This window comes from Salmo trutta, chromosome 36, assembly GCF_901001165.1.
Source record: "Salmo trutta chromosome 36, fSalTru1.1, whole genome shotgun sequence".
Taxonomy (NCBI): Eukaryota; Metazoa; Chordata; class Actinopteri; order Salmoniformes; family Salmonidae; genus Salmo; species Salmo trutta.
The window spans coordinates 40,399,551-40,471,209 of NC_042992.1; the positions used below are offsets into that span (position 1 = coordinate 40,399,551).

Genomic DNA, 71,659 nt, shown 5'->3' on the forward strand with positions numbered 1-71,659 from the left:
ATACAGTGTAAAACCTGCCAACTGTATGTTGTTCATGTCGTCGTTCAGCCACGACTTGTTGAAACATAAGATGTTACAGTTTTGAATGTCCCGTTGGTAGGTTATTCTTGCTCGTAGGCCATCGATTTTATTTTCCAAAGATTGCACGTTGGCCAATAGAACGGATGGCAGTGGGGGTTTACTCCCTCGCCTATGAATTCTCAGAAGGCAGCCTGACCTCCGCCCCTCTTTTCTCCGTTTTCTCTTCACGCAAGTGAGGGGGATTTGGGCCTGTTCCCGAGAAAGCAGTATATTCTTCATGTTGGACTCGTTAAAGGAAAAAGAGTAATCGCTGTTCTGATGTCCAGAAGTTATTTTCGGTCATAAGAGACGATAGCATCAACATTATGTACAAAATAAGTAAAAAAATAAGTTGCAAACAACGCAAGAAAACTAACAAAATAACACAGTTGGTTAGGAGCACGTAAAACTTTAACCATCCTCTTGGCCACTTTTAAAACTGTAACTTAAAGCGGGTACAACCTGTTGCACTGAATTTTTACAATGTTCAAGTTTGCGCTCTGCAGACCTGAAATTTGCTCAGTGATGACATTTTTTTGAGGGAACATTGGTCATGACCCCCATATGTTTTACCTGAGACTTTCAAGATTTCTGCCCAGCTGCTGAATGCATACATGACAATAAAAGTCCTTTCAGAGACAGAACTTTTATAGTCATCTTGTGTTGCAAATCAATAAAAACAGAACACTTGGATGGGTTGCTATAAACATGTTTCATTTCAATAAAGTAACATAAAATGTGATTAAATTGGTTGTTCCAATTATTTTACTGGTAATGGGAACTGTAATATTCGCTGTCACTTAATTATGTATATCAACAACGTACATGATATACATTATGCATATATTTTACTGACGGGGACCTATGTACGTACTTGTTGTGCAATAACTGAATAGTTATACAGTCAGTTAAAAAATGATTGGCACCCTTGATAAAGATGAGCAAAAAAGACTGTATATAAATAATACTGTCACGGTTGTCGTAGGGTAAAGACTAAGACGCAGCGGGAAAATATATACTCATATTCTTTTTATTTGGTGAAGAAGGAAAACACAATAAACGTAAGGAAAACACAAACGAACTGGACAGTCTTGTCAGGCACACAGCTAAACCAGCACAATCTCCGACAAACTAACAGGTGAAAACAGGTGACCTAAGTATGACTCTCAATCAGCAACAACGATTTACATCTGTTCCTGATTGAGAGCCACACCAGGCCAACACAGAAATACAACACTAGACCAGCCCCCTAGAAATACAATACAAGAACATACCCAACAATCCGGAACACCTAAATCAAACACCCCATCTTACATAGATACATATCTAATAAACCCCGAACCACTTAAATCAAATACCCTTTCTACATAGATACACCACTAAACCCAGAAACACTCTACACAAAATAACCCTCTATATAAACACATAACCAAAAACATGCACAACAAATACCCTCTGCCACGTCCTGACCAAACTACAATAACAAATAGGCCCTTTACTGGTCAGGACGTGACAAATACAAATACTGAGCTATATGGTGAAATATGATGGTGGATCTTTGATGTTATGGGGTTATTTTGCTTCCACACGTCCTGGGGCCCTTGTTAAGATCAACGGCATCATGAACTTTACCCAGTACCAGGACATTTTAGCAAAAAACCTGGTTGCCTCTGCGAGGAGGCTCAAACTGGGCCGCAAGTAGATCTTCCAGCAAGACAATAACTCCAAGCACACATCATTATCCACAAATAAATTGTTAATTGTCCACAAAATCTATATTTTGAAATGGCCATCTCAGTCTCCGGACTGAACCCCATTGAAAACATGTAGTTTGAATTAAAGAGGGCAGTCCATAAGAGCAGACAAAGGATATCAAGAATATGGAAAGATTCTGTATGGAGGAATGGTCTAAGATCCCTCCCAATGTGTTCTCCAATCTCATAAAACACTTTAGAAAAAGGCTCGGTGCTGTTATCCTTGCAAGGTGAGGTATTGAAAACAGGGGTGCCAATCATTTGGATAAACAACGTCTTTCTCTGAGCAATAAAATAAAATAATTTCCCCTTTTCTTTGAACATACAATATAGCTCAGGATTTGTATTATATCTTTTATACAGTCTTTTTTGCTCATCTCTATCAAGGGTGCCAATAATTTTAGACCTGACTGTAGGTATCAAAATAATTTACTGAAAACAAAAATATGTGACATGAAAAGGAAGCTCTTGTACAATAAATTGTACTAATATATTGTATAAAAATAAATGAAAATTACTCTTATTTTCACTAACCCATAAACAAATGAATTCTAGAAGCAAGCTTTTGAAAACAGCTTTTGACATTTTCAATCACCTTACATTCAATCACCTTACATTATCCAACCCTGGCTGGCAGCTTGGTTGTTTCCCTGGCCCTCTGGTAGTGGTTGTGTATCCTGGGACAGTTGATATTGATTGTGCCATTTGCTGGGGACACAGACCGAGACACATTAGCACCCAGCTCGCCCCTGCTGCTGAAAAACTTTATTAACTGCCTACACCGGCAGATCTGTCTCGTAACCATGGCAAAGAATGCAGGGAGGTGGTGGGGGTATTAGTGGGAAGCGGGTTCAACATACAGTCTCTCTGGGGTTGTCTCTTATCAAATCAAAATCAAATCAAGCTTTAATTGTCACATGCGCCAAATACAACCTTACAGTAAAATGCTTACTTATAAGCCCTTAACCAACAATGCAGTTCAAGAAAGAGTTAAGAAAATATTTAGCAAATAAATTAAGTAAAAAAAAAAAAAAAGTAACACAATAAAATAACAATAACGAGGCTATATACAGGGGGTACTGGTTGGTATTGGGTTAATGTGCAGGGGTACAGGTTATTCGAGGTCATTTGTACATGTAGGTAAAGCATAGATAACAAACAGTGAGTAGCAGCAGTGTCAATGTAAATAGTCCGGGTGGCCCCAGTGATGTACTGGGCCGTACGCACTACCCTCTGTAGTGCCTTACGGTCAGATGCCAAGCAATTGCCATACCAGGCGGTGATGCAACCGGTCAGGATGCTCTCGATGGTGCAGCTGTAGAACTTTTTAAGGAGCTGGGTACCCTCTCCTGAGGGGGAAAAGGTGTTGTAGTGCCCTCTTGGACCATGATAGTCTGTTGGTGATGTGGACACCAAGGAACTTGAAACTATCGACCTGCTCCACTACAGCCCCGTCAATGTTAATGGGGGCCTGTTCGGCCCTCCTTTTCCTGTAGTCCACGATCAGCTCCATTGTCTTGCTCACATGGAGGGAGAGGTTGTTGTCCTGGCACCACACTAAACAGCCAGTCCTGCTTCTCTCCCTACCCCACACAGAGGCACGTACAGGGTTACACGCATGTACACACACACACACACACACACACACACACACACACACACACACACAATTTGCCTATCTTTTTCTTATTCAGGCTGCTTCCATCACTCACCCATTACCTAATATCTCTTCTTTCCCTTAATCTCATTCCCTCCTCATACGCCCTCTTTCTCCCTCCATCTATCAGTCTTTTTCCTGTCTTTCTATTCCGGCCAAAGAAAGGTGTAGGGTATCAAGTCGTGCAAAAATCAAGCCTTCTAAAAAGTTTAACAATAGCAGTGTCTGGTATACTGTATATTTTAATTGTTTCTAAAGTTATAGACCTGTGCCATTACTTTATCCAGTTGCTCTAAAAGTTCTCAACCATACTGTAGGTCCCTAATGAGCCACCTGCAATTCCCAACAAGTGGGCTAATCCTATTGGTGTGAGCCGTAGGGTGTTTGCTGTTCGCGGCCCAGTCCCTCCGTTCGCTACTTTGGTGTCAGAAGTGGTATGGTGGACATGAGCATGAGGCTTCCCATTCCGAGGGGGCAGTGTAGCAATCCTCGCTACAATTCCCAAGTGGGTTACCCTATTGGTGCAATGTTTACCTTTCACACCAGCGATATATATATATATATATCTAAAAGTTTGGAATTTCAAGATAAGTCTCAAGAAAAAAGGTAAATCTAGCAATGAATAACAAGTTAATTGATGAGCTATTCATTTTCATTATCCAAATATGAGTAGATCTGTTGGCTGCTGTTGGCACTGTACAAAACATTCACTCGCCATGATGGACAGATCATCTCTTCTCCAGAGTAGCCACAAGGGGACACTACAACTGTATGCATTTTCCTCAGCTTTCAATTGGCTTTTTTAAAATGGTTTTTATTGTAATTTAGCAGCAATTTACAGTAGTGCGTGTATACATTTTCATACCAGTCCCCTGTGGGAACTCAATTTGAGGTCATGATGCTATTATGAACATAAAAAACAAAACTAAATAGAAGTAGTAACCACAAGTTATTTTTTATATATTATTTTAGATATTAAATATATATACTGCTCAAAAAAATAAAGGGAACACTTAAACAACACATCCTAGATCGGAATGAAAGAAATAATCTTATTAAATACTTTTTTCTTTACATAGTTGAATGTGCTGACAACAAAATCACACAAAAATAATCAATAGAAATCCAATTTATCAACCCATGGAGGTCTGTATTTGGAGTCACACTCAAAATTAAAGTGGAAAACCACACTACAGGCTGATCCAACTTTGATGTAATGTCCTTAAAACAAGTCAAAATGAGGCTCAGTAGTGTGTGTGGCCTCCACGTGCCTGTATGACCTCCCTACAAAGCCTGGGCATGCTCCTGATGAGGTGGCGGATGGTCTCCTGAGGGATCTCCTCCCAGACCTGGACTAAAGCATCCGCCAACTCCTGGACAGTCTGTTGTGCAACGTGGCGATGGTGGATGGAGCGAGACAGATGTCCCAGATGTGCTCAATTGGATTCAGGTCTGGGGAACGGGCGGGCCAGTCCATAGCATCAATGCCTTCCTCTTGCAGGAACTGCTGACACACTCCAGCCACATGAGGTCTAGCATTGTCTTGCATTAGGAGGAACCCAGGGCCAACCGCACCAGCATATGGTCTCACAAGGGGTCTGAGGATCTCATCTCGGTACCTAATGGCAGTCAGGCTACCTCTGGCGAGCACATGGAGGGCTGTGCGGCCCCCCAAAGAAATGCCACCCCACACCATGACTGACCCACCGCCAAACCGGTCATGCTGGAGGATGTTGCAGGCAGCAGAACGTTCTCCACGGCGTCTCCAGACTCTGTCACGTCTGTCACATGCTCAGTGTGAACCTGCTTTCATCTGTGAAGAGCACAGGGCGCCAGTGGCGAATTTGCCAATCTTGGTGTTCTCTGGCAAATGCCAAACGTCCTGCACGGTGTTGGGCTGTAAGCACAACCCCCACCTGTGGATGTCGGGCCCTCATACCACCCTCATGGAGTCTGTTTCCGACCGTTTGAGCAGACACATGCACATTTGTGGCCTGCTGGAGGTCATTTTGCAGGGCTCTGGCAGTGCTTCTCCTGCTCCTCCTTGCACAAAGGCGGAGGTAGCGGTCCTGTTGCTGGGTTGTTGCCCTCCTACGGCCTCCTCCACGTCTCCTGATGTACTGGCCTGTCTCCTGGTAGCGCTCCCATGCTCTGGACACTACGCTGACAGACACAGCAAACCTTCTTGCCACAGCTCGCATTGATGTGCCATCCTGGATGAGCTGCACTACCTGAGCCACTTGTGTGGGTTGTAGACTCCGTCTCATGCTACCACTAGAGTGAAAGCACCGCCAGCATTCAAAAGTGACCAAAACATCAGCCAGGAAGCATAGGAGCTGAGAAGTGGTCTGTGGTCCCCACCTGCAGAACCACTCCTTTATTGGGGGTGTCTTGCTAATTGCCTATAATTTCCACCTGTTGTCTATTCCATTTGCACAACAGCATGTGAAATTTATTGTCAATCAGTGTTGCTTCCTAAGTGGACAGTTTGATTTCACAGAAGTGTGATTGACTTGGAGTTACATTGTGTTGTTTAAGTGTTCCCTTTATTTTTTTGAGCAGTGTATATATATATATTCTTTTTTTATTGCAGAAATACCAGTACACATACAAGAAGTGTACAAACAGACATATGCTATGGGGTACAACAAATTACAGATTATACAAAGACCTTAAAAGATGCACACATATTGATTGTTTTAACTTCTCCAGGATTGGTGAGTCCCCTGTGGGATGGTTGAGCTAACGTTGGCTAATGCAATTAGCATGAGGTTGTAAGTAACAAGAAAATTTCCCAAGCATATCTGACAAATTCTTGTTACTCTAACTGCACTGTCCAATTTACAGTAGCTATTCCAGTGAAAAAATACCATGCTAGAGTGCACAGTTTTGAACATGAAAAGTTCTGAATAAACAAATTAGGCACATTTGGGCAGTCTTGATACAAAAGTTTTAACAGAAATGCAATGGTTCATTGGATTAGTCTGAAACTTTGCACATACTTGCGGCCAAAATCTAAATTGCACCTGGGCTGCAATAATATAGTCGTGGCCAAACGTTTTGAGAATGACACAAATATACATTTTCACAAAGTCTGCTGCCTCATTTCGTATGATGGCAATTTGCATATACTCCAGAATGTTATGAAGAGTGATCAGATGAATTGCAATTAATTTCAAAGTCCCTCTTTGCCATGCAAATGAACTGAATCCCAACAAAAACATTTCCACTGCATTTCAGCCCTGCCACAAAAGGACCAGCTGACATCACGCCAGTGATTCTCTCATTAACACAGTGGTGAGTGTTGACGAGGACAAGGCTGGAGATCACTCTGTCATGCTGATTGAGTTTGAATAAGAGACTGGAAGCTTCAAAAGGAGGGTGGTGCTTGGAATCATTGTTCTTCCTCTGTCAACCATGGTTACCTGCAAGGAAACATGTGCCGTCATCATTGCTTTGCACAAAAAGGGTTTCACAGGCAAGGATATTGCTGCCAGTAAGATTGCACCTAAATCAACCATTTATCGGATCATCAAGAACTTCAAGGAGAGCGGATCAATTGTTGTGAAGAAGGCTTCAGGGCGCCCAAGAAAGTCCAGCAAGCGCCAGGACCGTCTCCTAAAGTTGATTCAGCTGCGGGATCGGGGCACCACCAGTACAGAGCTTGCTCAGGAATGGCAGCAGGCAGGTGTGAGTGCATCTGCACGCACAGTGAGACAAAGACTTTTGGAGGATGGCCGGGTGTCAAGAAGGGCAGCAAAGAAGCCACTTATCTCCAGGAAAAACATCAGGGATATACTGATATTCTGCAAAAGGTACAGGGATTGGACTGCTGAGGACTGGGGTAAAGTCATTTTCTCTGATGAATCCCCTTTCCGATTGTTTGGGGCATCGGGAAAAAAGCCAAGGTGAGCGCTACCATCAGTCCTGTGTCATGCCAATGTAACAGTGTAAGTTCCGTCCCACTCTTCGCCCCAACCTGGGCTCGAACCAGGGACCCTTGCACACATCAACAACTAACACCCACGAAGCATCGTTACCCATCGCGCCACAAAAGCCGCGGCCCTTGCAACGCAAGGGGAAACCCTACTTCAAGTCTCAGAGCGAGTGACGTCACTGATTGAAACGCTATTAGTGCGCACCACCGCTAACTACTAGCCATTTCACATCGGTTACAGTCACCCCCCTTTTGACCTCCTCCTTTTCCGCAGCAACCAATGATCCGGGTCAACAGCATCAATGTAACAGTCTATGTTCCGTCCCTCTCTTCGCCCCAACCCGGGCTCGAACCAGGGACCCTTGCACACATCAACAACTGACACCCACGAAGCATCGTTACCCATCGCGCCACAAAAGCCACGGCCCTTGCAACGCATGGGGAAACCCTACTTCAAGTCTCAGAGCGAGTGACGTCACTGATTGAAACGCTATTAGTGCGCACCACCGCTAACTACTAGCCATTTCACATCGGTTACAGTCACCCCCCTTTTGACCTCCTCCTTTTCCGCAGCAACCAATGATCCGGGTCAACAGCATCAATGTAACAGTCTATGTTCCGTCCCTCTCTTCGCCCCAACCCGGGCTCGAACCAGGGACCCTTGCACACATCAACAACTGACACCCACGAAGCATCGTTACCCATCGCGCCACAAAAGCCACGGCCCTTGCAACGCATGGGGAAACCCTACTTCAAGTCTCAGAGCGAGGGACGTCACTGATTGAAATGCTATTAGCGCGCACCACCGCTAACTAACTAGCCATTTCACATCGGTTACACTCACCCCCCCTTAGCGACACAATCAACTCCGACATGCCCCTAGCTGATGTTTATTCTACGTTGCCAATGGAAGGGGAGACTCCATTTGATTACTGGATCAGACTGAACAGGGCCATAGAGGTGGCAGAGGATTGTTTGAAGTGGCAGAACAAGGAGCTAGACAATCCATCACGTGTTCTGACTGTCATGTTCATCAAGCACTGTCCGAACCCAGAGCTGTCATTGATATTCATGTGCAAACCATTGCATGAGTGGACGGTTGCGGAGGTCCATGGTAGGCTGGAGGAGTACCAGAGGAAGTGCAAGGCTCCACGTCCCTTGCGGCTGGCCCCACTGGTCACCACACTGACGCAGGAAGTAAGTAGGCCAGTGTTGGCTGTTGCAAACTGTTCGGACCCCTTGCAGCAGCCCACAACTGGCTCATCCGAGGCATTGGATCGGGTGATTGGCATGCTTGAACGGGTCTTGGAGCAGTGGCCACAGCAACCTGTATTCGGCTATGATAACCGTTTCCAGGGGAGGCCCAGGAGAAGGGAGAACCCGTCTTTGCAATGCAAAGTGTGTGGTGATGCAAATCACAGCACAATGGATCATTGTTATTCAAACCACCTATGCTTCCTCTGTTATGCAGCTGGGCACACATGTCAAGAATGCCCTCGCACTTCATCGGTAACTCCCGTCGCTCCATGAAACAGCAACACGACACAGCGGCAGGAAAACTAGCTGGCCCGCACGGGATGGGGGGAAGTGCTGGGCCTTGTGAGGTGCACCAATCAGTTAGTGGTGTAGATTTAGAGTCAGTATATTCAAGTGTTTGTGATGAAGTCAAGTCGAACGAAAAAGTAATTATGCAAAATACACAGAGAGTGCTCCACAACGATGAACTCTTCTATACTAGTGTGTTACTGGAATGTTATAGAGGTGAGCGCTATGATTGACAGCGGTTCTATGGCAACGTGATGAGCTTATCCTAGGCAGCAACGTGATTAAACACCTCATCAGGGAGCTGAAGACGACTGGTGACTTCTGGGAGAAGATGTCATCATCTGAACACAATGGAGATGACAAACTGTTCCGTCTGCTGGCTAATGTAGAGAGATGGAAAGGGTCCGAAGTGCCAGAAAGAGTGGGCACAGTAAGGCTGAAGCGGGCGGTCACATTGGAGCCTATGCAGGAACATTTAGTCTTGGGCCGGCTGTGTACGCCTCAAAATGTATCCGCGGGCAGTGCTGTCGTTATTGAGCCTATGAGGGCACGCTCAAGACCAAAAAACATTCTAGTGGGGAGAACAGTAGCGACATTGTGGAGCGATGGCTGGGTCCCTGTCAAAGTTATCAATCCCTCACCAAAGCCAGTAACAGTGAGACGGAATGCCAAGATAGCGGACGTTTTTCCTTGCATGGCATTAGAGGACTTTGACACTGACTATATGGATGGGCCCACTGTCAAACCGCCCCCCCTGGTGCAGCAGGTACACAAAATGGATGACAATCCAGACTTTGACAATGGTAGTAGAGATAGCTTGACCGTTGACAGTACCGTCAAACCGCACAGAGTGACAAGTGAGGTTTTGCACGAGTTAGGGCTAGGTGACATTGACATTGAGTCCACTCAGTTGTCGCAACAGTGTAAGGCCAGGCTAGTTCAGCTTATAGCCCGCTATGAGTCTATCTTCTCCCGGCACAAACTAGATTGCGGGAAGGCTACGGGATATGTCCATCGCATCAATGTAACAGTGTGGGTTCCGTCCCGCTCTTCGCCCCAACCTGGGCTCGAACCAGGGACCCTTGCACACATTAACAACTGACACCCCACGAAGCATCGTTACCCATCGCGCCACAAAAGCCTTGCAACGCAAGGGGAAACCCTACTTCAAGTCTCAGAGCGAGTGACGTCACTGATTGAAACGCTATTAGCGCGCACCACCGCTAACTACTAGCCATTTCACATCGGTTACACCAACAGTAAAGCATCCTGAGACAATTCATGTGGGGGGTTGCTTCTCAACCAAGGGAGTGGGCTCACTCACAATTTTGCCTAAGAACACTGCCATGAATAAAGAATGGTACCAACACATCCTCTGAGAGCAACTTCTCCCAACCATCCAGGAACAGTTTGGTGACAAACAATGCCTTTTCCAGCATGATGGAGCACCTTGCCATAAGGCAAAAGTGATAGCTAAGTGGCTCGGGGAACGAAACATCGATATTTGGGTCCATGGCCAGGAAACTCCCCAGACCTTAATCCCATTGAGAACTTGTGGTCAATCCTCAAGAAGCGGGTGGACAAACAAAACCCCACATATTCTGACATACTCCAAGCATTGATTATGCAAGAATGGGCTGCCATCAGTCAGGATGTGGCCCAGAAGTTAATTGATAGCATGCCAGGGCGGATTGCAGAGGTCTTGAAAAAGAAGGGTCAACACTGCAAATTTTGACTCTTTGCATCAACTTTATGTAATTGTCAATAAAAGCCTTTGACACTTATTGAAATGCTTGTAATTATACTTCAGTATTCCATAGTAACATCTGACAAAAATATATAGAGACACTGAAGCAGCAAACTTCGTGGAAATTAATATTTATGTCATTCTCCAAACTTTTGGCCAAGACTGTACATTATGGCATTTCAAAGATGATGGTACAAAAACAGTTAGATTTTTCCTTTGTATTATCTTTTACCAGATCTAATGTGTTATATTCTCCTACATTCCTTTCTCATTTCCACAAACTTCAAAGTGTTTCCTTTCAAATGGTACCAAGAATATGCATATCCTTGCTTCAGGGCCTGAGCTACAGGTAGTAAGATTTGGGTATGTCATTTTAGGCGAAAATTGAAAAAAAGGGTCCGATCCAACAGCTTTCTTATTAGAATAATGTAGAATGGTCTTAATGTACTGCTCGAATTCCTTATAGAAAACACAGAGTGTTTTTTCACCAGTGAATTTACATGAATGAATATTACATTTTGCCATTAGCACAATTAGATTTGAGGTAAAATCATTTTTCTGTATCCTTTTTATAGTTAAGGAAACCGAGCAGCACATTCTCCCCTAAAAAAACAGAAGTCATCAAGAATATGAACAATTATAAAACTATGAATATTTTTCCATAATTTCTTTACATTGTTAGGGTTGAACTGGCTATTTGTTTGCATAACCTATAAAATATACCGGGGAAGCTATGCTACAATATTAAGTATATAAACTACGGATAAGACAACTGCTGAAGACAAGAACTACATCCGGCGACAGCAAGTGCGTCACGAGGCTGGGACCAGCCTGCACACCGACGTTAGGATGAGCAAGTTTAAACCACGCTCATCCTCGCCCTGACAGGCCAGCATTGAGCGGGAACTATCTCTGTCAGAGTATATAAGAGAGAACAAAAGGATGTGTCACTCTCTTCTCTGCCCTGCGTGGTGTCACAGCGAGACCGTATATATACGAACAACATATTTACCATTCAAGTGTTTGCAATAATTAAAGAACAAAGAAAACTTGAGTTACTCTTTGCCAAATAATTTGTTCTAATACCACATTCGAATTGACGTGACTCGACAACATGTAGACAATGCCAAAATAAATGCAAAACTGTTTCTGGATGCTCAACACAAAAAGTACAGTTAATGTCTTTTTGAGTATCTTCAGGTAGTGATTTGCAGGGTAATACTTATGGACCATTCTGAAAGAGACCTCTTTGACCTTGTTAACAAGCAGGCATTTGTGTGATAATAACCAGACTTTTTCCCAACAGATATCCTGTTGGGGGTAGGGGGCAGTATTTGCACGGCCGGATAAAAAACGTACCCGATTTAATCTGGTTATTACTACTGCCCAGAAACTAGAATATGCATATAATTATTGGCTTTGGATAGAAAACACCCTAAAGTTTCTAAAACTGTTTGAATGGTGTCTGTGAGTATAACAGAACTCATTTGGCAGGCAAAAACCTGAGAAGATTCCTTACAGAAAGTGGCCTGTCGGACAATTTCTTGGGCTTCTTGACTCTCTTTATTGAAAACTTAGGATCTCTGCTGTAACGTGACACTTCCTACGGCTCCCATAGGCTCTCAGAACCCGGGAAAAAGCTGAATGATGTCTTTGCAGCCCCTGGCTGAAAAACATTAGTGCCTTTGGTAAGTGGTCTATCAGAGGACAATGAGACTGAGGCACGTGCACGAGGCGACCCCATGTTTTTATTTTATATCTCTTTGAACGTAAACACGGTTTCCCGGTCGGAATATTATCGCTTTTGTATGAGAAAAATGGCATACAAATTGATTTTAAACAGTGGTTGACATGCTTCGAAGTACAATAATGGAATATTTTGAATTTTTTTGTCACGAAACGCGTCGGGCGCGTCACCCTTCTCTACCCTTTGGATAGTGTCTTGAACTCACGAACAAAACAGAGGATATTTGAACATAACTATGGATTATTTTGAACCAAACCAACATTTGTTATTGAAGTAGAAGTCCTGGGAGTGCATTCTGACGAAGAACAGCAAAGGTAATCACATTTTTCTTATAGTAAATCTGACTTTGGTGAGGGCTAAACTTGGTGGGTGTCTGAATAGCTAGCCCTGTGATGCCGGGCTATCTACTCAGAATATTACAAAATGTGCTTTCACCGAAAAGCTATTTTAAAATCGGACATAGCGAGTGCATAAAGGACTTCTGTATCTATAATTCTTAAAATAATTGTTATGTTTTTTGTGAACGTTTATCGTGAGTAATTTAGTAAATTCACCGGAAGTTTGCGGTGGGTATGCTAGTTCTGAACGTCACATGCTAATGTAAAAAGCTGGCTTTTGATATAAATATGAACTTGATTGAACAAAACATGCATGTATTGTATAACATAATGTCCTAGGATTGTCATCTGATGAAGATCATCAAAGGTTAGTGCTGCATTTAGCTGTGGTTTGGGTTTATGTGACATTATATGCTAGCTTGAAAAATGGGTGTCTGATTATTTCTGGCTGGGTACTCTGCTGACATAATCTAATGTTTTGCTTTCGTTGTAAAGCCTTTTTGAAATCGGACAGTGTGGTTAGATTAGTCTTGTCTTTAAAATGGTGTAAAATAGTCATATGTTTGAGAAATTGAAGTAATAGCATTTCTAAGGTATTTGAATATCGCGCCACGGGTTACACTGGCTGTTGCGTAGGGGACGATTTCGTCCCACCTACCCTAGAGAGGATATTATTGACAAATGTATTTCAGTAAATTGTGACATAAGGAATGGATACAATATCCCTTTTAAATAAAGCACATATAGATCTGTTGTTCTAAGGGAGCAAGGAGAAACACAATTTTCCTATTGGAGAGTCAACTGGTAGGTCAAGAAAATGAGGTTACAACTCTAAACGACATGAGAGTTCCAGATGGAATAGCATCAAAGACTATGGCGAACTCTCTAGGTGTAGCACTAACCACAAGTGTCATCAGTGTCCTGTGAAGGAAGAGGACAACAGATTTTTGATTTCAAGGAACGGAACAAAAAAAAGTGGTCTTAGTAGTAGGGGTTTACAAATCAGCCCCCACAACTTCCGTTTGAAATTTACATCGCTAGCTAGCAACAAGGAACAACAAGGAACTTTCATGAGATTAAACGATATCTAACCAAGGATTTTATCAAGGTGAGGCGTATGCTGCGCAGTGTGGTATTTTCATTAAACTAGCTTCGCTAGCAAGCTAACGGCGTTAGCTAGCTAGCTTGCTATCCATGGCTGTCGCAAGCGTTCGTGCTACTGCTTGCTAGCTTTTATTTTATTTAACCTTTATTTAACTAGCTAGCTAGTTAGGTGGCTTTGTCACGATAACTAGCTAGGTAGCTACCTAGCGAAATAGCTGGCGATGCTACGCAGTTAGCAAAATAGCTAGTTTATTTTCAAGTCCATTTAGTTAACTAGTTACTTGTCGAACAGGTTTTCCCAAACTCGGACCTGGGCCCTCCCTCCCCCTGTGTGCACGTTTTTGCGCAAGCACTACCCATTTGATTCATATATCCAATTCATCATCAAACTTTGATTATTTCAATCAGCTATGTAGTGCTTAGGAAAAAAACAAAACGTGTACCCAGGGGTGGGTATGACCGAGTGTGGGAAACCCTGTCCTAAAAGATTAATATTATGTTTCTTCGAACAGCTGGTAAAGTTAGCTAACTACTACTAACCAAAACAATCACTGATTCAGGATACTAGCTAGCTAGATTTCAGAATCGCTTCAATGCAGCAACCTGAATTAGGGATGTCATGGAGACGTTCATATCAGATTTTGTTAGTATTGTGCACCTTACCAAATACATAAATGAAAAATCAGTAAACATAAAATCTGTGTTTAGGCTGTGCATGTTGCAATAAATGTTAGCATACACTTTCTCGCGCCCATGTAGGTCAGTTTTATGAAGCAATGAAGGGGTGCACAAAGAACATTTTGTTTGTTTTGTAACTTTCTCGAGATGTGTGTTTTACAGTGGGAAGCCCTAAGTAGTTCACTAGTCCTCCAAGAAAGTGAGCTGGAAGGAAAGAACGAAGGAGCCAGGTTGCAAGAAAACAGATGAAAGAAGGGGCAACAATGTCTGAAGAAGGGGCAACAATGTCGGAAGAAGGGGCAGCAATGTCGGAAGAAGGGGCAGCAATGTCGGAAGAAGGGGCAACAATGTCGGAAGAAGGGGCAACAGTGTCGGAAAAAGGACAGATAATTGCCTCTGATACTGGTAGTGATGAGGAGTTAGGTGAAGCCTTGTCTAATGGCAACCCCATACCACCTAAGAGGGGAAAGGGAAGGCCCAAAGGATCAGGCTCTAAGACACCCAAGATACTGAGGGTACTAGACAAGCAGCCACGGGGCAGGCCACGTAAAGTGGTTGACCCTAATGCTGTTTCAGCAGAGCCAACTGCACCTCTGAAGCATGGCCGGCCCCAAAATATTAAACCCCCCAAAAAAATGGGTAGGCCGAGGAAGAACCCGCTATCAACCGAGGAGGAAGAAGAGAGAAAGAAACCGAAAAGCCAACCTAAGGGATCAAGAGTATGCAAGCCTCTCGGAACTGCACCTCTGAAGCATGGCCGGCCCCAAAATGTTAAACAAAAAAAAAAAATGGGTAGGCCGAGGAAGAACCCGCTATCAACCGAGGAGGAAGAAGAGAGAAAGAAACTGAAAAGCCAACCTAAGGGATCAAGAGTGTGGAAGCCTCTCGGAAGGCCGCGCATCCACCCCTACATGGATCCCCCAGCCACCTCTGCTGAGCCACGGGCAAGAGGCCGTCCACGCAAGGCAACAATGGGTAGAGGTGCCCACTTACGGAAGAACCCACCTCCAACCTCTAAAGTTTCCAAGCCACCCGTTATAGATGGTTCCCCGCAAAAGAGGGGCCGCCCCTTAGGCTCCGTACAAGCAAACAAAGCCAAGAGAGCAGCAGAGAAGGATAGGTCCAATAGTGCACCCCCAGCCAAACAGGGGTGCACTGTTTCTCCAATAGTAAAGCTTTACCGCTGCACCAATGGTAAAGCAAATGTGTTAGATGAAGCTGCCTTCCAAGCCCAGAGGCGAAGAGGCAGGAGATCATCTGTGAAAGTTGATTATACAACTTGTGATTCAGAGAAGGAGGAAAATGAAGATGCAGAGAGAAATGAGGACGAAGACTTGTCTCCAGTTGAAGAGGAAATAAAACCACGCAGTAGTCGTCACAAGGCTAGCAAACCTGGTAAAGGTTTCTAAAGTAAAAGGAACCTAGGTGGAGCAGACTGAACAAGACAACATACCTTGTTGCCGGGAAACACAAAATATCAGTAGCATCTTGTAGGATGAATGGACATGTTTTTAACATTTTATTAATGGGATAGCTCTTACCCAACTCTTTAGTTTTCTCAATTAACCTACGTGTCTATTTGCTCTTGCTTTTATTTTTGATGCTTTGTGGAAACCATGTATTTTTTTTTCTCTTCCTCTTCATAGCTTGAATGATGTGAAGACAATTTCATTGACAGCTGTTAATATATTGGTCTGTGCAGACTTATCCCATTTGGATACTGTTTCTAATTCCATGCTCATACTTTTGGTCATGATATTCTCATTGAGCTTTTACCGAGATGTTTCTTCATCTCCATCCAAAATGTTACAATGTGGGAAAGATCAGGAATGTATGAATCAATTGTCTATTTACTCATATAGGTAAATAAGAAGCTAAAATGGGTTAAATCAGTATTTTGTTTCTTGTAATAAATAAATAACATACTTTTAATTGTTGTCTTATCTCTACTGAGGGTCTGCAATTTTCAAAATGCTAATGTCTTGTAATTTTATTTCCCTTAATTGCCAAAGCTTTGAATGTAACAACTTCTTCCCAGCCATCTTTGTTTCGATACAGATTTTGTTAGTGTCACTGTCATGGCACCCTCTTCCCTATAAAGTGCACTACTTTGACCAGAGCCTACGGACCCTGGTCAAAAGTAGAGCACTATTACATTTTAGTCATTTAGCAGACGCTCTTATCCAGAACGACTTACAGTAGTGAATGCATACATTTCATACATTTTTCTTTTCGTACTGGTCCCCCGTGGGAATCGAACCCACAACCCTGGCATTGCAAACACCATGCTCTACCAACTGACCCACACAGGACCACTATAAAGGGAATAAGGTGCCAGAGAAAAGTTATTTTTTAATACTCTGACAGAGATAGTTCCCGCTCAGAGCGGGCCTGTCAGAGTATTAAAAAATAACTTTGTGTGTGAACAGTTCTCTGTTTGCCCTGCGAGGTGTTACAGTGAACCCGTATATACGAAGATTGCATTTACCATTTATTCACTTGACTAATTCAATTGAATAAAAAAAGCTGAGAATATATTCAGTGACTTAGTGTTAAATTCTGTTCTGATACCAGATTTGATTGACGCAACCTAACAATTGTTGACCCCGACGTGATCTGGTAGAAGGACTTCGCTGGAACTTGTCCGGCCGATTGGCCATTGCTGTCGTCGCACGGTGTGCCTCACAAATCCTGACCGGTCAACTAAAAAGGTAAGCTGACACCTATTGTGAATAACTACATTTCTGCACATTGGCGTTATCCAAATTTATTTGTGAGACACCTGTTTGATGTAAGTTACCAAATTATATAATTGATAAAGTTTGAAATAATTAACAATAATAGTAAGATAACAAGAAGTGTGAATTGTGGTGAATGCAATTTTGAAACCGATCGATCGTTGATGATATAACAAGTGAATGTAATGTACTAGGTACAGAGTACCAAGTGTGTGTGTGTTTGGTTAGTCGGCGTACATAACCGGTATGAGTGTGAGTGGATGTAGGTGTAACAGCGATTGAAATGTACTAGGTATTCAATACCAAGTTTGAGTGTGGTTACCAAGTCTGGGACTGGTAACAAGACTGAATGAAGATTGGGAGGTCAACCCAATCATATGAATGAAGTACATTAGATGTTAAGTTGGCGTACTAGTATCAAGTGTGAATGATCTACGGATAAAGGTACAGGTCCGGTAAGGCTGTGTTACACTGAGGAAACCACTGAATGACTGAAGTACATTGGGTATTAAGTCGGCGTACTAATACCAAGTTTGAGTGACCTGCGGGTAAATAAGAGGTCGGGGACGGTCGACCTGAGTTATATCATTTAGCGCTGGGGAAATAAAGAACGTTAGAAACGTCCGGTAGGGACGCAAATTAACATTGATAGATAGGTTGTTATGAACGTAAATTAAATATGACCAACCAGGAGACCGAGAGGGTGCTGAAAGCATTGAAGTCAGCACTAGAAACTAATGGGGGTAAAGACGGGAAGGAGTGGAAGAGAAGGGGGGGAAATTATATAAGGGATGGATAAAAGAAGGTAGTATTAATGCACCCAACGGACTCCCAGTCGACGGGGAGCCCGGTAAAATATTGGAAACGCTAAAACGAAAAACAGACAAAACCTGTTCAGAGTGGAAGCAGGAGGGGGAACCGCGTAAAGGCAAATTTAAAGAAGCGATGGAGAAGGCTAAATTAAAAGAGCGCATAGGGTTGGCTATGCTGGAGAAACTAAAGAAGATATGTGGTGAAAAGCGCCCCGCCCCGGAGATCAACACAGTCCCTCAACCGATAGGTATCACAGGAAGCTAAATTGGAGAGCTAATAGTGTTCCTTCTGTACACCTAGGAGCCATGATATCTTTTAAAGGGGCTGGCACACGTGGAATTTTAAAAGTTTTATTTTCTGAGTTTTAATTAAGTTCTGGGAACCTGGGATTTAACATGTGGATAATGTTTGCCGGTTTTCCTTTCATTTGTTTGAGGGTTTTCCTTTAATTTGTCTAATAAAGTAAGAAACACATTTTTGAAAGGGTGGTATGACTTTTGACCTCTATCAGGGCTCCCCCTTGTGGTCTGATCAGCCTCATGGGAGGGCCATTTGGATAGTGAATTTAAGGTAATTTGTAATACTAATTTTAAGGGAATCTGAATTACTGATAATTATGATGGAGTTAAAGTTCTTAGACACAATTGATAATTTGAACCAATGAGAAGACTAAAAGGGCAAAGCCTTAGACTAAGGGTAGGCTTCCTTAAGTCTATTTTCCTAGAACAAGAAGGGTACAATAATTTTCCTTTGTGGAGTAGTTCAGATTAGTCATTTTGATCTGATAATGTTATTTGAATATCTTTTGACCAGTAGTAGTATTTTTATACATTATCTAGATAAGTATTTTCCCTTAGGTAGTCAGCTGTGGTTGTATTCAGTGGAAGAGATTTAACACAACAAGGCTGTGGAATTGATATAATAGTATTATTATATTTTGTTGTTGAATAAGTTTAATAATGGTAGACTTATGTCAAGTATTAGGATATATTCTAAACCAACGGGACAGGAATATATGACATCTGTAGGTGATCCAGGATCATTGAGGGTATCGAGATAAATTTAAGTAGCTGTGGAATAATCTTGATATTAAGACATGTTGATTTTTATAAAATCCAGAAGTGCAACCAGGGAGACCGTGAGACATTTCGTGAATATTTGGAAACAACCCATTATTGATACATGGCCTGAGCCATGTATTAATAAAGGGGGAAGGATGGTAGAGCAGTTAGGAAAGAGTGGTGGCCTAGAGGATATTTACTTAAAAAATTTTGTAGGATATCCAGTCCAACATTTGGAAATGGACCTTATTGAACTACTCCGAAGAGAGGGGAAGAAGGGTTGTTTAACAATAATAGATAAGTATAGCAAATGGGTAGAAGCGTTCCCAACTTACTTGGTGGACATGATTATGGTAGCTAGAATATTAGGTCAAGATATTATCCCTAGAGTTGGTTTACTAGGATCTATCTCTTTAAATGATGGATGACATTTTAGCTAATCAGGTTGAACAAATAGAATGCCAGAGTTAGAGATACCAGAACAGGTAGACATAGAAGTTGAAAAAATACTAGCAGAACACATGAGAAGACTGTTTGTTAACCAAACCCGTATGTCCAAGATTTTGTGTCCAACAGGTGAATTACAGGAGAAGGTGATTCACTCAATCCAACCAGGAGACCTGGTGTGGATCCAGTCCCTGAGGAGAAAAAACTGGAAGCAGCCCCGTTGGGAAGGCCCATACCAGGTTCTGTTAAACCACTGCCTTTGCCATTAGAAAAACTGAGAGAGTCACTTGGGTCCATGTTATCCACTGCAAGAAGGTATATACACAACAGAGCACTGCTGATCACACACAGAGTTAGGAGAAGAACCAAGTACCAACAGGGTCCGGGGGTTACCTCCTTAACGAAGATTCCCTATCCCGACCGTGCATCACTGTGTGTGCTCCTAGAGGTGTGAGTATGGGGCAGTGCCTAGCAGATCGACTAAGCGCAGGAGAGGGTTGGCGGTTTTTGGGAAGAGTAGAGACTCTGAGCTGCATCATAATCTAATCTTTCTGATACATTCAGATCCACCACCTTCCGGTACTAATCATACGACACTGTTGTCATTTATAAGAATGAAAAGATAAACTATACCATACACTGATGAGTGATGTACAGAATAAGGAATCAAAAAAGATCAAGATGTAGAATTTAAGGTAAACATTAAACAATTTCCTGGGGAAGCAGACAACTGTACAGGAATTGGGGTTGGCCAGATTGAAGTACTCAGCCAACCCACCTCGGTTCACCTTAACTCCTGATGAGTACCAGTGTTATAGATACAAGAATGGCACCGAGAACTTAGATGATTTTAATGGCTGAGAGGTGATCGTTAATGTGACTGACTTAGGTTTAGAAGTATAGGAGAAAGTTCTGAACCTCACAGCACCTATAACTAACTGATGAAGGGTGGGCTAGTAACAGCAAAGGACACATACGACAGAAATTACCACAAAGGGTGGTTAGGAACTTGCGCCCTGGGGTTATAGGTCCAACCAGTTCAAGTTAGTCATCAGAGGCCAGTTATAGGAGGCTAAAGTAGGCACAGGAGGAGTTTTGACCAGGATGGGAGTAGCTTTGTCTAGATGGATGCTATTTGCATCCTCAGGGAAGTTCCAGATGAATACAAAGCTATGAATCAAATATGTGAAGGCTTTAACACTACATTATTTTGGTGGTTGACAATAAATAAAAATGTGGATTGGATTAATGACATCTTTTATAATCAACAGAGATTCATGAATGAAACCGGGGATGCGGTAAAGAGGTTCTCTGACCAATTATCCACCACCTCTCTCATGACCTGGTAAAATAGACTGACTCTCGATATGTTATTGGCAAAAGAGGGCGGTGTGGGTAGAATGATTAGGTTCATTGCTGCACGTACATTCCTGATAACACAGCTCATGTTTGGGAAATGGAAAAGTGTTGTAAGAACTGTATTATGGGCTGCTTTCACCTGTATGAGTGTGTTGATATTGTGTGATTGATGAGTATATGCCAAGTATGAAAGGTTTAATCACCAGAACTCTAGAGAGATCGATGACGCAGCAGATGGTGAGATACGGACCGAGTCCAAGTTCAGACCAGTGGGACGACAAATACCTACCGCCGAGCCTATTGGAGGATTCATTCAATTAGGAGGAGCCCATGGTAGATGAGACCATCTTTAGAGTTTAGGAAGACTGTTTCTTTAAGTAAAGGTCATAACAAAAATCCTGATCCGAAGTGTTATACATTTACATTTTAGTCATTTTATTATGATTGGAGATAGGCTTAGAACAGTCATTGATAAGTATGTGTTGACAGTATATGCAATTGTTTTCTTTGATGTCCCGAATTAGTTTGATTTTGTGTGAAATTTCTGAATCCAATAAAAATAGATGTGTTATAGTGTATGTGAAATATTTAGCCTATCGGGTGGATTGTAATGGAAATTATATGATTAAAGGTTTGACTAAATGATTTCACTCAGAAACCATATAACCCGTTGAAATGTATTTGAAATTATAAAGGCTATAATAATGGGTTAAAAACTATATTCCAATACTGTGTGTGAGTAAGACAATGTTACCACTTCAAAATGAGCAGGGCGACCTTGGGAAAGGAACAGGGGAAGATGCCTCCCTAAGTTAGGGAGAGTAACAACGGCCTGGGAACGGCTAGTGGGCAGGAGATTAGAAGACAGGTGGCAAGGTTGATAAGGAATGTATGTGTACTGTGGAAAAATACAGCCACCTAAAGCTGGGTGGAGTTCTTTACTGATGTGTGTGTGTGTTAATATAAAAGGATATATTATAACCAACAGAGATTTGTTAACTATACTCGCACTGCACTGACAGGTATGGCTGAGCAACTAGAGGCTACCACTAGAACTGCTAAACAGAATAGGCTGGCGCTGGATATGATTTTGGCTAATAATGGCGGGGTGTGTAAAATGTTTGGTGAACAATGCTGTACGTTTATCCCAAACAATACCAGTCCTGACGGGAGCATTTCAAAAGCCCTAGTTGGTTTAGATAAACTATCTGCTGAAATGAAGAGCATGTTGGTTGGGTGAGTGGTTTGGTAAGTATGCTGCACTGGTGGTTACTGGATTTCTGACCCTAATTGTTATGTTTTTAATTCTGATGTGCTGTGCTGCCTGTATCATGCCTTGTCTGAGAAAGTCTGTTACAGATGTCGTGCATGCTGCTGGTATGATGCCTTTGCTGGAGGCTCAAGAAGGAAATGCAGACACTGAGTCTAGCGTTCGGAGGAAAATGGGGTTGGCTACGGATGACCCTTGGTTTGCTATTGGTGAGGTGGTGGAGTGACACCCTAGTGGGTATCAAAATTCCCTGTTTGTGCTTTTATGCTTTACAAATAAGTTTTAAATATTGTGAATGTTTGTCTTTCCTTATGTGAGGGTTTGAAGTTCCTGGGTGGCTGGTAGCCAACCTAGTAAAAGTTAGGTGTAGCTGGAAGGACTGAAGGGTTTCTATTATCGTTATTCCTATTAATAAAAGTGTGATTCTTTTTGTTTGTATTGTATTTTAGTGAGTGACACCCTTGTGGGTGTCAAAAGGGGGAATCCTAAATTCTTCTTAGTGGGTAATGTTCACACCCAGCGTGTGTGAAAAGGGGGATTGTTGGGATATATTTTATTGAACTAGATGTGGTGCATAGCTTGTGAATACATTAATGTTAAACATAACAGGTTTGTATTGTATTAACATAGATTGAGCAACATATAATAGACGTGACTAACTGGAGGGTTGCTGTGCAGCAGGGGTGTAGGCTGAGTTAGACTTGTCACACACACACACACACTGCCTGGTTTTGAAACTGCTCAAGGACATGTGTATGTGAGGAACTGATAGAGTGGAGAATAACTAGCATAAAAACAGGCACTGTCCTTGGGGTTTGTTGGGTCGCGTCAATTCAAATCTGGTATCAGAACAATATAGTTAGCACAGAGTAACTTCTGATTTCTTTGTACTTTAATTAATGCAAACACTTGAGTGGTAAGTATGTTGTTCGTATATACTGTATCACTACGCAGGGCAAAACAGAAGAGAGCGACACATCCTTTGTTCTCCCTTATATACTCTGACAGAGATAGTTCCCGCTCATTGCTGGCCTGTCAGAGGGAGGATGAGCATGGTTTAAACTTACTCATCCTATCGTTGGCGTGCAGGTGGGTCCCAACCTCGTGACGCACTTCCTGTTGCCGGGTGTAGTTATTGTCTTTTGCAGTTGACTTATCTTCTGACTGCACAATGCATATTTCTCTAAAACCTCGACACCCCCGCATACACATTTCACCCATATTCTGTTATTTGCCATTATCTTTTAACAAGCTCTTCCGAAACCCTGATTTACAGCATCTGCATTCTTTCCACATGACCCACCATCCCATGAGCCACTTCCTCTCACACAGCAGTATGCTCTTATCATATAGAGTATAAACGTAATATTATAGCATAAATTCTTTGTTATATTATATAGGTTATGCAAACAAATAGTTGGTTAAACCCTAACAGGTTCACCTGGCAACAGTGACCTCAAAGAGGCTGGGACCAGCCTGTGCGCCTGCGATAGGCTGAGCAAGTTTAAACGACGCTCAGCCTCTACTCTGATAGGCCCGCTTTGAGCGGGAACTCTGTCAGAGTATTTAAAAAATAACTGTGTGAACAGTTAGTTCTCTGTTTGCCCTGCGAGGTGTTACAGTGAACCCGTATATACGACGATTGCATTTACCATTTATTCGCTTGATTAATTAAATTGAATAAAAAAAACTGAGAATACATTCAGTGAGTTAGTGTTAAATTCTGTTCTGATACCAGATTTGATTGACGCAACCTAACAGAACGGAACTAAAAAAAGTGGTCTTAGTAGTAGGGGTTTACAAATCAGCCCCCACAAATTCCGTTTGAAATTTACATGGCTAACTAGAAACAAGGAACAACAAGGAACTTTAATGAGATTAAACGATATCTAACCAAGGATTTTATCAAGGTGAGGCGTATTCTGCACAGTGTGGTATTTTCTTTAAACTAGCTTCGCTAGCAAGCTAACGGCGTTAGCTAGCTAGCTTGCTATCCATGGCTGTCGCAAGCGTTCGTGCTACTGCTTGCTAGCTTTTATTTTATTTAACCTTGATTTAACTTGCTAGCTAGTGAGGTGGCTTTGTCACGATAACTAGCTAGGTAGCTACCTAGCGAAATATCTGGCGATGCTACGTAGTTAGCAAATTAGCTAGTTTATTTTCAAGTCCATTTAGTTAACTAGTTACTTGTCGAACAGGGTTTCCCAAACTCGGACTTGGGCCCTCCCTCCCCCTGTGTGCACGTTTTTGTTTTTGCGCAAGCACTACCCATTTGATTCATATATCCAATTCATCATCAAACTTTGATTATTTCAATCAGCTATGTAGTGCTTAGGAAAAAACAAAACGTGCACCCAGGGGTGGGTAGGACTGAGTGTGGGAAACCCTGTCCTAAAAGATTAATATTATGTTTCTTCGAACAGCTGGTTAAGTTAGCTAACTACTACTAACCAAAACAATCACTGATTCAGGATACTAGCTAGCTAGATTTCAGAATCGCTTCAATGCAGCAACCTTAATTAGGGATGTCATGGAGACGTTCATATCAGATTTTGTTAGTATTGTGCACCTTATCATATAAATAAATGAAAAATCAGTAAACATAAAATCTGTGTTTAGGCTGTGCATGTTGCAATACATGTTAGTTACACTTTCTCACGCCCATGTAGGTCAGTTTTATGAAGCAATGAAGGGGTGCACAAAGAACATTTTGTTTGTTTTGTAACTTTCTCGAGATGTGTGTTTTACAGTGGGAAGCCCTAAGTAGTTCACTAGTCCTCCAAGAAAGTGAGCTGGAAGGAAAGAACGAAGGAGCCAGGTTGCAAGAAAACAGATGAAAGAAGGGGCAACAATGTTGGAAGAAGGGGCAACAATGTCGGAAGAAGGGGCAACAATGTCGGAAGAAGGGGCAACAGTGTCGGAAGAAGGGGCAACAGTGTTGGAAAAAGGACAGATAATTGCCTCTGATACTGGTAGTGATGAGGAGTTAGGTGAAGCCATGTCTAATGGCAACCCCATACCACCTAAGAGGGGAAAGGGAAGGCCCAAAGGATCAGGCTCTAAGACACCCAAGATACTGAGGGTACTAGACAAGCAGCCACGGGGCAGGCCATGTAAAGTGGTTGACCCTAATGCTGTTTCAGCAGAGCCAACTCCACCTCTGAAGCATGGCCGGCCCCAAAATGTTAAACAAACAAAAAAAATGGGTAGGCCGAGGAAGAACCCGCTATCAACCGAGGAGGAAGAAGAGAGAAAGAAACTGAAAAGCCAACCTAAGGGATCAAGAGTGTGGAAGCCTCTCGGAAGGCCGCGCATCCACCCCTACATGGATCCCCCAGCCACCTCTGCTGAGCCACGGGCAAGAGGCCGTCCACGCAAGCCAACAATGGGTAGAGGTGCCCACTTACGGAAGAACCCACCTCCAACCTCTAAAGTTTCCAAGCCACCTGTTATAGATGGTTCCCCGCAAAAGAGGGGCTCCGTACAAGCAAACAAAGCCAAGAGAGCAGCAGAGAAGGATAGGTCCAATAGTGCACCCCCAGCCAAACAGGGGTGCACTGTTTCTCCAATAGTAAAGCTTTACCGTTGCACCAATTATAAAGCAAATGTGTTAGATGAAGCTGCCTTCCAAGCCCAGAGGCGAAGAGGCAGGAGAACGTCTGTGAAAGTTGATTATACAACTTGTGATTCAGAGAAGGAGAAAAATGAAGATGCAGAGAGAAATGAGGACAAAGACTTGTCTCCAGTTGAAGAGAAAATAAATCCACACAGTGGTCGTCAAAAGGCTAGCAAACCTGGTAAGGTGGCGGCAGCTCATAAAGAAGGTGGGGGGTTTTTCTAGGCGGGGGCAGGAAGCCTGGCTCAACCAAAAAGGTTTCTAAAGTAAAAGGAACCTAGGAGCAGACTGAACAAGACAACATACCTTGTTGCTGGGAAACACAAAATATCAGTAGCATCTTGTAGGATGAATGGACATGTTTTTAACATTTTATTAATGGGATAGCTCTTACCCAACTCTTTAGTTTTCTCAATTAACCTACGTGTCTATTTGCTCTTGCTATTATTTTTGATGCTTTGTGGAAACCATGTCATTTTTTTCCCTTCCCCTTCATAGCTTGAATGATGTGAAGACAATTTCATTGACAGCTGTTAATATATTGGTCTGTGCAGACTTATCCCATTTGGATACGGTTTCTAATTCCATGCTCATCCTTTTGGTCATGATATTCTCATTGAGCTTTTACCGAGATGTTTCTTCATCTCCATCCAAAATGTTACAATGTGGGAAAGATTAGGAATGTATGAATCAATTGTCTATTTACTCATATAGGTAAAAAACAAGCTAAAATGGGTTAAATCAGTGTTTTGTTTCTTGTAATAAATAAATAACATACTTTTAATTGTTGTCTTATCTCTCCTGAGGGTCTGCAATTTTCAAAATGCTAATGTCTTGTAATTTTATTTCCCTTAATTGCCAAAGCTTTGAATGTAACAACTTCTTCCCAGCCATCTTTGTTTCGATACAGATTTTGTTAGTGTCACTGTCATGGCACCCTCTTCCCTATAAAGTGCACTACTTTGACCAGAGCCTACGGACCCTGGTCAAAAGTAGAGCACTATTACATTTTAGTAGACGCTCTTATCCAGAGCGACTTACAGTAGTGAATGCATACATTTCATACATTTTTTTTCTTCTTTTTGTACTGGTCCCCGTGGGAATCGATCCCACAACCCTGGCATTGCAAACACCATGCTCTACCAACTGAGCCACACGGGACCACTATAAAGGGAATAAGGTGCCAGAAAAGTTATTTTTTAATACTCCGACAGAGATAGTTCCCGCTCAGAGCTTGCCTGACAGTATTAAAAAATAACTTTGAACCAACTGTTCACACAAAGTTATTTTTTAATACTCCGACAGAGATAGTTCCCGCTCAGAGCTTGCCTGACAGTATTAAAAAATAACTTTGTGTGTGAACAGTTAGTTCTCTGTTTGCCCTGCGAGGTGTTACAGTGAACCCGTATATACGAAGATTGCATTTACCATTTATTCGCTTGACTAATTAAATTTAATAAAAAAGATGAGAATACATTCAGTGAGTTAGTGTTAAATTCTGTTCTGATACCAGATTTGATTGACGCAACCTAACAGAACGGAACTAAAAAAAAGTGGTCATAGTAGTAGGGGTTTACAAATCAGCCCCCACAACTTCCGTTTGAAATTTACATGGCTAACTAGCAACAAGGAACAACAAGGAACTTTCATGAGATTAAACGATATCTAACCAAGGATTGTATCAAGGTGAGGCGTATTCTGCACAGTGTGGTATTTTCTTTAAACTAGCTTCGCTAGCAAGCTAACGGCGTTAGCTAGCTAGCTTGCTATCCATGGCTGTCGCAATTGTTCGTGCTACTGCTTGCTAGCTTTTTTTTAATTTAACCTTTATTTAGCTAGCTAGTTAGGTGGCTTTGTCACGATAACTAGCTAGGTAGCTACCTAGCGAAATAGCTGGCGATGCTACGTAGTTAGCAAATTAGCTAGTTTATTTTCAAGTCCATTTAGTTAACTAGTTACTACTCGAACAGGGTTTCCCAAACTCGGACCTGGGCCCTCCCTCCCCCTGTGTGCACGTTTTTGTTTTTGCGCAAGCACTACCCATTTGATTCATATATCCAATTCATCATCAAACTTTGATTATTTCAATCAGCTATGTAGTGCTTAGGAAAAAAACAAAACGTACACCCGAGTGTGGGAAACCCTGTCCTAAAAGATGAATATGATGTTTCTTCGAACAGCTGGTAAAGTTAGCTAACTGCTACTAACCAAAACAATCACTGATTCAGGATACAAGCTAGCTAGATTTCAGAATCGCTTCAATGCAGCAACCTGAATTAGGGATGTCATGGAGACGTTCATATCAGATTTTGTTAGTATTGTGCACCTTACCATATAAATAAATGAAAAATCAGTAAACATAAAATCTGTGTTTAGGCTGTGCATGTTGCAATACATGTTAGTTACACTTTCGTGCGCCCATGTAGGTCAGTTTTATGAAGCAATGAAGGGGTGCACAAAGAACATTTGTTTGTTTTGTAACTTTCTCGAGATGTGTGTTTTACAGTGGGAAGCCCTAAGTAGTTCACTAGTCCTCCAAGAAAGTGAGCTGGAAGGAAAGAACGAAGGAGCCAGGTTGCAAGAAAATAGATGAAAGAAGGGGCAACAATGTCTGAAGAAGGGGCAACAATGTCTGAAGAAGGGGCAACAATGTCTGAAGAAGGGGCAACAATGTCGGAAGAAGGGGCAACAATGTCGGAAGAAGGGGCAACAGTGTCGGAAAAAGGACAGATAATTGCCTCTGATACTGGTAGTGATGAGGAGTTAGGTGAAGCCATGTCAAATGGCAACCCCATACCACCTAAGAGGGGAAAGGGAAGGCCCAATGGATCAGGCTCTAAGACACCCAAGATACTGAGGGTACTAGACAAGCAGCCACGGGGGAGGCCATGTAAAGTGGTTGACCCTAATGCTGTTTCAGCAGAGCCAACTACACCTCTGAAGCATGACCGGCCCCAAAATGTTAAACAAAAAAAAAAAATGGGTAGGCCGAGGAAGAACCCGCTATCAACTGAGGAGGAAGAAGAGAGAAAGAAACTGAAAAGCCAACCTAAGGGATCAAGAGTGTGGAAGCCTCTCGGAAGGCCGCGCATCCACCCCTACATGGATCCCCCAGCCACCTCTGCTGAGCCACGGGCAATAGGCCGTCCACGCAAGGCAACAATGGGTAGAGGTGCCCACTTACGGAAGAACCCACCTCCAACCTCTAAAGTTTCCAAGCCACCTGTTATAGATGGTTCCCCGCAAAAGAGGGGCCGCCCCTTAGGCTCCGTACAAGCAAACAAAGCCAAGAGAGCAGCAGAGAAGGATAGGTCCAATAGTGCACCCCCAGCCAAACAGGGGTGCACTGTTTCTCCAATAGTAAAGCTTTACCGCTGCACCAATGATAAAGCAAATGTGTTAGATGAAGCTGCCTTCCAAGCCTAGAGGCGAAGAGGCAGGAAAACGTCTGTGAAAGTTGATTATACAACTTGTGATTCAGAGAAGGAGAAAAATGAAGATGCAGAGAGAAATGAGGACGAAGACTTGTCTCCAGTTGAAGAGGAAATAAAACCACACAGTGTTCGTCACAAGGCTAGCAAACCTGGTAAGGTGGCGGCAGCTCATTAAGAAGGTGGGGGTTGTTTCTAAGAGGCGGGGCAGGAAGCCTGGCTCAACCAAAAAGGTTTCTAAAGTAAAAGGAACCTAGGTGGAGCAGACTGAACAAGACAACATACCTTGTTGCCGGGAAACACAATATATCAGTAGCATCTTGTAGGATGAATGGACATGTTTTTAACATTTTATTAATGGGATAGCTCTTACCCAACTCTTTAGTTTTCTCAATTAACCTACTTGTCTATTTGCTTTTGCTATTATTTTTGATGCTTTGTGGAAACCATGTCATTTTTTTTTCTTCCCCTTCATAGTTTGAATGATTTGAAGACAATTTCATTGACAGCTGTTAATATATTGGTCTGTGCAGACTTATCCCATTTGGATACTGTTTCTAATTCCATGCTCATCCTTTTGGTCATGATATTCTCATTGAGCTTTTACCGAGATGTTTCTTCATCTCCATCCAAAATGTTACAATGTGGGAAAAATCAGGAATGTATGAATCAATTGTCTATTTACTCATATAGGTAAATAAGAAGCTAAAATGGGTTAAATCAGTGTTTTGTTTTTTGTAACAAATAAATAACATACTTTTAATTGTTGTCTTATCTCGGACCCTGGTCAAAAGTAGAGCACTATTACATTTTAGTCATTTAGCAGACGCTCTTATCCAGAGCGACTTACAGTAGTGAATGCATACATTTCATACATTTTTTTTCTTCTTTTCGTACTGGTCCCCCATGGGAATGAAACCCACAACCCTGGCGTTGCAAACCATGCTCTACCACCATCCTCTACCAACTGAGCCACATGTGACCACTATAAAGGGAATAAGGTGCCATTAAACATAGTTGCACTTTCTTTCACTTGGTTCATTGCATACTTCACCTTGTGGAGGCAAGACGGTAACTGTACACTTCCAATCCAATCATCACTAAGATATCTCCCAGAAGATGTATAGTTATTGTCTACTGTGAGGGCTTTTTGTTTGCTAGTATCATCCTTGTAATTCACTAAACATCACTACTCATAGTTATTTTTAAGACTTTTATCTGTTAGCTATCAACTATTTTTACATGTTTTTTATTACTTGGCTTTCACCTGAAGTGGCAGGCTTGGTTTCACAGACTGGGCGAAGTTGTATGTAAATGTTGTTCAAGATTGCATGTATGTTAAACATGTCTTCTAGCCTGCTATTAATTTTTTTTAGTGAATTGTGTGCATGACAATATCAGTTTATACTGCATTGCAACTTTAATTTCTGTCATATAAAAATCGTAATTGAGGTACACAGCAAAATCTATAATTTGTATGATTTCACATTCCTGTAACAAGTTTCTTACAGTTTCATGTTTTCAACTTGGTCTGCTCTTATCCTATGCTGTTTTGATTAATTCAATGTTCTTATCTTGTAATGTTTTTGACAATGCAGTTGCACTATACAGATAAAAATATACATATTGTAAAACATAGTGCATCTATCTCTGTAATTAGAAATAGGTCTGTGAAGCCACCTTACATTCATTTGAGGGTAATGTGAGTTTGAGTTTTGTTCCAGAGAAAATATTTTGAAAATTTGCTGTAATAAAGTGAAATGTCAATATTTTTAATTTGTAATTTATTTTTTAATCTCAATAAAACCCAAAATAGGATTTATTTCAGCTTTATTTTTTAGGATTGTGAAGCTTAATTGTTTGAAAAGCAGAATGTGGTGAATAAAAGCCAGATTTAATAGAAACATATCTTCGTGGCGGTCAGGTATAAAAAGTTTGGTGGAACGTTTACTCCATTTATTGGACCCACTCGGTGCTTATCTCGCGCATGGTTAGACACCAACTTCCGGTTCTCAGATGGTTCTCAGAGGGAAAAAAAATCGAATGGAATGACTTTCAGAATGGGCGTCTTTGACGTTGTTTCCAAAATGTATCTCGATTTCGTAATTTTGCAGATCAGAGACTTCACGAGTTCACGTTCTAGCTAATGGTACGTGCATGTATATGAAACGGGGGGGTGTATGGTGATGGTAGCCCTGCGTTAGCTACAGTTCGTAGGCTACACGTTACACTAGTAGCTAGACAAGAGGTTATGATTATGTGCCGAGTGACACGTGCTTTGCTTGACATTTAAACTACATCAATTAAAATGATAAACCATCTGGTGTGATGGCAGTTTAGTCTTTTTCACCCCCACCCTAGCTAGTTGAATAAACAAACCCTGTTGGCTAGCTATGCATCAGACTAAATTAATTAGCTACACAATATTGATCTGAAAACAGTACTCACAAAATCAATGTGTACAATTATATGGACCATTTGTTGTGGTCACAAGCATGCATGTGTTTCATGGACTGTACCAATTAGGATGGTGCAGGGTGGATTTGGTTTATGGTAAATCTCACTGCTGCATTATACTTAGCCTAGCCCAAAAGGCCGGCAGATGGCGATATTGAGTCGTTTCATCTTACCGTCCAAAGGGAATCTATGCAACCTGCTATACACATCAGTAGTGAAAAAACAGACTGCTGCAACCTGGTTATCTGAATGTGATACTAGCATTATGGCTAGCATCCGGGACTAGTATTAGCCACTGTAGCATGGTAGTAGAAAATTGTGTTTCATAAAGAAAGTACACATTTTCTCAGATTTTTTTATCCCCCCCTTCTCGCCATTAAATTGAGTTAAGGAGGAAATTGACCGCTTTGCAGCCTGATTGGAGAATGTTTTATGTACGAACAGGTCCACGGGAAACGAGTGTATAGCCAGCTGCATAGATTCCCTTTGGACGGTAAGATGAAACAACTCAATATCGCCATCTGCCGGCCTTTGGACTACATTATACTGTACTAATGTTACAATATATGAAATGATGTATCAGAAATTCAACAACAAACGTTAGTGTGTTTACAAATGTTATATAATGTATTAATTTTTATATTGTAGCCATAGCCAACCAAGGAGCACTTGTCTTTTCCCAGATAACTGAAGGTGTTTGGATATGATCTGCAGTGAGTACATTTCATATTTTTCTAAATTATATATCCTAGAAGGCTATTTTAATCATAATGATGCAATTGCCAACATACATTTTTTTTGCATACAATAGCACTGATATAAGTGCTACTTATATAAGTGTTGTGCTGTAGATTTCTCTATTTGGAACATAGTAGACAATGTATTTTATGTTTGTTTCTTATATGAAGGTTGCAGATGAACTTCTTGTCCAAGTTCTCCTGAAAGCCTTTGACAACATGGAGAAGAGTTGGGACAGCATAGATGAAGCAGGAGACTACTCAACAGATGAAACTAGAAATTTACCAAGCCGTTCATGTCAGAAAATCACAGAACACAAGGTAGGACATCCTTAAACAACATTACAAAGCAGAAATGTAAATGTTTTATAGACCTTATTCCAACCACAATAATAATCACTTATTTGTACTCAATTCTCATTTTTTGTCAAAAGGGAGCAGAAGGGGGAGAAGAGATCCTGACTGACAAAACATATAAGAAGAATATGGCAGCATTTAAGGTGAAGAATGAAGATGACTCTAGTCCTTTTTCGGACATCCACAGTCATTCAAAGATCATGGCTCAAGATCTTCAACGAGGGGCAACAGAAGTCATCCAAGATAAGTGTTCCCCTTTCTTAGAAAGATTATGCCCTGTGGGCCTAACCAATGTTCAGGAAAGTTGTATTTTGGCTTCTGGATTTGATGTAAAAAAGAAGAGAGGTAGAGATTCTGCTGAAGTGGGGATCGGTACTATAGTTTCTTTCTCCCCCTTTTCAAGCAATCTGTCAAAAAATATAAATGGAACTCTCACACAGTCACCTATAGCTCTTGATTTACAGCAATCTTCTCTATCAGACTCTTCTCTAAGTGACCCCGGACAATATTCAAGAGCGTTAGTGGATGAGAAAGCCTATGCTGACGTATCCCATCAAATGTTACCACTTGCGGAAACCAAAAAAGGAAAAGAGAAAATATCCTTTAATTCACTTTTGCCTGTGATGGAAAAGCAACAAAAGCGAAAAGCTGGTCAGCCATATAAGAAAACTCTAGTGAAAATGGCTAACCTTTCAGCAATTGCCCAAGAATGGGATTCAGATGCCACAGAAATATCCAGGGTGACTCGCAATAAGGATAATCTAACACCCTCATGCAAACAAACAGATGAGAAGAAAAGGGATGAAATGTTAGAATTTCCCCCAACTACCTCAAGTGCCACAAGCTTTGGATGCAATTCAACATCTGATTCTTCAAACCACCTTACTATTTCACATTCAGATGACATAATTTCTAAATCTCAAATAACTGGACCAAGCATTTCTATGGAATTTATCCAACCCCCCAGAGTACAGAGAACTTCAAAGACCACACAAAAAGCAGAAGAAGAAGTGCCGGCGCTGAAATTAACCACCGCCACAGAGGGGAAAGATTGTCCTATAGTACAAACTCTGGCACAAAACACATTGGTGCCGTCTGAAACTGTCTGCTCGTTTCATGATAACACAGAGAATGCATTGAAAGTACAAAAGATACCTGGAAAAAATAAAGCAATAACGTCCAAAGCAGGAAATAGAAGGACTCAGGCGTTCAAAAGAAACAGATTGACTCCGGGCAGCCTCTTGACCACTCAGTCACAGAGTAGCAGTGCTACACCTAAAGAAAATTGTAATTTGGGACTCTCTCAAGATGCAACTCCACTACAATCATCTGACATAAAAATGGAGCCCAAATACTTGTATTTAATAACAGAGACCAAAAACTTGTCAGACACTGGTGTCTTGGATGTCGAGAACAATTTGAAGGAACACCGAAAAAGAGAACCCTCCAAAAACTTTACAGAAGGGAGTGTTAAAAGTCCTGGTGTGATGTCTAGATGCTTTGACTTGTCTATCACTCAAAAAGACCAGGGGGCACCAAGTGACATAAGGAGGGAAATCAAATATAATGTAACTGCTAACACATCAGCTGTAGGAAACCAGGGGGAAATGACTCCAAGAACTCAAGATCTCTCAGGACTGAAGAGTATTGAGGATGTGCTGAAATTGAAGCGGAAAGCTGGTCGACCATTCAAGAAAAAGACATTGTTTAAAATGGCTAAACTGCTAGCGATAGCACAGGAAGGTGGATCTAATAATACAGAGAACTGTGGCATGATTGAAGAGTGTGTTCCAAAATTCCAGCAGGAGGTCCCTGCCTATCACCCCCTCAAGTCAAAAGTAAAGAAGACAGATACAAGAACCTTGGCATCAAATTCAAGCACCTCAAGAAAATCCAGCAGAACATGTAAAACGACCCCAAAAACTGTTCAGAAGATGCAAATCCTCACACACACGCCCACCCAACCAGTGTTACCAGTTCCATCCTATCTTATTGAACCCATTCTCAAATTGGAGGACACAACTCTTATCTCACCGTTCTCTGTAATTCCTCTATGTAGTGCAGATATTTCCCCTCAACAGGAAAGTCACAGATGTGGAAAACCCCTGAAGAAAAACACACCATTTTACAAAAACATGACCACTGCAGTCCCACATCCCTCAATGTTTGCACTAGATTCCAAGGCCCTTGCTGAGATTGTCTCTACAGGGAATGACAAAGAAACAAAGAAAGACATTGGATCCAAAAGTAAATGCAAACAGGTGCCTAGAACTCGTGGTGTATCAGAATTGCTGTGTACAAATGGAATTCCTCAGGGAGTTATACATACCCAAACTAATAGGGATGAGGTATATTCCAAGACTTCAACACCTACTGTGCCACACTCCCAGAAATCACGTAAACGTGGGGTTCAACATAAAAAAGGTACAGAAAAGGCACTTGTCCCATTATCTGATCAAACTGCCCTTCCTGTTTCAGATTGCCAGTTGCAGGTGCAAAATCACAGTGCATCTCAGGAAACGCCTTTACTGCCATCAAAGATTGAGACAGAATCTGACACTGTATACCCGACACCTAGAACGGTTACAAAGAATATTCCAAAGACGTGTAAGGCAAGAAACAAACCTTTACTGAAAGTTGAGAAAGCACAGGTGCCAATTCTGGATCCATCCCTTGTAGTGGAACATATGCGTCCTGATGTGCCAGAAGTGGATCAAATGAGACAAGTTGAAGCAGTGATAGAGTCAGTAATTAAAGATGTTCACAAACCACTGGAACATGTGGATCAAAGAAAAAAAATTAAAGAAGAAGCCAGCAATGTTTCTGCATCAACTCTGGATCCTTCACTTGGAATGGAACATATCACTCCTGATGTGCCACAAGTGGATCATACAAGACAAATGGAAGCAGTGATAGAGTCAGTGACCGAGGATCTACACAAAAAAGAGGTCAGTGATGTTTCTGCATCAGCATACTCAACCTTTCCTTCCTCGGATAACCTGTTTGAACAACATAACCATAGTACATTATCTCAATCGCCTTTGCTGACATTAGAATTAAAGACAGAATCGGGCAGAATCAAGAATGCCCTACCCAAAAAGTCGAAAATATGCATCAAAGAGAAACATACGTCAAAAAGCCTATTGAAAAATCTTAAGAAAGCATCTATGCCAACTTCAGGTCCTTCATCTGACACAGTGCATGCGCCATCCAAAAGAGTTAAGAAGAATTCCAATACTTGTCAAGAAAGAAAAAGACCTTCACAGAAAGTTGAGAAAGCACAGGTGGATATAAACTACTCTGGAGAGAAACATAAAAGTCCTGAAATCCCACAAATGGATGAAATGAGACATGTGGAAGCATTTATAGACGCAGTGATTGAGGATCTCCACAAACCACTCAAACCTAAGGATCAACAAAAAAAGTTAAAAGAAGAGACTGATAATGTTGCTCCATTAGAACCAACAACCTTTCCTGCCTTGGATAACCTGTTGGAACAGCATAACCATAGTAAATTACCTCAATCTTATTTTATGTCATCAAGAAAGACAAAATCAGGCTTGAAACATGCCATACCCAAAACGGCAACAAAAAATAAGTCAAAAGCATGCTTTAAAGGGAAACTCTCTAAAACTGATAAGAAAGCAGCTGTACTAACTTCAGATCCTTCTATTGGAGGTGAAGATGGATATCTTGAAATGCCTCCCCACCTTAACCAAGCAGAGAAAGGTGGAAAGAGTGATGGAAAAAACAATAATGATGTAGTAAAGCATGAAATATCAGTGACAGATGGCCATTTGGAAACAGCAGCCCACAAACCACATCAGCGTAAAGGGCCAAGAAAGAAGCTAAAAAAAGAGGACTGCAGTGTTTCCAAACCAGAACAAGTAGAATCCACTATCTCAGACAGCCAGCTAAAACAGCATGACCACAATGCATTAGAGCATGTTTCTTTGCTAGCATCAGAGACAAAGACAAAATCAGGAATGGAACATATCATACCTGAAATGGCAACAACAAATAAGTCAAAAACATCCAGGAAAAGAGAACTCCCTTTAAAAGCACCCCCAGGAAACGCTGAAAGGGCAGCTATGCTAACTTCAAATCCTTCTCTTGGGGCAGAAGTTGGATGTCTTGAAATGCCTCCCCACCTTACCCATGCAAAGCAAGGAGGAAAGCGTGATGGGAAAACCAATAAGAATGTAGTTAAACATAAAAAAGAAACAGTGACATCAGTGATGGAAAATCATATGGAAACAGCGCTCAAACGACGTATGGGGTCAAAAAAGAATCTGAAAGAAGAGGACAGCAATGTTTCCATATCAGAACAAGCAGCAACTCTTACCTCGGATAAACATCCCAACCAAGTTTCTTCGCTGGCATCAGAGATCAAGTCAGAATCTAACAGTGGATGTGTCACACCCACACAAAAAAAGTATATTTCAAAGGCATGCAAGAAAAGGAAGATAACTCCAACCCCACCAAGTTCAAAACTTTCTCTTGGAATGGAATATGGATATTCTGAAATGGCAACCACTTTCACACATGTGGACCAGGTTCAGAATATTCTTGATACTTATAAAATCTCTAAAGTGAGAAAAAAAATGACTGGATCAAGCCGTCCGATATCCAGTCGAAGAAATTCCAGACGGCCCTACACATCTAATTCACATATCACAACTGAGTCGATGCAAGATCAAGTAATTCTATCGGTTGCATCAGATCTCACCAATAACCCTACCAGTCCTGTATCAATAACAGTGTCCTCAGTTGCAGTGCAAGGACAGATTACTGAATTAGTGAGTGCTGACTGTATAGAGAAAAGGTCACATAAAATGAGGACTCCTAAGACGATAAAACCTCAGAGACCAAAAGGTACATGTCTTGATAAGAATATCACAGATGACAACATTTCTCTCAAATTCTTATCAGCATTTGTAAAAGAGGAACTCACTGAGGAAGAAAAAAGCCCAGAGAATAGGGGGAAAGAAGACGGCAAAGGGAAGAAAGACAAAATTCTCAAAATAGACAATGTGAATCCACAAAGTAAACACAGCCAATCTCAGGTGAAGGATGGCAATGCATTAACAGATGACAAATTAATTGTACAAGTCCCTATAGATGAAGCAGTAGACACAATCAGTACTGTGATTCCAAAATGTAAAAAAGGTGGTCGTTTTTCCAAGAGATTGCAAAAAATATCATCTACCACCAACGTTCCCAGTGAACAGCAATGCATTAATATGTCTCCAGAAAAAACATCCCTGTGTGTCAGCAATATATCAGAAATACACAAAAAACGAAAAGCTGACACCAGAAGTACTGATTTTGTTAATGCAGATATAAAAGTCCTAAATCCTAAAGATGATCTTAGTGATAGCTCTGTATTAGTGGACTCGTCCTTACTGGAGAATCAGAGAATGAAGAACAAGGGTAAGAAAAAATCCAAGACAATTACGGAAGAACCGACAGTGGCCATATCAGTTGTAAAAGAGATGGTGGGGCAAGATTTTCAGACCACCATAGCAGCACTGAAAAATAAACAAGGTCGGCCATTCAAGAAAAGAACTTTGAGAATGGCAAAACGGCTGTCATGTGGAGAGCAGAAGTCAAACACTAGCGGGGAACTTTCTTTGAATAAGACACAGAGTTGTAAATCAAAGGGAACTTCTAAGGGAGGGAAAAAGCACAATTTGAACCCAGCGTCGTCAACCTTAAGGCACACTAAAGCATCCAAGGCAATGAAGATTGAAGACATTGCTCTTAAACAAGAGCAAGATGACATATGGGAGATCGTTGATGTATCCAGCAACATTTTCTCCTCACAAACTGTGACTATTTCCCCCAGGATTTCAGGGCAAGAATTTGAAACCTCCATATCTTCAGAAACAATGTTCTCTGTTGATGCAGGGGCGATACAAGGAAGCCAGCAAATTGAATCTACCCAATTAACACCCCATCTCACAAAATTACCTCATAAAGTGACTGGCATGAAGAAGAGACGCAGGAGAAATAAAACTGGATGGGCTACAAAAGTGAAATCCAAACGACCACTCTCCAAAGTGAACTCCGGGGATAGGCTTGATGTTTTGATTCAGTCTTCCATTGACAACACTGGTCTCAACTCTAGCCTCTGTAATTCGTTAATGGAAAATTACACATTGGAAAGTGTTGAACAAGAAGAATGTAGAGCACAAGAAGTGAAAGCAGTAACAAACGATTACAATGTAGTTAATGTTGAGGAGATCAACTGTGGACATCAACTCCTAACAGCTCGTGCTAAATTACAGCATTCAAGTGTACTTCAACAAAATGTTAAGACAAGGAAACCAATGTCATGCCACTTCTGTGGTCGCTCATTTCGTCACATATCAGCATACACAATTCACAAGCGCATTCACAAAGGTGAGAAGCCTTACAGGTGCCAGAAGTGCGGCAAGAGCTTTGCTCAGCTCTCCAAACTCAACTCGCACTCAAACATCCACAAACAACATGGACTCATGCAATGCCCATGTTGCGTCACTCAGTCTCCAAACAAAGATGACTTGATTGATCATTTAAAGATTCACATGAAGGGCACCAAGAGGTTCAGTTTGATTAATAAAACGAGAAGAGCCAGAGAAATTCAGATTCAACCTTACGCTGATTACATAGAGTCCCCAGTCTCTCTTAATGGCAGGAAATCCCTTAGATGCTCCACTTGTTTCAAATATTTTTTCAGTAAGGCCACATTGAAGATGCACCTGCAAACACACAGTGGAGTGAGGCGTTTCACCTGCAAAGTCTGTGGCAAGATGTTTAGCAAGTTCTTAAGTTTCAATGCACATGAAAAAACACACTGGCCTGTTAAACCGTATGCTTGCTCTGTGTGTGGAAAAGGCTTTGTTCTGCTTAGAGAGCTCAAAACCCACTCTCATATGCACTCAGGAGAGATGCCTTTCTTCTGTATCCACTGTGGACAGGCCTTTAGCAACTTCTCATCCTTGCGCACACATCAAGTCTCCAAAGTGTGTTTTGAGGCTAGATATGAAGGAGATGGAAACAAGGTTGACATTGAGGGGTTCCTGGTGGAGCAAAGGACTGATGGGCAGATTAATACCCCGATGTACTTTAAATGTCAGATTTGCAAACAACTTAATCGTCACTGGTGTCAGTACATTCTTCATCTACAAACGCACACTAATAACAAGCCAAACCTTTGTGAGGTCTGTGGACAACGGTATGATCAGGTCACTGAATTATGTGTTCATTGTAAAGTTTGTTGCAAATCAAGTGGAGAGGAGAGGGCATGCATTTCGTCCTTGTCACAGGTCTGGTATGAACCCCAATCTCTGCAGAATCAGACGCCTGAGCCTGAAATGTGTTCTCTGTATAATGATAATCAGGAGATGTTATCTACGGATGACCAGCATCCCCAATGTAAGGAGCCTGAGTCTCTGCCACCTCCGGAAACTATGGAGGAGTATTCCTCAGATGTGCTTCCACAAAACCCCAAACCTGCTTGCCAGACCCCAGACCCGAGACCCCAACCTTCTCCCTCAAACTCCATGTGTGCAAGTCCTGCTCTAACTTCCCCTTCTGTAATGAGCTGTAATTCCGTACGTGTGGTTCAACAGCCTGCAGGTGTTCGCTCTTGTTTACAGACCCATGCCCCTTGTGACAGGTATTCATGTGGACAATGTGGAAAATCCTTTAACCAGTGGAACAAGCTCTGGTTGCATCAGGGACTACACCGAGAAAAACGTTGTCGCTTTTCATGCACTCAGTGCAATTTAGAGTTTCGCTTCTTTGGCTCCTATAGGGAGCACATGCAGGAACATGCAGCACAGAGACCATATGCTTGTCCATCATGTCCCAAAACCTATGTCATTGAAGAAGACTTAAATACCCATCTGTGTGAAAATCACCAGCCGCGTGAAAGCCTGAAATGTGACACGTGTGGAAAGGAGTTCACCGGTTTCAGAAACTTGGAGAAACATCGTCTTTTACACAGAGGTGCTAGCTCGCACTACTGTCTCCCTTGCATGCTCCCATTTCCTAGTAACCAAGCCTTACAGAATCACTTGAAGGCTCACGAAGCCCGCCCTGTTATCCCTCTCCCTGAAGGGCCATTGGAACCACTTCTATTTCCATATCGCTGTGGAAAATGTAATGCCAGATTTACAACCACAGACTTGCTCCAAGCCCATCAGGTTTGCCATCTTATTGGGGGGAAGAAAGCATATAGCAGCGGTTCAGCTAATTATGTTTCTGCATCCCTTACCTCCAAGCTTTCAAACAAGCCAAGACAGAGAGTCACGCTGCTATCCCCTCAGACAATACCAATTCCTCTGTCAAAGAAAAAGAACATGTATAGGTATCCTAACCCTGATCGTCTGTATGTCGTCCCTACAATATCCTCACAGCCATCAGTAATTATTTCAGACACAGAAGAAGAGCCTCAAGAGACTCTAAACATTAGCTTATCTTCAGTCTACGACTCACCCTGTAACACTGTGTCCCTTGAACATGAAGGGCAAATCAGCCCTAGCAATGATTGTGAGGCAAGCAACTCCGATTTACCTCAGCCCTCATACCTCTTATGTGTTCTTATTGATGAACCTACTCAATGTACACCAAAGCCCCAAACAGACACCACACACATGCCGACACATGAACCACCCTCACCCTGTCCCCTGGATAAAGGTCCTCAGAATGAACCACCCCAGATACGAGACAAGTCTAAGGGTGATCATGATGCTTTCTTTAGAGCCTCAACAGTTGTGATTCCAAGGGGCAAAAAGTGGGGGTGTGATGCCTTTGAGTGTGCTGATTGTTGGGTAACATTTAGCGACGTCTCAGAGCTACATGAGCATTACATACATCATGCCAGGGGGGTGAAGTGAAAGTCAATACATATTTTCACAATTCCACTATTGTATATAATTGTTTTTGATGGTATTGGTCATTTACATCTGAAGAGTATGATGTCTGTTTCTGAGTTAACCATAGTTGTCTTAATAGCTATAGCAATGGTTAAAGGAATAATCCACGCAAAACGCCTAATTACTATGATTTACATTTGTAAAATTTAGCATTTTGTCGTTATAAGGCAGGAAGCAACATATGAAAATTGTTGTAGAAATCTGTTGGAGCTCTCTCTGGACAGGATTGCTGGCTAGCTACAAAACATAGCTACACATGATAATATCAAAGTCAATATCAGCATGTGAAGTAGCTAGTTAGCTGTAAAATCCCTGAAACACACTGCGCTATCAATTTTAGGACTTACAATCTCACCATGTTCAACCTGGTGGAGATTGTGTCTTGCTCAAAACAGTGCTATAGCAACGCAATGACCCTGCCTGCACTGTGAAGGTCGCTTTGCGTGATGGTAGTTAAAGGACATTGATCTGACGGTGCACTTTGAGTTTGAATGAAATATATACTTTGTCATGACGATATAGACTGATGGATGTGTTCTAGACTAGTATGTCAATGTCATCTATTGTCTGATTTGGCAATCTGGAGTGCAGGTAATTGTTTTAAAAGCGTTAGGCAATAACAAACTAGCATATTTCATATCTCCAAAGACAAAAACTTTATCGTGATGACGCGGCACAACACGATTTCGGACCAAAAGTTAAATCATGCCATGGTGAAAATAATCATAGAACAGACTATCACCAAGTGGAGAGGTGTTTCATTCCTTCAGTGGATTATTTGTTTAACGTTGACATTAACTTTTTTTTTTTCTTAAAAAAAATACTAATATTTATATTATTTGAATATATCCGGGGAATAACTTTTTCTCCCCCCTCGCCCAAAATTGTACAGTACTACAAAAATGTGCCTTTTGAATAGATTACGAACCTGTCATACTTTTAAACAGTTACTCCAATCTGTCCTGTTTTATTTGTTCTCTTTTTGGAAGAGCATTTGGAAAGTACTCCTTTCAGACCCCTTGACTTTTTCCACATTTTGTTACATTACAGCCTTATTCTAAAATGGATTCTATTGTTTTTTTCCCTCCACAATCTACAAACAAAACACCATAATGACAAAGTAAAAGCAGGTTTTTAGAAATTTGAGCAAAGAAAATAAATGTCACATTTACATATGTATTCAGACCATTTTCAGTGTTTTGTTGAAGCACCTTTGGCAGCAATTACAGCCTTGAGTCTTCTTGGGTATCACGCTACAAGCTTGGCACACCTGTATTTGGGGAGTTTCTCCCATTCTTCTCTAAAGATCCACTCAAGCTCTGTCAGGTTGGATGGGGAGTGTCGCTGCACAGCTATTTTCAGGTCTCTCCAGAGAAGTCTGATAGGGTTCAAGTCCGGGCTCTGGTTGGGCCCCTCAAGTACATTGAGACTTGTCCCGAAGCTGCTCCTGCATTGTCTTGGCTGTGTGCTTAAGGTTGTTGTCCTGTTGGAAGGTGAACCTTCGCCCGATCTGAAGTCCTGAGCGCTCTGGAGCAGGTTTTCATCAAGGATCTCTCTTTTGCTACCCTTCCCCAGATCTGTGCCTCAACATAATCCTGTCTCGGAGCTCTACGGACAATTCCTTCGACCTCATGGCTTGGTTTTTGTTCTGACATGCACTGTCAGCTGTGGGACCTTATATAGACAGGTGTGTGCAAATCATATCCAATCAATTGCATTTACCACAAGTGGACTCCAATCAAGTTGTGGAAACATCTCAAGGAGGATCAATGGAAACAGCTCAATTTCAAGGCTCATAGCAAAGGATTTGAATACTAATGTAAATAAGGTATTTATGTTTTTTAGAAATTTGCAAACATTTCTAAACCTGTTTTTGCTTTGTCATTATCGGGTATTGTGTAGATTGACGAGAGGGAAAAAACTATTCCTTTTAGAATAAGGCTGTAATGTAACAACGTCGAAAATGTCAAGGAGTCTGAATACTTTCACAATGCACTGTACATGTTTTTTTGTTTTGATTAACGTTGTAGATATTGTAACACACTCTAAGGGTGTATTCACATATAGTCCTCTTTAAAATAACCGATATCAGTCCTCTTTAAAGTGAACTGGAGGGTAACAAAATGTAGTTATCTTTCTAGTTACACTGCCCTTGCCTTTGAATGAGGACTCAACTCTTTTACCAGTTTACTTCACCTATTTTGTGGACTAAGTCCTCTTTTTTTGCATTCACATTGCTATGTTTAGAAAATAAAAATTCCAACATTCACTCAATGCAGGACAAGCCATTCAATCATAATGTGTTATGGGACAGCTAGAGATACAGTGGGGGAAAAAAGTATTTGATCCCCTGCTGATTTTGTACGTTTGCCCACTTACAAAGAAATGATCAGTCTATAATTTTAATAGTAGGTTTATTTGAACAGTGAGAGACAGAATAACAACAAAAGAATCCATAAAAACGCATGTCAAAAATGTTATAAAATGATTTGCATTTTAATGAGGGAAATAAGTATTTGACCCCTCTGCAAAACATGACTTAGTACTTGGTGGCAAAACCCTTGTTGGCAATCACAGAGGTCAGACGTTTCTTGTAGTTGTCCACCAGGTTTGCACACATCTCAGGAGGGATTTTGTCCCACTCCTCTTTGCAGATCTTCTCCAGGTCATTAAGGTTTCGAGGCTGACGTTTGGCAACTCGAACCTTCAGCTCCCTCCACAGATTTTCTATGGGATTAAGGTCTGGAGACTGGCTAGGCCACTCCAGGACCTTAATGTGCTTCTTCTTGAGCCACTCCTTTGTTGCCTTGGCCGTGTGTTTTGGGTCATTGTCATGCTGGAATACCCATCCACGACCCATTTTCAATGCCCTGGCTGAGGGAAGGAGGTTCTCACCCAAGATTTGACGGTACATGGCCCCGTCCATCGTCCCTTTGATGCGGTGAAGTTGTCCTGTCCCCTTAGCAGAAAAACACCCCCAAAGCATAATGTTTCCACCTCCATGTTTGATGGTGGAGATGGTGTTCTTGGGGTCATAGGCAGCATTTCTCATCCTCCAAACACGGCGAGTTGAGTTGATGTCAAAGAGCTCCATTTTGGTCTCATCTGACCACAACACTTTCACCAGTTGTCCTCTGAGTCATTCAGATGTTCATTGGCAAACTTCATACGGGCATGTATATGTATTCTTGAGCAGGGGGACCTTGCGGGCGCTGCAGGATTTCAGTCCTTCACGGCGTAGTGTGTTACCAATTGTTTTCTTGGTGACTATGGTCCCAGCTGCCTTGAGATCATTGACAAGATCCTCCCGTGTAGTTCTGGGCTGATTCCTCACCGTTCTCATGATCATTGCAACTCCACGAGGTGAGATCTTGCATGGAGCCCCAGGCCGAGGGAGATTGACAGTTTATTCCATTTGCTAATAATCGCACCAAATGTTGTCACCTTCTCACCACGCTGCTTGGCGATGGTCTTGTAGCCCATTCCAGCCTTGTGTAGGTCTACAATCTTGTCCCTGACATCCTTGGAGAGCTCTTTGGTCTTGGCCATGGTGGAGAGTTTGGAATCTGATTGATTGATTGCTTCTGTGGACAAGTGTCTTTTTTACAGGTAACAAGCTGCGGTTAGGAGCACTCCCTTTAAGAGTGTGCTCCTAATCTCAGCTCGTTACCTGTATAAAAGACACCTGGGTGCCAGAAATCTTTCTGATTGAGAGGGGGTCAAATTCTTATTTCCCTCATTAAAATGCAAATCAATTTATAACATTTTTGACATGCGTTTTTCTGGATATTTTTGTTGTTATTCTGTCTCTCACTGTTCAAATAAACCTACCATTAAAATTATAGACTGATCCTTTCTTTGTCAGTGGGCAACCGTACAAAATCAGCAGGGGATCAAATACTTTTTTCCCCCACTGTACATTCTTACATTTTGGAAGTTAATAGATTGCTTTTATGAGACATAGTAACTGTAATCAGAAGATACTATTAACTTGTAAATAGTATTGGTAACAGAACAAATAGCAATTGAGTAACTGCAGATTAAATAATGCTGTAATTGAAAATTGTACACCCAATGTAGGCTAGTGCCCCTTTAAGAGCTAGAATAGATTTTATAGGTTGTGATTCTCACCAAATATGTTGTCTTCTCACACTATTCAAACCCCACGATCAATAAACAGCTTAAAAAAGTCTCTTAGCATATAGAGCACATATTGCAAACCAATAATCTGAACTAAAAACTCCACACATTTTGGAATTTCTGTGCATCCTTGACAATTGCTAGTCAATATCCAAAAACAGCTCATATTTCTTTTTCTTCCATCTCTCTAGTGGCACTAATGTAAGGGTTTATGGCAGGGGAAACAGTGTTGCTGTAGTCTAGTGTGTTGTGTGGGAATAGTTACAAGCGAACCTGGGGAGCTTTGTGTTTACATTGTCCTAAAAAAGGGAACCGGACCACAGAATTCAAGCAAACCCAACTCAGACCACCTCTCGAGATGGTCTCTGTTCGGTTTACTTCGGGGGCTCTTTTGAGGGGTTTGAGTTTCTTTGGAGTGTTAACAATGTACAATAAATTAAGCGAACTGCACAGAGTTAACAAATGTGAAAACACCCTAAGTTGTGTCCTTTGGGGTAACGGTTAGATCTGCTTTCCAATCAGTCAATTGTTTGGTAAATGGTGATTACTTACCATCTTTGATTTCTGGAAATGTGACGTGTGGTTTGTAACACTATTGTAATTAGTCATTTTCAAATGTCAAAGATGTCACTGGACATTCAGTAAACATTACTCATTAAAACGTTAAGCACTGTGTATGTACAGCAAAACTATTGTCAACACAAAGATGTAATGGAAAGGATTTGTTATATTGATTCTGTAATGATCATTTTCATTCTTTAGATGTCTCATTATCAATGCAAAAGTTATTTACAGTTGTCTTACAATAAAAGTATCTTGACTTTGACTTTTGTGTTGTTTCCGCTGAAGTTTCGCCACAGTAACTGCGTTTCCATCCACAGTTTTTATACAAGTAAAGCCATGCCGTATAAAAAATAATGAAGACGGGTGATTGAAACATGCCGTGTCGGTACAGACAATTTGTTCGTTCAACATGGTGGGATCTTTTTTTTGGTACAATTAATTATCCCACAATTGCAGTGGAAACTCATTTTATGGGCAAATATTTATATAATAAACCATCATGTCAAATTAAACTTGGGAGTCACATGATGACATGCTACGTTGTACTACCAGTGCGATGTAGAAAAGCATTAGAGTTTGTAAGCAGATTTAAATAACTGATGAACTTCATGGTGGTCAAGTGATGGACGGTGAGGAACTTGATGCACATTTCCAATAAATAGCAAGTGGTTTATTTACACTGAACACAAATATAAACACATGTAGAGTGTTGGTCCCATGTTTCATGAGCTGAAATAAAAGATCCCCGAAATGATCCATACTCACAAAAAGATGATTTCTGTCAAATTTTGTGCACAAATTTGTTTATATCCCTGTAAGTGAGCATTTCTCCTTTGCCAAGATAATCCATCCACCTGACAAGTGTTGCATATCAAGGAGCTGATTAAACAGTATGGTCATTACACAGGTGCACCTTTTGCTGGGGACAATAAAAGGCCAGTTTTGTCACAACACAAGGCCACAGATGTCTCATGTTTTGAGCATGTGTGAAATTGGCATGCTGACTTTGCTGAATATTTCTGTCTGTAATAAAGCCTTTTGTGGGGAAAAACTCATTCTGATTGGCTGGGCCTGGCTTCCCAGTGGGTGCCAAGTGGGAGAGCCTATGCCTTCCCATGCATGGATGAACCACTGCCCAGTCATGTGAAATCCATAGATTAGGGCTTAATGAATTTATTTAAATTGACTGATTTCCTTATATGAACTGTAACTCAGTAAAATCTTTGAAATTGTTGCATGTTGCATTTATATTTTTGTTCCCAAATACCGGTGCGCCAAGCTTGTAGCGTCATACCCAAGAAGACTTGAGGCTGTAATCATTGGCAAAGGTGCTTCACCAAAGTACTGAGTAAAGGGTCTGAATACAAATGATGTGATCCTTCCTTAACCCATAGGAAGTCCCACCCAGTTGACTACTTCAAGATGGTGAAAGTCCTCAATGGCGCTGCCCATGCTAAAACGGGCTTTTGGGCCCCGAGTCCTTCATATCTGTAATTGAAACAACTTTGGTGGGAAAATGTGCATGTTTTTTAATGCAGATTTGAGAATATTCACATAAATCTGTTGCCAATTGGATGGAACCCTAGCTTATGATGATTATCATGTCATATCTATGATCATAAAATAAGAATAACAATTCGCAGATTAGTATAGATGTTTTTATTGGATTGACAGACTTTCACCACAGTCACCAATGTATGTTTTTTTATTATTACTTACTCACTCACAAAGCCCTTTATACAATTCCCCTACCACAACTGTTCTGTGCCGCTAATATACATTTTGATGTTAAGCAGTAATGGCTAGAGTGTGCATCTCTGTGAACTTTATCAGCTAGGCCTTGAAAGGGTGCCTTTTGTAGAGGTGGATGACAATGAGTGAGAGAGGATATTAACACAAGTAGATTTGTTTGGTTGATCTTGGGGATCTGATACAAGTCTGAAAAGCTCTGTGCTCAGCCAAATATGCATTATGTCTTGTTTACGAATGGAGTGACAAACGAAATGGTTTCTTTAAGGCAACTTCCCTTCCCTGTTTTAACTTGGGTGAAATATGTGACATAGAACATAGTGAGTGAACTAGACCGTCACCCTAAGCCTGCATGGTGGTATGTTGATTTACATGGTCTCCATGATGGCCTTAGCCTGATCACGGATTATGAGGCCGTAGGGGTTGAACCAGGTGCGCAGTTCCTCCGCCTTGCCCTCAAGGGTGCTGCGGAGGTTCTCGGTGGTCTTCTCCAGCTGCTCGCGGACCTCCTCAGCCCGGGACTCAAGCTTGTCCTTCACCTGATATAATAAATGCCATTTAGGTGCAGCTAGTTGTAATATAATACAGTGGCAAGAAAAAGTATGTGAACCCTTTGGAATAACCTGGATTTCTGCAGAAATTGGTCATAACATTTGATCTGATAATCTTAGTCACAACAATAGACAGCTTAAACTAATAACACACAAACAATTATACATTGTCATGTCTTTATTCAACACACCGTGTAAACATTCACAGTGTAGGGTGGAATAAGTATGTGAACCCTTGGATTTAAAAACTGGTTGACCCTCCTTTGGCAGCAATAACCTCAACCAAACGTTTCTGTAGCTGCGGGTCAGACCTGCACAACAGTAAGGAGGAATTTTGGACCCTTCATCTTTAAACTGTTTCAGTTCAGCAATATTCTTAGGATGTCTGGTGTGAACTGCTCTATTGAGGTCATGCCACAGCATCTCAATTGGGTTGAGGTCTGGACTGGGCCACTCCAGAAGGCGTATTTTCTTCTGTTGAAGCCATTCTGTTGTTGATTTACTTCTGTGTTTTGGGTCGTTGTCCTGTTGCATCACCCAACTTCTGTTGAGCTTCAATTGGTGGACAGATAGCCTTATATTCTCCTGCAAATTGTCTTGCTAAACTTGGGAATTCATTTTCCCATCGATGATAGCAAGCTGTCCAGGCCTTTAGGCAGAAAAGCAGCCCCAAACCGTGATGCTCCCTCCACCATACTTTACAGCTGGGATGAGGTTTTGATGTTGGTGTGCTGTGACTTTTTTTCTCCACACATAGTGTTGTGTGTTCCTTCCAAACAACTCAACTTTAGTTTAATCTGTCCACAGAATATTTTGCCAGAGGCGCTGTGGAACATCCAGGTGCTCTTTTGCAAACTTCAGACGTGCAGTGATGTTTTTTTTGGACAGCAGTGGCTTCTCCCGTGGTGTCCTCCCATGAACACCATTATTGTTTACTGTTTTACGTATCGTAGACTCATCAACAAAGATGTTAGCATGTTCCAGAGATTTCTGTACGTTTTTAGCAGACACTCTAGTATTCTTCTTAACCTCATTGAGCATTCTGCGCTGTGCTCTAGCAGTCATCTTTGCAGGACGTCCACTCCTAGGGAGAGTAGCAACAGTGCTGAACTTTCTCCATTTATAGACAATTTGTCTTACCATGGACTGATGAACATCAAGGCTTTTAGAGATACTTTTGTAACCCTTTCCAGTCAACAATTCTTAATCTTAGGTCTTCTGAGATCTCTTTTGTTCAAGGCATGGTTCACATCAGGCAATGCTTCTTGTGAATAGCAAACACAAATTTTGTGAGTTTTTTTATAGGGCAAGGCAGCCAACATCTCCAATCTCGTCTCATTGATTGGACTCCAGGTTAGTTGACTCCTGACACCAGTTAGCTTTTGGAAAAGTCATTAGCCTAGGGGTTCACATACTTTTCCCAACCTACACTGTGAATGTTTAAATTATGTATTCAATATAGACAAGAAAAATACAATAATTATGTATTCAATATAGACAAGAAAAATACAAAAATGTGTGTGTTATTGTTGTGACTAAGGTGTTGTTATTGTTGTGACTAAGGTGAAGATCAGATCAAATTTGACAAATTTATGCAGAAATCAAGGTAATTCCAAAGGGTTCACATACTTCTTCTTGCCACTGTATATTCCATGTAGCAGACACTTTTATCCAAAGCGCTTGCAATCATGCATACATTTATTTGTATGGGTAGCCCCAGCGGGAATCAAACCCACGATTATTGGCAATGCAAGCACCTTGCTCTACTTACTGAGCCAGACAGTGCTCACCTTTTCAGCCTGGGTCGTCAGCAGTTTGCTGAGGGTAGCCATCTTATCCTCAGCTCGCTCACGGATCTGGACGTAGTAAGGCTCAAAGCGATCCACCACGGATTTCACACCAGAGGTGGTTCGAGACTGCAGCTCCTCGAAATAGGTGGTCACTTTGCTAAAAAAAAAGAGTGGAGAGGAAGGAGATGTCAAAGACAGGTACTGTACAAAGTAAGGTAAAGCATTCCATTTCATTAGAACTTGTTTGCAGTTAAATGACTCCCTCTATGTGCATGACTACTTATGTGACAGACAAATAGTATTGAACGTTTTTTTAAATCGGTGAACAATACATGATGAATTATGACATAACAGCCAACATTTAGACACAATAAGATAATGCTTTAAATCTAAAGACTTCAATACTTTAATTGATCTAGTCTGGCAAACGACTCCTGCCTTCTCTCTGTCACACCTGCTGATCTCCTGGGTGTCTTTGCTCAGGCGCTTGTTCAGCTTGCGGCTATAGGTGTTGACCCTGTGACTGACGTCATTGGCATTCTGCTCCAACATGGTCTGGAGTTCCAGGGTGTACACTGTGGTACGGTCTTTAGCTTCAGCCATGTGAGCCTGCAACTTGTTAACGAGGAGCTGCACTTCCTTGCCCAGACGTTCAGCGGCGTCCTTAGCGAGAGGTCCCAGTTTGGTCTTCATATCATCACTATACATATTCAGCTCAGACATGGTGTCTGTGATCAGGGTACTGGGAGGGAAAACAGACAGGTTTATTAACACATAGATCATATTAAATTACTATTACTATTTCATTTGTAATGTAACAATGTAAACACCTGCTCTTTCCATGACATACTGACCAGGTGAATCTAACTCAACTCAATATTAGGAAGGTGTTCTTAATGTTTTGTACACTCAGTGGACATTTATCAAATACATCAGAATAGGTGAGTGTTATTCTTTGGACTGGGTGAAAATATACATTTTTAAATGTTTTTTTTTTATTTCAACAGGGAAGACATATTGAGATGTACGTCTCTTTTACAAATGCGCCCTGTATATAGAACCTAAATATACACATGATACCCAAACAATACAGTACTTTCTGAAAGTATTTGACTTTTTCCACATTTTGTTACGTTTCAGCCTTATTCTAAAATTGATTAAATTAAATATTTTCCTCATAAATCTACACACTATACCCCAAAGCAAAAACAGGTTTCTCAAAATTTGAGCAAATGGTGTAAAAATATAAAACCAAGAACCTGATGGTCACTCTGAAAGAGCTCTAGAGTTCCTCTGTGGAGATGGGAGAACCTTCCAGAAGGACAACCATCTCTGCAGTACTCCACCAATCAGGCCTTTATGGTAGTGGCCAGACGGAAGCCACTCCTCAGTAAAAGGCACATGACAGCCTGCTTGGAGTTTGCCAAAAGGCACCTAAAGACTCAGACCATGAGAAACAAGATTCTCTGGTCTGATGAAACCAAGACTAAACTTTGGCCTGAATGCCAAGCATCACTTCTGGAGGAAACCTAGCACCATCCCTACTGTGAAGCATGGTGGTGGCAGCATCATGCTGTGGGGATGTTTTTCAGCAGCAGGGACTGGGAGACTAGTCAGAATCGAGGGGAAAGATGAACGGAGCAAAGTACAGAGAGACCCTTGATGAAAACCTGCTCCAGAGCTCTCAGGACCTCAAACTTGGGCGAAGGTTCACCTTCCAACAGGACAACGACCCTAAGCACACAGCCAAGACAACGCAGGAGTGGCTTCGGGACGAGTTTCTGAATGTCCTTGAGTGGCCCACCCAGAGCCCGGATTTGAACCCGATCGAACATCTCAGGAGAGATCTGAGAATAGCTGTGCAGCAACGCTCCCCAGGCTGAGAGGATCTGCAGAGAAGAATGGGAGAAACTCCCCAAATACAGCTTGTAGCATCATACCCAAGAAGATTCGATGCTGCAATTGCTGCCAAATGTGCTTCAACAAAGCACTGAGTAATGGGTCTGAATACTTATGTAAATGTTACATTTTAATCCATTTAGAATTAGGCTGTAACGTAACAAAATGTGGAAAAAGTCAAGGGGTCTCAATACTTTCTGAATGCACTGTATATGTATACACATTAAAATACAAAAACACAGTAATGGGAAGAACAAATAAAACATTGCAAATCACCCAGAAAAACAGATACATTCCTCCACAAGTAAGTCCCCAATCAATACTTTAAATTGCACGAACGGCACCAGAACATCAAGATGAAATGTATTTAGAATTTTGTTCTAGCAATACGGAGCATTAAAACTAAAAGCAGATTCACCTAGCTCGGTGGAGACCCTAGGAACCTCAAGAGTTAACCAATCCTGTGAACGGGTCAGACAACTCAGGTGACTATACTTCAATAGCAAAGTTACAGTGGGGCAAAAAAGTATTTAGTCAGCCACCAATTGTGCAAGTTCTCCCACTTAAAAAGATGAGAGAGGCCTGTAATTTTCATCAACGGTACACGTCAACTATGACAGACAAAATGAGAAAAAAAAATCCAGAAAATCACACTGTAGGATTTTTAATTAATTTATTTGCAAATTATGGTGGAAAATAAGTATTTGGTCAATAACAAAAGTTTATCTCAATACTTTGTTATATACCCTTTGTTGGCAATGACACAGGTCAAACATTTTCTGTAAGTCTTCACAAGGTTTTCACACACTGTTTGCTGGTATTTTGGCCCATTCCTCCATGCAGATCTCCTCTAGAGCAGTGATGTTTTGGGGCTGTCGCTGGGCAACACGGACTTTCAACTCCCTCCAAAGATTTTCTATGGGGTTGAGATCTGGAGACTGGCTAGGCCAATCCTGACCTTGAAATGCTTCTTACAAAGCCACTCCTTCGTTACACGGGCGGTGTGTTTGGGATCATTGTCATGCTGAAAGACCCAGCCACGTTTCATCTTCAATGCCCTTGCTGATGGAAGGAGGTTTTCACTCAAAATCTCACGATACATGGCCCCATTCATTTTTTCCTTTACACAGATCAGTCGTCCTGGTCCCTTTGCAGAAAAACAGCCCCAAAGCATGATGTTTCCACCCCATGCTTCACAGTAGGTATGGTGTTCTTTGGATGCAACTCAGCATTCTTTGTCCTCCAAACACGATGAGTTGAGTTTTTACCAAAAAGTTATATTTTGGTTTCATCTGACCATATGACATTCTCCCAATCCTCTTCTGGATCATCCAAATGCTCTCTAGCAAACTTCAGACGGGCCTGGACATGTACTGGCTTAAGCAGGGGGACACGTCTGGCACTGCAGGATTTGAGTCCCTGGCGGCGTAGTGTGTTACTGATGGTAGGCTTTGTTACTTTGGTCCCAGCTCTCTGCAGGTCATTCACTAGGTCCCCTCATGTGCTTCTGGGATTTTTGCTCACCGTTCTTGTGATCATTTTGACCCCACGGGGTGAGTTCTTGCGTGGAGCCCCAGATCGAGGGAGATTATCAGTGGTCTTGTATGTCTTCCATTTCCTAATAATTGCTCCCACAGTTGATTTCTTCAAACCAAGCTGCTTACCCATTGCAGATTCAGTCTTCCCAGCCTGGTGCAGGTCTACAGTTTTGTTTCTGGTGTCCTTTGACAGCTCTTTGGTCTTGGCCATAGTGGAGTTTGGAGTGTGACTGTTTGAGGTTGTGGACAGGTATCTTTTATACTGATAACAAGTTCAAACAGGTGCCATTAATACAGGTAACGAGTGGAGGACAGAGGAGCCTCTTAAAGAAGAAGTTACAGGTCTGTGAGAGCCAGAAATCTTGCTTGTTTGTAGGTGGCCAAATACTTATTTTTCACCATAATTTGCAAATATATTCATAAAAAATCCTACAATGTGATTTTCAGGATTTTTTTTCTCATTTTGTCTGTCATAGTTGACGTGTACCTATGATGAAAATTACAGGCCTCTCATATTTTTAAGTGGGAGAACTTGCACAATTGGTGGCTGACTAAATACTTTTTTGCCCCACTGTATATAAGACAGAAGTTTATGAATTAGGGCCTTGTAAACAAAAAGGGAGTAATGTAGAGATCTTTGGGTCTTTAGCGAAGTCCAGCCAACTTTTTGATACAGGATGCAGTGATGAGTATCAAAACTGTCACCTGTAACAAAACAAAGGGCACTACAGTAGAAGGCATCCAAAGCTTTAAAAGTAGTAGCAGCTGATAATATCACCTTAATAAAGAACAGATAAAAAGGTTGACTCAATAATCTGCTTCCTACTGCTTAGAGAAAGGCACGATCTGTTTCTGTAGAAAAAGACAACTCTAAATCTTAACTCATCTATATGTTTTTTAAACGTCAAATCCATATCAATCCAAATGCCTAAGTATTGATATGCGGGAACACGTTCGATTTGAGAACCATCTAATGAGTTAACATGTAGTTCATCTGAAACATTCTTACCAAAGTCTGAAAACAACATGAATTTAGTTTTGTCTGTAATAAGCACAAGTTTTAAATCAGTAAGGGATTCCTGCATAGTTATAAAATCTGACTTTAGTTTTGACACAGCCAAATCAACAGTCGGGGCAATAGCATACATAATAGTATCATCTGCATATAGATGAAGTTTAACATTTTTAACAGATTGACCAATGGTGTTTGTATAAATAGTGGAGAACAGGTCCCAAAATCGCCTCCTGTGGTACACCTTCATGTACAAGAAATTCAGACTAACCCCATCAATCACGATGGTCTGAGTTCTGTCACTAAGATAACCATGAACAGGTGTCAGTGCTCAGGCCTATCGAGGACAACTTATTCAATAATCATGATGAACAGTATCAAAACCGTTCAACAGGTCCAAAAACAAAGCAGCACATTTCATTTTGTGTCTAAAGATCATTAACAACTAAATTGGTTGCTGTAATAGTGCTATGCTCAGGCCTAAACCCTGATTGATTTACATTCAAAATACATTTCTCAGATAAAAAAAGAGCAAAGTTCTACATTTACCAAGGATTCAAGAATCATAGCTAGACAAGGAACACTACTATCCCCGCCCAGCACAAGAGCTGATGTCCATACTTTTGTAATATTTCCTGATAATGTTAAATAGAAAGTGTGTTATTACTGTGCTGCCGTATTCATTGACCTGGCCAAAGCTTTTGACTCTGTTAATCACCACATCCTCATCGGCAGACTTAGTAGCCTTGGTTTCTCAAACGATTGCGTCGCCTGGTTCACCAACTACTTCTCTGACAGAGTTCAGTGTGTCAAATCGGAGGGCCTACTGTCTGGACCTCTGGCAGTCTCCATGGGGGTACCACAGGGTTCAATTCTTGGGCCAACTCTTTTCTCTGTATACATAAATGATGTCGCTCTTGCTGCTGGTGAATCTCTGATCCACCTCTACGCAGACGACACCATTCTGTATACTTCTGGCCCTTCTTTGGACACTGTGTTAACAACCCTCCAGACGAGCTTCAATGCCATTCAACTCTCCTTCCGTGGCCTCCAACTGCTCCAAAACACAAGTAAAACTAAATGCATGCTCTTCAACCGATCGCTGCCTGCACCTGCCCGCCCATCCAGCATAACTTCTCTGGACGGTTCTAACTTAGAATTTGTGGACAACTACAAATACCTAGGTGTCTGGTTAGACTGTAAACTCTCCTTCCAGACTCACATCAATCATCTCCAATCCAAAGTGAAATCTAGAATTGGCTTCCTATTTCGCAACAAAGCATCCTTCACTCATGCTGCCAAACATACCCTCGTAAAACTGACCATCCTACCAATCCTCATCTTCGGCGATGTCATTTACAAAATAGCCTCCAATACCCTACTCAACAAGCTGGATGCAGTCTATCACAGTGCCATCCGTTTTGTCACCAAAGCCCCATATACAACCCACCACTGCGATCTGTATGCTCTCGTTGGCTGGCCTTCACTTCATAATCGTCGCCAAACACATTGGCTCCAGGTCATCTACAAGACCCTGCTAGGTAAAGTCCCCCCTTATCTCCGCTCACTGGTCACCATAGCAGCACCCACCTGTAGCACGCGCTCCAGCAGGTATATCTCTCTGGTCACCCCTAAAGCCAACTCCTCCTTTGGTCGTCTCTCCTTCCAGTTCTCTGCTGCCAACGACTGGAACGAACTACAAAAATCTCTGAAATTGGAAACACTTATCTCCCTCACTAGCTTTAAGCACCAGCTGTCAGAGCAGCTCACAGATCACTGCACCTGTACATAGCCCATCTATAATTTAGCCCAAACTACTACCTCTTCCCCTACTGTATTTATTTATTTTATTTATTTTGCTCCTTTGCACCATATTATTTATATTTGAACTTTGAACTTTCTTCAAACTACAAATCTACCATTCCAGTGTTTTTCTTGCTATACTTTATTTACTTTGCCACCATGGCATTTTTTTGCTTTTACCTCCCTTATCTCACATCATTTGCTCACATTGTATATAGTCTTGTTTTTTTTCTACTGTATTATTGACTGTATGTTGTTTACTCCATGTGTAACTCTGTGTTGTTGTATGTTGTCGAACTGCTTTGCTTTATCTTGGCCAGGTCGCAATTGTAAATGAGAACTTGTTCTCAACTTGCCTACCTGGTTAAATAAAGGTGAAATAAATAAATAAATAAAAAATAAATATTGAGCCAACAATAATGGGCGCTGCACACTTAAGCAGACCGGGATCCAATTTGTCAGCCCCTGTGGATTTCTTGTTGTCTATTGCTAGCAAAGCATCCAGGACTTATTTTTCTGTAAATAGGCTAAAAGAAAAGCTTTGACTATCATTTCTCTGATCATTCAGCAAGTTTCCTCTATCAGCATCATTGTGAATAGGCTTTGAAATAACTTCTAAGAGCCTCTTGAAATAAAATGGTGATAAAATGTATCCCTTTTTTTTCCTGTAATAAGGCCAGTTTCTGATTTAAATTTGTTGTTGCAGAGGAGGAAGTAGAACTCTTCAGGGATTGACAGTTTTCCAGAATTTAGCCAGGTTCCCATTAAAATCCGAAAGAGCGGTTACAATCATTTAGCCTTTCTGAGAAATGTAGCCTTTCTGATTTGACTTACACAATGATTCCTCAGTTGCTTAAAAGCTTGCCAGTCTGGGCCTAAGCCTGTGTGCCTGACCTTGACCCAAGCATCATCTCTTTTATGAATGACTTATGATAATTCCGGAGTGTACCAGGCATTCGATCTACCTTTAACCCTTAATTTTTTGAAGGGAGCATGATTATCCACAATAGTATTGAAGAAATCTGCAAAAAGGCTTGAAGCTAAATGCACATCAGGGAGATATTTCACCATATGTTTTTATGTTTTTGCCAGGATTAATGGCCAACTGTAGGAAAGTAAAGGTAAATTCGCACAGAAAAAAACTCACTCCAGTTCACTGCTGAGCTGGGAGGCCCTGATGTTCTTCACCTTCTCATCAGCCTTAGAGTTCAGATCTGTTATGTAGTCCTTAAACTGGTCAATTGTCTTCTCCCAGGGAGTTTGGGGCTCATCCTGCATGGGTAGCACCCATGCATGGCAGCCTATAGTTAAGAGAATGGAGCAATCGATTGATTTAAACCAGTTGGTATTTGTATTGCCCCTGTCAATTATCCTGTTGGGTAATGTTTCAGAAAACAAAATGTTTTTCCAGAGCTGATGAAACCCCAATGATTATCTTAGGTAGGATGCATCCCAAATGGCACCCTATTCCGTATTTAGTGCACTACTTTTGACCAGGGTGTATAGGGAATAGGGTGGTATTTGGGACACAAACTCAGTTGAAGTAAAAGGTCACCTGAGAGGACGGCTAGAGCCAGGATTACTGCAACAACCTTCATGGTGATCTGCTGACAATACACCTGTGAACACAATGGAGAATATATGTTTATACAACAGTAATATACCACTCTGATTCAATGATTTTATAACAATATTATATACAGGATAACTGATTTGTATTCTATACAGGATCACTGATTTATGACAATGATATACAGGACTTTATAAATGCCCTTATTTATGCGCTGGAACTTTCTCAGTTTACAAAAACAAACTGAGCACTACTTACACAACATGGAGTTAATGAATATTAGTAGCTCTGGATAAGAGCGTCTGCTAAATGACAAATGTAAATGTAAATGTATTCACACTTTTCTTGTTTACTGAGGTACGAATAGTATAATTTTGTATATCTTGAAAGTAAAACAACAATGATCAGGTGATTAAAACATAATATATATTAAGTAAATAACTGACCTTAGAGATCCTCTGTGGTGATGTTACCGTAAGTAAACACTGACAGACGCTCACTGAGTATTTATACCACTTTGATTGTTCTGATGCGATCCCATAAATGCAAGGTGAATGGCCAACCTGTGTCCGAAGTTCCCAACACAAAGTGCGTTGTCATTTTTTATTGCTGGATTATAATTTTGTTCCACATTGCACAATCAAGCTGTTATCACTATCAAACACTATCAAGCACTCTCAAAAGAACAGACATGATACATACAGGTGATTCAGCTTAATACGGTCCAGTAAAAGCATCCAATAAAGCCCCTAATACGCTGAGACTTAAAGGTGAAACCAAATCCCTTGGTGGGCCTTATCTTTTCAGATCAAGGTAAGGAGACGAGAAAGGAAAGCCAATTGTCAGTATTCATAGTGTTAGGAAATTGGAAAGTGTCCTATCAATGTACTATTCCAAAGGTTTATGTTTAATGACAAGAATGGCAGAGAGCATGCCTGATATCAGCCAGCTTAGATCACACTGATATGATGTAATATTGTTTAGCGGCCTTTGGCCAGCAAGTCGTATGCTGTCATGGTTTATATTGGTCTCCAATACATTGGTCAATGTTTCTTGATTCTGTCTATAACCTGGAATACTTTTGACCTTTGAAGTCATTGTCCGTGTTTCAGACACTAGCACATGGATAGAGTGAGAAGTTATTAGTGAGTCACTAGTGAGTGAGAAGTTATTGCAGTGTTATTACCACTACCATTATTCCCACGCTCTCCTCAATTTACATCAACCATTCTGCCATCAGATTTGCCACCAATGCTCCTTATAGGACACGTCACTGCACTCTATACTCTTCTGTAAACTGGTCATCTCTGTATACACGTCGCAAGACCCACTGGTTGATGCTTATTTATAAAACCCTCTTAGGCCTCACTCCCCCCATCTGAGATATCTACTGCAGCCCTCATCCTCCACATACAACACCCGTTCTGCCAGTCACATTCTGTTAAAGGTCCCCAAAGCACACACATCCCTGGGTCTCTCGTCTTTTCAGTTCGCTGCAGCTAGCGACTGGAACGAGTTGCAACAAACACTCAAACTGGACAGTTTTATCTCAATCTCTTTATTCAAAGACTCAATCATGGACACTCTTACTGACAGCTGTGGCTGCTTTGTGTGATGTGTTGTTCTCTCTACCTTCCTGCCCTTCGCGCTGTTGTCTGTGCCCAATAACGTTTGTACCATGTTTTGTGCTGCTACCATGTTGTGCTGGTACCATGTTGTCATGTTGTGTTGCTACCATGCTGTGTTGTCATGTGCTGCTGCCATGCTATGTTGTTGTCTTAGGTCTCTCTTTATGTAGTGTTGTGTTGTCTCTCTTGTCATGATGTGTGTTTTGTCCTATATTTAAAATTGTATTTATTTTTAATCCCAGCCCCCGTCCCCGCAAGAGGCCTTTTTCCTTTTGGTAGGCCGTCATTGTAAATAAGAATTTGTTCTTAACTGACTTGCCTAGTTAAATAAAGGTTAAATAATAAAAAATAAATCCACATTTTGTTGTGTTACAGCCTGAATTCAAAATGGATTAAATAGATTTTCTTCTCACCCATCTACACACAATACCCCATAGTGAAAACATGTTTTTAGAAATGTTAGGAAATGTATTGAAAATGAAATACAGAAATATCTATATCCTGAACCAGGATTTCCTCTAGGAAATCAGCTAGTAACATTTTTAGACAGCCTCGGTCTATAAAATGTTTAGGGCAGAGAAGTGTCCTTTGATACAATACTTGGGGATCTATTCAATCTGTATCGCTGAAGCGTTACAGAGTGCGCAATAGAAATGTGGAGGTAATTTCGGACTGAACCGATATATGCAGCATTTACCATGAATGCAGTCTCTGCTAATGTGGGAACATTGCCTTAAAGGGCTGGATTCAATCTGTATCGCAGAAGATCCACTTTAGAATTTAAAAGTAATTTCTGATTGAGTCGACATATAGCATTTACCATGAATGAATTCTCCCCGACCACAGGAATATAATGCCTTTAATTGTCAATCGCACTATAAAGCAGATCTTCAGCGTTTGGAAGGTGTTCTGAATATTTTGTACACAGTGTATATCAAACACTACATCACAAATTATGTGGACACCCCTTAAAATTAGCAGATTCGGCTATTTCAGCCACACCCGATGCTAACAGGTATATAAAATCGAGCACACAGCCATTTCATCTCCATAGACAAACATTGGCAGTAGAATGGCCTTACTGACGAGCTCAGTGACTTTCAGCGTTCCAACGTCATAGGATGTCACCTTTCTGCCCTGCTAGAGCTGCCCCAGGTCAACTGTAAGCGCTGTTGTTGTGAAGTAGAAACGTCTAGGATTAACAACGGCTCAGCTGCGAAGTGGTAGGCCACACAAGTTCACAGAACCTGTCTGTCCTCGGTTGCAACATTCACTACCGAGTTCCAAACTGCTTCTGAAAGCAACATCAGCACAATAACTGTTTTGTCAGGAGCTGGCCGAGCAGCCGCACACAAGCGTAAGATCCCCATGCGCAATGCCAAGCGTCGCCTGGAGTGGTGTAAAGCTTCCATTCGAAACGCATTCTCTGGAGTGATGAATCACACTTCACCATCTGGCAGTCCGACGGACAAATCTGGATTTGGCAGATGCCAGGAAAACACTATCTGCCCCAATGCATTGTGCCAACTGTAAAGTTTGGTGGAGGAGGAAAAATGGTCTGGGACTGTTTTTCATGGTTCAGGCTAGGCCCCTTAGTTCCAGTGAAGGGAAATCTTAACCCTACATCATACAATGACATTCTAGATGATTCTGTGCTTCCAACTTTTGGGGAAGGCCCTTTCCTGTTTCAGCATGACAATGCCCCTGTGCACAAAGTGAGGTCCATACAGAAATGGTTTATCGAGATCGGTGTGGAACCTGACTGGCCTGCACAGAGCCCTGACCTCAACCCCATCGAACACTTTAGGGATGAATTGGAACGCCGACTGCGAGCCAGGCCTAATCGCTCAACATCAGTGCCCGACCTCACTAATGCTCTTGTGGCTGAATGGAAGCAAGTCCCCGCAGAAATGTTCCAACATCTAGTGGAAAGCCTTCCCAGAAGAGTGAAGGCTGTTGTAGCAGCAAAGGGAGTCCAACTCCATATTAATGCCCATGAGTTTGGAATAAGATGTTCGACGAGTAGATGTCCACATACTGATGGTCATGTGGTGTACAGTGCATTCGGGAAGTGTTCAGACCCCTTGACTTTTTCCATATTTTGTTAGGTTACAGCCTTATTCTAAAATGTATTAAATCGTTTTTTCCCCTCATTAATCTACACACAACACCCCATAATTACAATTCAAAAACTGGTTTTAGAAATGTTTAATAATTTCCACAAAAATATTGTTGAAATATCACATTTACATAAATGTTCAGACCCTTTACTCAGTGCTTTGTTGAAGCACCTCAGGCAGCGATTACAGCCTGGAGTCTTCTTGGGTATGACACTACAAGCTTGGAACACCTGTATTTGGGGAGTTTCTCTCATTCTTCTCTGCAGATCCTCTCAAGCTCTGTCAGGTTGGATGGGGAGTGTCATTGCACAACTATTTTCAGGCCTCCAGAGATGTTAAATCTTAATCTTAAATAAGCATGCCCCATTCAAGAAATGTAGAACCAGGAACAGATATAGCCCTTGGTTCTCTCCAGACCTGACTGCCCTTAACCAACACAAAAACATCCTGTGGCGTTCTGCATTAGCATCGAACAGCCCCCATGAAATGCAACTTTTTAGGGAAGTTAGAAACCAATATTCACAGGCAGTTAGAAAAGCCAAGGCTAGCTTTTTCAAGCAGAAATTTGCTTCCTGCAACACAAACTCAAAAAAGTTCTGGGACATTGTAAAGTCCATGGAGAATAAGAGCACCTCCTCCCAGCTGCCCACTGCACTGAGGATAGGAAACTCTGTCACCACCGATAAATCCACTATAATTGAGAATTTCAATAAGCATTTTTCTAAGGCTGGCCATGCTTTCCACCTGGCCACCCCTACCCCGGTGAAGAGCACTGCACCCCCCACAGCAACTCGTCCAAGCCTTCCCCATTTCTCTTTCTCCCAAATCCAGTCAGCTGATATTCTGAAAGAGCTGCAAAATCTGGACCCCCACAAATCAGCCGGGCTAGACAATCTGGACCCTTTCTTTCTAAAATGATCTGCCGAAATTGTTGCAACCCCTATTACTAGCCTGTTCAACCTCTCTTTCGTGTCGTCTGAGATTCCCAAAGATTGGAAAGCAGCTGCGGTCATCCCCCTCTTCAAAGGGGGACACACTCTTGACCCAAACTGCTACAGACCTATATCTATCCTACCCTGCCTTTCTAAAGTCTTCGAAAGCCAAGTTAACAAACAGATCACCGACCATTTCGAATCCCACCGTACCTTCTCCGCTATGCAATCTGGTTTCAGAGCTGGTCATGGGTGCACCTCAGGCACGCTCAAGGTCCTAAACGATATCTTAATCGCCATCGATAAGAAAGAGTACTGTGCAGCCGTATTCATTGACCTGGCCAAGGCTTTCGACTCTGTCAATCACCACATCCTCATCGGCAGACTCAACAGCCTTGGTTTTTCAAATGATTGCCTCGACTGGTTCAGCAACTACTTCTCCGACAGAGTTCAGTGTGTCAAATCTGAGGGCCTGTTGTCTGGTGTAACGGCTGTCGTCTAAATGAGACCAAGGTGCAGCGGAGGGTGTGTTCATCATGAAAGGATTTAATGATCGAATGAACACTATACAAAAGAAACCAAAAAACGACTAGCAACACTTCTGTCAGGAACACACTAAACAAAAAACATTTACCCACAAACCCCAAAGGAAAAACTGGCTGCTTATGTATGACTCCCAATCAGCAACAACGATCTACAGCTGTTCCTGATTGAGAGCCACACACGGCCAAACCAAAGAAACAAACCAACATAGAAAAATAAACATAGAACGCCCACCCATGTAACACCCTGGCCTAACCAAAATAGAGAACCAAAAACCCCTCTCTATGGCCAGGGCGTTACATCCGGGCCTCTGGCAGTCTCTATGGGGGTGCCACAGGGTTCGATTCTTGGGCCGACTCTCTTCTCTGTATATATCAATGATGTCGCTCTTGCTGCTGGTGAGTCTCTAATCCACCTCTACGCAGACGACACCATTCTGTATACTTCTGGCCCTTCTTTGGACACTGTGTTAACAACCCTCCAGATGAGCTTCAATGCCATACAACTCTCCTTACGTGGCCTCCAACTGCTCTTAAATACAAGTAAAACTAAATGCATGCTCTTCGACCGATCGCTGCCTGCAACTGTCCGCCCGTCCAGCATCACTACTCTGGACGGTTCTGACTTAGAATATGTGGACAACTACAAATACCTAGGTGTCTGGTTAGACTGTAAACTCTCCTTCCAGACTCACATAAAACATCTCCAATCCAAAGTTAAATCTAGAATTAGCTTCCTATTTCGCAACAAAGCATCCTTCACTCATACTGCCAAACATACCCTCGTAAAACTGACCATCTTACCGATCCTCGACTTTGGCGATGTCATTTACCAAATAGCCTCCAATACCTTACTCAACAAATTGGATGCAGTCTATCACAGTGCCATCCGTTTTGTCACCAAAGCCCCATATACTATCCACCACTGCGACCTGTACGCTCTCGTTGGCTGGCCCTCGCTTCATACTCGTCGCCAAACCCACTGGCTCCAGGTCATCTACAAGACCCTGCTAGGTAAAGTCCCGGTATATCTCACTTGTCACCCCCAAAGCCAATTCCTCCTTTGGCCGCCTCTCCTTCGTTCTCTGCTGCCAATGACTGGAACGAACTACAAAAATCTCTGAAACTGGAAACACATCTCCCTCACTAGCTTTAAGCATCAATTGTCAGAGCAGCTCACAGATCACTGCACCTGTACATAGCCCAAACAACTACCTCTTTCCCTACTGTATTTATTTATTTATTTTGCTCCTTTGCACCCCAGTATTTCTACTTTGCACACTCATCTACTGTCAAATCTACCATTCCAGTGTTTTAATTGCTATATTGTATTTACTTCGCCACCATGGCCTATTTATTGCCTTTACCTCCCTTATCTCACCTCATTTGCTCACATTGTATATACACTGCTCCAAAAAATAAAGGGAACACTTAAACAACACAATGTAACTTCAAGTCAATCACACTTCTGTGAAATCAAACTGTCCACTTAGGAAGCAACACTGATTGACAATACATTTCACATGCTGTTGTGCAAATGGAATAGACAACAGGTGGAAATTATAGGCAATTAGCAAGACACCCCCAATAAAGGAGTAGTTCTGCAGGTGGGGACCACAGACCACCTCTCAGTTCCTATGCTTCCTGGCTGATGTTTTGGTCACTTTTGAATGCTGGCGGTGCTTTCACTCTAGTGGTAGCATGAGATGGAGTCTACAACCCACACAAGTGGCTCAGGTAGTGCAGCTCATCCAGGATGGCACATCAATGCGAGCTGTGGCAAGAAGGTTTGCTGTGTCTGTCAGCGTAGTGTCCAGAGCATGGAGGCGCTACCAGGAGACAGGCCAGTACATCAGGAGACGTGGAGGAAGCCGTAGGAGGGCAACAACCCAGCAGCAGGACCGCTACCTCCGCCTTTGTGCAAGGAGGAGCAGGAGGAGCACTGCCAGAGCCCTGCAAAATGACCTCCAGCAGGCCACAAATGTGCATATGTCTGCTCAAACGGTCAGAAACAGACTCCATGAGGGTGGTATGAGGGCCCGACGTCCATAGGTGGGGGTTGTGCTTACAGCCCAACACCGCGCAGGACGTTTGGCATTTGCCAGAGAACACCAAGATTGGCAAATTCGCCACTGGCGCCCTGTTCTCTTCACAGATGAAAGCAGGTTCACATTGAGCACGTGACAGACGTGACAGCCCTTCATGTGCTCGCCAGAGGTAGCCTGACTGCCATTAGGTGACAGCCCTTCATGTGCTCGCCAGAGGTAGCCTGACTGCCATTAGGTACCGAGATGAGATCCTCAGGCTGGTGCGGTTGGCCCTGGGTTCCTCCTAATGCAAGACAATGCTAGACCTCATGTGGCTGGAGTGTGTCAGCAGTTCCTGCAAGAGGAAGGCATTGATGCTATGGACTGGCCCACCCGTTCCCCAGACCTGAATCCAATTGACCACATCTGGGACATCATGTCTCGCTCCATCCACCAACGCCACGTTGCACCACAGACTGTCCAGGAGTTGGCGGATGCTTTAGTCCAGGTCTGGGAGGAGATCCCTCAGGGGACCATCTGCCACCTCATCAGGAGCATGCCCAGGCGTTGTAGGGAGGTCATACAGGCACGTGGAGGCCACACACACTACTGAGCCTCATTTTGACTTATTTTAAGGACATTACATCAAAGTTGGATCTGCCTGTAGTGTGGTTTTCCACTTTAATTTTGAGTGTGACTCCATGGGTTGATAAATTGGATTTCCATTGATTATTTTTGTGTGATTTTGTTGTCAGCACATTCAACTATGTAAAGAAAAAAGTATTTAATAAGATTATTTCTTTCATTATTTCTTTCATTTCTTTCATATAAATGTCAAAATTCAAATTTCTCAAACATACAACTAACTTACACCCTTTGAAAGATAACATCTCCTTAATCTAACCACGTTGTCCGATTTCAAAAAGATTTTACGGCGAAAGCATAAAGTTAGGTTATGTTAGGAGAGTACATTGACAATAGCTGTGTGTAATGTATTGTCAATTCAAAGACAGGCGTCACCAAAACCATAAAATCAGCTAAAATTATGCACTAACCTATTACAATCTCCATCAGATGACACTCCTAGGACATTATGTTAGACAATGCATGCATTTTTAGTTCTATCAAGTTCATATTTATATCCAAAAACAGCGTTTTACTATGGCGTTGATGTTCAGGAAATCGTTTCCCTCCAATAACCGGCAGTCAAGTCATGACAACAAAATAATTTATTAATATTAGAAAACATTGGTAAAATATTATATTGTCATTCAAAGAATTATAGATTTACATCTCTTGAACGCAATCGACTTGCCAGATTTAAAAATAACCTTACTGGGAAATCACACTTTGCAATAATCTGAGCACTGCGCCCAGAAAAATACGCTTTGCGATACAGACTAACCGCCATGTTGGAGAGATCTAAAATCGAAAATACTATGTAAATAATCCATTACCTTTTGATTGTCTTCATCAGATGTCACTTCCAGGAATCCCAGGTCCATAACGAATGTAGTTTTGTTCAAAAAAGCTCATAATTTATGTCCAAAAAGCTCCGTGTTGTTAGCACATGATCTAAGCCAGCCGGACTTCACTTCACGAACGGAAAAAATATATTTACGTTCGTTCAAACATGTCAAACGTTGTATCGCATAAATCATTAGTGCCTTTTTTAACCAGAACATGAATAAAATTCAAGGCGGACGATTGCGTTCTCTTTTAAACCGTATTGGAACGAGAGTACCCAACATGAACTCGCACGCCAGGTGTCTAATGGGCCATCACCGTTCCAAGGCTCTTGTTCGGTCAGATCTCACAGTATAAGACTCAAAACACTTTGTAAAGGCTGGTGACATCTAGTGGAAGCAATAGGAAGTGCCAAAACATTCCTCAGCCCCTTTGTTTTTCAATGGCATAGGCTTAAAGTCAATTCAACACATCAGGTATCCACTTCCTGTCAGAATCTGTCTCAGGGTTTTGCCTGCCAAATGAGTTCTGTTATACTCACAGACACCATTCAAACAGTTTTAGAAACTTTAGGGTGTTTTCTATCCATATATAATAAGTATATGCATATTCTAGTTACTGGGTAGGATTAGTAACCAGATTAAATCGGGTACATTTTTTTATCCAGCCGTGAAAATACTGCCCCCTATACCATAACAGGTTAAGTGTTCCCTTTATTTTTTTGAGCAGTATATTTCTGGCCTTACTGTGACATCGTGTGCTGTAGCTGTCCTGGAGGGCAGGTAGTTTTCCCCCGGTGATGCATTGGGCACACCACACCATCCTCTGTAGAGCCGTGCCATACCAGGCGGTGATGCAACCGGTAAGGATGCTCTCGATGGTGCAGCTGTGGACATTTGAGGATCTGGGGACCCATGACAAATCTTTTGTGTCTCCTGAGGGGGAAAAGTTGTTGTCGTGCCCTCTTCATGACTGGCTTAGTGTGTTTGGACCATGATCGTTCGTTGGTGATGTGGACACCAAAAAACTTGAAACTCTTGACCCGCTCCACTACAGCCCCATCAATGTTAATGGAGGCCTGTTCGGCCCGCCTTTTCCTGTGGTCATTCAAAATCTCATGGCACTTATTGTAAGAGTAGGGGTGTTCACCCAAGACAGACAGACTAGCGAGAGATGCACTGCAAGCTAGCACATCAAACTTGGAGAGAACACAAGTTTACCCGATTGCTGTCCCGCAATTCACTCTCATGGTGTTTCTTTTCTTTTCGTGACCAGAAGGATAGTTCCACTTCATCCTCTCATTGAAGTTGTAAACATTGACTCCCACTTTGACACAAGGGGGAGGCGGGGCCCTTGCATAATTTGCAGGGCCCTACGCAACTTGCATAGTGAGCGTAAAGGGCCGCCCGGCTCTGGCTGCAGATATGGTTGTCCTTCTGGAAGGTTCTCCCATCTCCACAGAGGAACTTTGGAGCTCTGTCAGAGTGACCATCGGATTCTTGGTCACCTCCTTGACCAAGGCTCTTCTCCCGATTGCTCAGTTTGGCTAGGCGGCCAGCCCTAGTAAGAGTCTTCTTCCATTTAAGAATGATGGAGGCCACAACGTTCTTAGGAATCTTCAATGCTGCAGAATTGTTTTGGTACCCTTCCACAGATCTGCCTCGTCACAATCCTGTCTCGGCGCTCTACGGACAATTCCTTCAACCTCATGGCTTGGTTTTTTGCAGGACCTTATATTCTGTAGACCGGTGTGTGCTTTTCCAAATCATGTCCAAACAATTGAATTTACCACAGATGGACTCCAAATCAAGTTTTAGAAACATCAAGGATGATCAACAGAAACAGGATGCACCTGAACTCAAATTCGAGACTCACGGCAAAGGGTCTGAATATTTACGTAAATAAGGTTGTTTTTTATTTTCAATAAATAAAAACTTTACGCTTGTCATTATGGGGTATTGTGTGTAGATTGATGAGGAAACAAATTAATTTAATCAATTTTAGAATAAGGGTGTAAAGTAACAAAATGTGGAAAAAGTCAAGGAATCTGAATACTTTCCGAATGCACTGTACTTGGTCAATTTACATGGTCAATTTACATGGAAATTAATTGTAAACGTCAGCATACAAACACAATATATAGTACGAAAAACAGGAACGTTATTACACAAGTCACACATTTACATTTTAACATATTCAAAGTATGTACGACCTACTGTCCGGCCGTGTATTTGGTCTGAATCTGTCCTACTGTTCAGCATCTGGAATGAAACTTGCATTTATTTATTTTGCTGAGAAAACTTGCGGGGCCAAATAAGACCACACGCGGGCCAAATTTGGCCAGTTGGATAAGCTTGATTTAGGGTGTATTAACTTGGAATCACCACATCCAGTAGGTGGCAGAAACACACCTTTTTGGGGTTGTAGTCCGCCATAAAACCCCACCGAAGAACAAAAACCAAGAAAAAACAAAAGACTTACCGGTACATGAATCTAGATACTCTTACTCCATGTAGCCAAGACTGCAAATGAAAGCCTAGTAATGCCAGATGAACTTTGGCCTTCTAGTTCTGAATCACTATTCAAAAAGAAAACGCGTACTACACGTGGGGTACCACATTCACCATATGAATGGTGTGATTAAAAGGTGGAAATCATCACACCAAAGTGGGTAGCTATTTCACGCTGGGAATATTTTCACATGACAGACTGCTCTGAGATATGTTGCAGCTGGACCCTATTCCTCTCTGATATGATACCATTACACACACATGCTTGGTACCAGGCAGTATTAGCTAGCTAGCTACATTTGCTCTGACTCAGTACATTTAGCAAGCTAGCTAGCCAGCTAACTAGTGATTAGCATTAGCCTCTAAACAAAATTATTTTAGCAACAACTTGCTAACAAAAGACAAACTAGCAGACAGTAGATACACAAACTAAGTGTATAGAATGCTTGTGGAAAGCAGCATGTCACCAACTTTGTTGCATCAATCTGACCATGCAGAGTGAACAGCAAGAAAGTGTCCTTTACTCTGTGTTTGAAGAACTGCTCTCTCCTTGTGTGACAGGGGGCTTGGTGTGGTTAGCAGCATGCAGCAGCAGGAGAGGGAGAGGGAGAGAGACGACTCAAGTAGCAAATGGAGTAAACTATAAAAACTGACATACACGGCAAAGTTGCATAACACATTTAACAAACCAAACAACGAAAGACGGTTATAGAAGGTAAAGTAAAAACTCAAACCGTTCCGTGCAGCATTACCGGTACAGTGGGGGGGGAAAGTATTTGATCCCCTGCTGATTTTGTACGTTTGCCTACTTACAAAGAAATGATCAGTCTATAATTTTAATAGTAGGTTTATTTGAACAGTGAGAGACAGAATAACAACAAAAAAATCCAAAAAAACGCATGTCAAAAATGTTAGAAAATGATTTGCATTTTAATGAGGGAAATAAGTATTTGACCCCTCTGCAAAACATGACTTAGTACTTGGTGGCAAAACCCTTGTTGGCAATCACAGAGGTCAGACGTTTCTTGTAGTTGGCCACCAGGTTTGCACACATCTCAGGAGGGATTTTGTCCCACTCCTCTTTGCAGATCTTCTCCAAGTCATTAAGGTTTTGAGGCTGACGTTTGGCAACTCGAACCTTCAGCTCCCTCCACAGATTTTCTATGGGATTAAGGTCTGGAGACTGGCTAGGCCACTCCAGGGCCTTAATGTGCTTCTTCTTGAGCCACTCCTTTGTTGCCTTGGCCGTGTGTTTTGGGTCATTGTCATGTTGGAATACCCATCCACAACCCATTTAATGCCCTGGCTGAGGGAAGGAGGTTCTCACCCAAGATTTGGCGGTACATGGCCCCGTCCATCGTCCCTTTGATGCGGTGAAGTTGTCCTGTCCCTTTAGCAGAAAAACACCCCCAAAGCATAATGTTTCCACCTCCATGTTTGACGGTGGAGATGGTGTTCTTGGGGTAATAGGCAGCATTTCTCCTCCTCCAAACACGGCGAGTTGAGTTGATGTCAAAGAGCTCCATTTTGGTCTCATCTGACCACAACACTTTCACCAGTTGTCCTCTGAATCATTCAGATGTTCATTGGCAAACTTCATACGGGCATGTATATGTATTCTTGAGCAGGGGGACCTTGCAGGCGCTGCAGGATTTCAGTCCTTCACGGCGTAGTGTGTTACCAATTGTTTTCTTGGTGACTATGGTCTCAGCTACCTTGAGATCATTGACAAGATCCTCCCGTGTAGTTCTAAGCTGATTCCTCACCATACTCATGATCATTGCAACTCCACGAGGTGAGATCTTGCATGGAGCCCCAGGCCGAGGGATATTGACAGTTCTTTTGTGTTTCTTCCATTTGCGAATAATCGCACCAAATGTTGTCACCTTCTCACCAAGCTGCTTGGCGATGGTCTCGTAACCCATTCCAGCCTTGTGTAGGTCTACAATCTTGTCCCTGACATCCTTGGAGAGCTCTTTGGTCTTGGCCATGGTGGAGAGTTTGGAATCTGATTGCTTCTGTGGACAGGTGTCTTTTTTA

General features: G+C 41.9%; 5 protein-coding genes across 9 annotated transcripts; 4 read left to right on the forward strand and 1 right to left on the reverse strand.

The window, feature by feature from the left end:
• Positions 1 to 13,475: 13,475 nt before the first annotated feature.
• LOC115176097 (basic salivary proline-rich protein 4) lies at positions 13,476 to 30,062 on the forward strand. Of its 2 annotated transcripts, XM_029735909.1 has the most exons (3): positions 13,476 to 13,893; positions 14,730 to 15,968; positions 29,536 to 30,062. In XM_029735909.1, exons 2-3 carry the CDS (start codon positions 14,813 to 14,815, stop codon positions 29,541 to 29,543), a joined length of 1,164 nt encoding a protein of 387 aa, XP_029591769.1. In that variant the 5' UTR covers positions 13,476 to 13,893; positions 14,730 to 14,812; the 3' UTR covers positions 29,544 to 30,062. The 2 variants fall into 2 exon arrangements, with proteins under 2 accessions (XP_029591769.1, XP_029591767.1); XM_029735907.1 differs by lacking the exon at positions 29,536 to 30,062 and having other exon boundaries at positions 13,477 to 13,893; positions 14,730 to 16,499.
• Positions 21,857 to 26,655, forward strand: LOC115176098 (basic salivary proline-rich protein 4). 2 transcript variants are annotated; one of them, XM_029735911.1, is made up of 2 exons: positions 21,857 to 22,464; positions 25,006 to 26,655. In XM_029735911.1, exon 2 carries the CDS (start codon positions 25,089 to 25,091, stop codon positions 26,094 to 26,096), a length of 1,008 nt encoding a protein of 335 aa, XP_029591771.1. In that variant the 5' UTR covers positions 21,857 to 22,464; positions 25,006 to 25,088; the 3' UTR covers positions 26,097 to 26,655. The 2 variants fall into 2 exon arrangements, with proteins under 2 accessions (XP_029591771.1, XP_029591770.1); XM_029735910.1 differs by lacking the exon at positions 21,857 to 22,464 and adding an exon at positions 23,832 to 24,165.
• LOC115176099 (uncharacterized) lies at positions 26,977 to 29,353 on the forward strand. Its single transcript, XM_029735912.1, has 2 exons — positions 26,977 to 27,557; positions 28,378 to 29,353. Exon 2 carries the CDS (start codon positions 28,461 to 28,463, stop codon positions 29,295 to 29,297), a length of 837 nt encoding a protein of 278 aa, XP_029591772.1. The 5' UTR covers positions 26,977 to 27,557; positions 28,378 to 28,460; the 3' UTR covers positions 29,298 to 29,353.
• Positions 30,063 to 30,244: 182 nt separating the features above from the next.
• Positions 30,245 to 42,733, forward strand: LOC115176096 (uncharacterized). Of its 3 annotated transcripts, XM_029735906.1 has the most exons (4): positions 30,245 to 31,451; positions 32,408 to 32,472; positions 32,668 to 32,817; positions 32,931 to 42,733. In XM_029735906.1, exons 3-4 carry the CDS (start codon positions 32,716 to 32,718, stop codon positions 41,736 to 41,738), a joined length of 8,910 nt encoding a protein of 2,969 aa, XP_029591766.1. In that variant the 5' UTR covers positions 30,245 to 31,451; positions 32,408 to 32,472; positions 32,668 to 32,715; the 3' UTR covers positions 41,739 to 42,733. The 3 variants fall into 3 exon arrangements, with proteins under 3 accessions (XP_029591766.1, XP_029591765.1, XP_029591764.1); XM_029735905.1 differs by lacking the exon at positions 32,408 to 32,472; XM_029735904.1 differs by lacking the exons at positions 30,245 to 31,451; positions 32,408 to 32,472 and having other exon boundaries at positions 32,483 to 32,817.
• Positions 42,734 to 48,125: 5,392 nt separating this feature from the next.
• Positions 48,126 to 58,974, reverse strand: apoea (apolipoprotein Ea). The gene is made up of 6 exons (XM_029735913.1): positions 58,840 to 58,974; positions 58,379 to 58,442; positions 57,971 to 58,124; positions 51,026 to 51,313; positions 50,572 to 50,728; positions 48,126 to 48,769 (listed from the first exon to the last, which is right to left on the reverse strand). Exons 2-6 carry the CDS (start codon positions 58,419 to 58,421, stop codon positions 48,599 to 48,601), a joined length of 813 nt encoding a protein of 270 aa, XP_029591773.1. The 5' UTR covers positions 58,422 to 58,442; positions 58,840 to 58,974; the 3' UTR covers positions 48,126 to 48,598.
• Positions 58,975 to 71,659: the final 12,685 nt, after the last annotated feature.

Excerpts from the sequence above, each read along its gene's own strand:
- LOC115176097 (XM_029735909.1), top strand. The coding sequence starts at position 14,813 with ATGAAAGAAGGGGCAACAATGTCTGAAGAAGGGGCAACAATGTCGGAA.
- LOC115176098 (XM_029735911.1), top strand. The coding sequence starts at position 25,089 with ATGAAAGAAGGGGCAACAATGTTGGAAGAAGGGGCAACAATGTCGGAA.
- LOC115176099 (XM_029735912.1), top strand. The coding sequence starts at position 28,461 with ATGAAAGAAGGGGCAACAATGTCTGAAGAAGGGGCAACAATGTCTGAA.
- LOC115176096 (XM_029735904.1), top strand. The coding sequence starts at position 32,638 with ATGTATTTTATGTTTGTTTCTTATATGAAGGTTGCAGATGAACTTCTT. Across the intron at positions 32,818-32,930 it reads AGAAAATCACAGAACACAAG|GGAGCAGAAGGGGGAGAAGA; the intron begins GTAGGACATCCT and ends TTTTGTCAAAAG.
- apoea (XM_029735913.1), bottom strand. The coding sequence starts at position 58,421 with ATGAAGGTTGTTGCAGTAATCCTGGCTCTAGCCGTCCTCTCAG. Across the intron at positions 58,125-58,378 it reads GGCTCTAGCCGTCCTCTCAG|GCTGCCATGCATGGGTGCTA; the intron begins GTGACCTTTTAC and ends TCTTAACTATAG. Across the intron at positions 48,770-50,571 it reads TGACGACCCAGGCTGAAAAG|GTGAAGGACAAGCTTGAGTC; the intron begins GTGAGCACTGTC and ends TTATTATATCAG.